The sequence below is a fragment of the Barbus barbus genome (genome assembly GCF_936440315.1).
Source record: "Barbus barbus genome assembly, chromosome: 35".
NCBI classification, from domain to species: domain Eukaryota; kingdom Metazoa; phylum Chordata; class Actinopteri; order Cypriniformes; family Cyprinidae; genus Barbus; species Barbus barbus.
This window is the reverse complement of record NC_136763.1, coordinates 28,467,371-28,539,459: the sequence shown is the minus strand read 5'-3', so window position 1 is coordinate 28,539,459 and position 72,089 is coordinate 28,467,371. Positions and strand designations below refer to the sequence as shown.

General features: G+C 41.3%; 1 protein-coding gene across 4 annotated transcripts; it reads left to right on the top strand.

Annotated features, from left to right (window-relative positions):
* The first annotated feature begins 27,605 nt into the window (after positions 1-27,605).
* LOC306855156 (transcription factor Sp1-like) lies at positions 27,606-57,834 on the top strand. Of its 4 annotated transcripts, none has more exons than XM_079393618.1 (6): positions 27,606-27,706; positions 28,259-28,338; positions 37,559-38,705; positions 41,490-41,631; positions 42,279-42,472; positions 53,738-57,834. In XM_079393618.1, exons 1-6 carry the CDS (start codon positions 27,655-27,657, stop codon positions 53,989-53,991), a joined length of 1,869 nt encoding a protein of 622 aa, XP_079249744.1. In that variant the 5' UTR covers positions 27,606-27,654; the 3' UTR covers positions 53,992-57,834. The 4 variants fall into 4 exon arrangements, with proteins under 4 accessions (XP_079249744.1, XP_079249746.1, XP_079249745.1 ...); XM_079393620.1 differs by having other exon boundaries at positions 28,270-28,338; positions 53,738-54,798; XM_079393619.1 differs by having other exon boundaries at positions 42,282-42,472; positions 53,738-54,798.
* The last annotated feature ends 14,255 nt before the right edge of the window (positions 57,835-72,089 follow it).

Genomic DNA, 72,089 nt, shown 5'->3' with positions numbered 1-72,089 from the left:
TGCTGGGCGAGAGCAGCCCCTGCCGCGTGCTGGCTCCTCGTATAGGCAAGCGTGCCCCCGCGGGAGCGGGTTGGGGCGGTAAGAAGGGTGCGCGGTCAAAGACCTCCCAGCCAAGCAGGCGAAGACGTCTTCGGCCAAGAAGCCCTGATGTGAGTGGGATCAGGGCTTATGAGGGTAGCCCCCGCTGGGGTAGAGCGACGATCGCACAGCGATCTTCGCCCCCCTGTGCCCTCAGGAGATCGTTCTGCCAACCCTGCCACCTATGGTGCTTCAGGGCGCAGCGGTCTCCAGCGAGCGCATATCTCAGTCTCTTCCGCCCGGTATCGTAGCGGAGCTGAGATGCTCGCCACCCCTTCGGGGGTCTCTGGAGCAGCTAGTTCGGCCGTTCCCTGCCGGGGTTCCGCTTCAGGGCACCGAACTAGCCGCTCCGGGTTACACCAGAGGCCAGTCTCGAGAGACTGGTTCTCTTAGTAGACTATTTCGCAGCGTGGATACTACTGCCAAATGTGTCTCGATGGGTCCTGCGCACTGTAGAGAGAGGCTACAGAATCCAGTTTGATTCTCGTCCGCCTCAATTCAATGGGGTGAATTCCACGTTGTGGGCCCCGAGCAGGCTCTGGTAATGGAACAAGAGGTAGATACTCTCTTAAGGAAAGATGCCATCGAGGTGGGTCTTCCTTCCGAAGAGAGTCCGGGTACTACAGCCGGTACTTCATAGTTCCAAGGAGGATGGAGGTTTGCGTCCCTTTTTTTAGATCTGCATCAATTGAACCGCTCAGTCTGCAAGACTGAACTTCAAGATGCTCAGGTAAGTATTCAGATCAAGTCCGAAGACTGGTCTGATAGCAGGTAAGTATCTCAGATCAAGTCCGAGGACTGGTTTGACACGTAGATCTAAAAGACGCATACTTCCATGTCTCCGTCCTTCCCACTCACAGGAAGTTCCTGAGGTTTGCTTTTGGGGGCAAAAGCTTACCAATATCGGGTACTTCCCTTCGGCCTAGCACTCTCACCCCACACTTTTACGAGTGTGTGGGCGCCGCGTTAGCTACGGGGCGCCCGCATACTCAATTACATCGACCTTTGGTTGATTCTCGCTCTATCAGAGCGGAGGGCGGCTCAACATTGAGGTGTTGTTCTCGCTCACTTAAAAGTGTTGGGGTTAAGACTGAACCCCAAGGAAAGTGTGCTTTCTCCATTACAGAGAACCACTTATCTGGGGGTGGTGGGGATTTGACCACGGTGCAGGCATGTATGCCTCCTGCTCGGATCGAGTCAATCCTCACGAAAGTCAGGAGGGTGAAAGAAGGCCAGTCACTCACTGTCAAGCAGTTTAGATACTGCTGGGTCTGGTGGGAGCTGCGTCCAACGGAATACCTTTTGGCCTGCTGTACATGAGACCCCTACAGTGGTGGCTCAAGGGGTTCTCCCTGAGGGGAAACCCGCTTCGCATGATCAAGGTCACGCGGCGGTGCTTACGTGCCTTGGACATGTGGAGACAACCTTGGTTCTTGTCCCAGGGCCTGGTGTTGGGAGCTCCTTGTCGCCACGTACGCTAGCGACGGACGCATCCCTCACCGGTTGGGGAGCGGTCATGAGTGGCCACCCTGCCCACGGTCGGTGGAGGGGTCATCATCTCGCCTGGCACATCAACAGGCTCGAGATGCTGGCCGTGTTTCAGGCTCTGAAATACTTCTCCTAGACCTAAGAGGTTGCCATGTGTTAGTTCGCAAGCCGACAACACATCGGTGGTCTCTTATAGCAACCACCAAGGAGGTCTGCGGTTCGCGCCCCCTGTACAGGCTGGCACACCAGATCCTTGTGTGGGCTATGAGGCCGAGCTCTCCTGGTTGGTCGAGCTGGCATTGCTCCCCTCAACTTTGAGGGTCACCTTTGAGCATGCCGCTCCCTTCTGATTGTCTTGAGTTCCCTCTCATGCAGAGAGTTAAGTGCTCCACTCTCCAGAGCTCTGCCTTGGTAGAGCTAGCATTGCTCCCCTCTCTATGAGGTCTCCTACGAGCATGCTGCTCCCTCCCGGCTCTCCTGCTGGTCGAGCTGGCACTGTTCCCCTCAACTTAGAGGGTCACCTTGAGCATGCTGCTCCCTTCTGAGCATCTGAGTTAGTACCTCATGGGGAGCAGACACCCTGTCGAGGCAGGGGCTGTTATCCGGGGAATGAATGCTTCACACTGAGGTGGGGAAGCGGATCTAGAGAGTGTTGGCCAGGCTCAGGTGGACCTCTTCGCTACTCAGGCAGCGCAATGTCCCCTCTGGTACTCTCTACGTCATCCAGCTCCGAGGGGCTGGATGCCGTGGTACAGACGTGGCCGAGGCTTCGTCTTTATGCCTTTCCCCCGATTGCTCTGCTCCCCGGAGTTCTGGAGAGAGTGCGCCGGGACGGACACCGGCTGCTATTGGTAGCCCCGTTCTGGCCGGCCCGAGTATGGTTCTCTGACCTGATTTTCCTCCTCGACGGCTCTCCATGGGAGATTCCAGTCAGGAGGGATCTCCTCTCACAGGCAGGAGGCACCCTTGTGCACCCCTGCCTGGAGTTATAGAAGCTGTGGGTGTGGCCCCTGAGGGGGCACAGCTGATAGCTTCTGGTCTCTCAACCGAGGTTGTTGAGACCATTCTCCAGTCCAGAGCTCCCTCTACGAGGAAACTGTATGCCCTGAAGTGGAGACTCTTCACTTCATGGTGCGGAGATCGCCAGCTCGACCCAGTTAACTGCCCAGTAGGTACAGTGCTGGAGTTCCTGCAGGCTCAACTCTCCGCAGGGTTAGCCCACTCCACCTTGAAGGTCTATGTGGCGGCAATTCTGCTTACCACACCCCTCTTCGTGGATCGACAGTGGGCGCACAACCCCTAGTTACATGTTTCCTCCGTGGTGCACTGAGGCTTAGTCCTCCTCCCTTTCGGGAGCCTGACCAGCTGAAGCTAAACCGTATGTGTCCAGTGCGAGCACTGGACGCGCACGTCCACAGAGCTGCCATGTGGAGAAGGACGGACCAGTTGCTAGTGTGCTATGGTACTCCTAAGAGAGGTCTGCCTAGCTTCCAATCAGACCCTCGGTCGGTGGATTGTGGATGCCATTCACATGGCTTATGAGTCTTCTGACCTCCCCTCGCCGATGGGAGTCAGGGCTCATTCCACTAGGAGTGTGGCGGCCTCCAAGGCCTTTCTCGCAGTTGTCCCTATTCAGGACATCTGCAACGCTGCGTGTTGGTCCACGCCTCTGACCTTCGTCAGATTCTTGGCCTGGACATGCGAGCCACTCCAGGTTCTTCCGTTTCTCTTGCCCTAGCTGTGCGCCTCTTTTGGACACACAGGGCAGGGGTGCGGAAGTCTGGAGCCGTTGGTATCTCGTTCCCCAAAGCATCGTTGACGCAGCTCGAGTTCCTGAAGAGGAACGTCTTAGGTTACTTGTGTAACCCTAGTTCCTCGAGGGAACGAGACGCTGCGTCACGGAGCCACACTTCCGGCATCCCTGCCAGCGCTTGCTTCATTCTAGAAGCTGATGCCGGTTTCCCCGCACGTGCTTTTATACCAGCTGGTCATTATGTCACCTCGCCCGTGACGTCCCTTCCCATTTCTGGACAGATTTGATTGGTATTCAGAGCCGGTTACGCTGTTGGCGTTCCCCAAAGCGTCGTTGAGGCAGCGTCTCGTTCCCCCGAGGAACTAGGCTTACACAAGTAACCTAAGACGTTCTTCCAACAACCAATAAAGAAAAATTGCTGGTTCCATCCACCGATTTTTAAAAAGACCCCACACTTTAAATAAGCTTTGATAAAAAACGGGTATTTCAGTAAAATTCAATCTTTTATAATCCATTAAAAACAAAGTTAAATCCATTTCCATATTACCCACTCTCCTCAATATGCTTAAAGCTAATGGTCTCCACACAAGTGAATAAGGTCCCATTAAAAGTTTCTGTATATATTGAAGACGGTAAGTGGCTCTTCTACTTGCGAGATTTAGTAATCCTTGACCTCCTTCCTCCTTAGGCAAAAACAAAATGCTTTGATGAGTCCAATGATAATTGTCCCAGAAAAAGTTCCCTAGTTCTCTTTGAATACTTGCAAGGAGTTCATTTGGAGGATCTACACAAGCAAGCTTATGCCATAAAGAAGACGCCACAAGATTATTAATAACAAGAATGCGCCCTCTATAAGACATTTGAGGGAGTAACCATTTCCATTTTTGCAATCGACCTTTTATTTTCTCAAATAACCCTTCCCAATTTTTTTTAATAAAACTCTCATTTCCCAGATATACACCAAGATATTTGAACCCTCCTCTTTTCCAAAGCAGTCCTCCAGGTAAAGTGGGAAGACCTCCAGTCCAATTTCCCACTAATAGAGCTTCACTTTTCCCCAATATTGACTTTAGCAGACAAAATAGATTTAAAATCATTAACAATCTTTCCTAACTTATCAACATCATCCTTTTCATTTACAAAAACAATTACATCATCAGCATAAGCGGAAAGATATAATGGATTATTACAACCAGGAATAACCAAACCTTTTAAATTATCTCGTAACTTTTGAAGTAAAGGTTCAATGGCTAAGGAATACAGCATACCAGACATAGCACAACCCTGCCTGACTCCCCTTTGAACTATGAACGGAGCACTCAAACCACCATTAATCTTAAGAACACTCTCAATGTTACAGTACATAGCCTTAATCATTGAAATAAAAGAAGAACTAAAACCAAAAGCCTCTAAAGTATTCCATAAATAAGGATGTTCAACCCTGTCGAACGCTTTCTCTTGATCGAGAGAAATCAACCCAGAGTTTATTCCCAAAAGTTTAGAAGCATCCAAAACATCTCTAATTAAAGCAATATTATCACAAATAGACCTGTTAGGAATACAATAAGAGTCTTATGGCCAAAGTTTTAGACAAAATTTTATATTCTGCACATAACAGTGAAATTGCTGATATACTGAAGATCACCTTTTTTAGGTAACAGTGTGATGACTGCTCTTCTACAGCTCAGTGGCAAACGTCCTCTTTTCAGACTGTCATTAAAAACTGCCAGCAATTCCTCTCCTATGACAGGCCATAGAGTTTTATAAAACTCAACAGTTAACCCGTCAATTCCTGGAGATTTACCATTCTCCATGCTCATCATGGCAGTATGAAGCTCTTGCAATGTCAAAGTCTGCTGTAGTTTGTTATTGGACTCTTCATCCACCCTTGGCAGTCCTTCCAAGAAATGATCAGCATCTGCACCCCATTCACTCAATTCAGATTTATAAAGGTCAGAATAAAAATCCACAGCACAGCTACGTATATCAGCAGGCTCAGTAAATTCTTGTCCTGTAGCTGACCGTAAAGAATGAATAATCTTACTTTGACCTTTTTTCATTTCCAAATTAAAAAAGAATTTCGAAGGAGCATCCATTTGGGCCACAGTTTGAAACCGTGAGCGAACTAAAGCTCCTTGCGCTCTAACTCCCAACAGGTCTATCAACATTGCTTTTTTTTTTCTTCAATTCATCAATATGCTTTTTATTTTTTTTAGATTCTATTACATCTTGTAAGGCAACAATTTACATTTCTAAAATCTTCATTGACTGGGCCATATCTCTAGTAACATTCAGAGTGTACTTTTGACAAAAATCTTTTATAAGAACTTTACCACAATCCCACCATTGTTGCAAAGAAGTATAAAAAAGTTTTTGCTGTTTAAAAGTTTCCCAAAAAAAATTAAAATTATCTATGAATTTTTTTTCACTTAATAATGAAGTATTACAAATCCAGTATGCACTCTTGCACTTAACACTCTTAATTAACACACTGCACAAAACTAAACTGTGATCAGAAAACCCCACTGGAATAATTTTACAAACTTTAAAAATATTACGTTGATACTGAACACTGTAAATTCTATCAAGTCGTGCCAAAGAGATATAATGCTCAGTACTATGAGCCCAAGTATACTGTCTGACATCTTGATTCACACTTCTCCATATATCACATAAATCATGGGTTTCAATTAGTTGTATTAGTGTTTTCTGAGAAGCAGCATGTGGTTCTATATGATTTCTATCCAACTTGTCATTAGCAGTGCAATTAAAATCTCCACCTACGAATAACAACTCTTCTGGATTTAATCCTTTCAAAACAGCATCTACCTTTCTAAAGAAATTAACTCTTTCTAATCCTTTAGTAGGTGCATATAAATTCATAAGCACTATTGTGGTTTTCTCAAATTTGACTTTAATCTTTAAAAAACGACCACAAATTATTTCATCAACTTGACAAGATAAAGGTAAAAAATGCTTTGAGAATAAAACAGCAACACCTCCACTAATAGAGGATTTATGATTTAGGATAGTCTGACCATCCCATTCTCTTCTCCAATCAATCTCATTTTTAGAATCACTATGTGTTTCTTGTAGAAATACAATATCAATTTTTTTTTGTCTAATAAACTCAAACAACATCATTCTTTTATGACCACCTCTAGCACCATTTAAATTTAAAGTTCCTATTTTAAAATTGGTCATATTTATTTTAGAGACAAAAAAAGAAAGAAAGACGAAAAGGAGAAGAGCTGCCAAAATAACTATTTTTGGCATCATTTTAAGAGTTGACTTCATCATCATCCTTGGTAATTTTTTAAAGTTTGTTTACAATTTTTCTAAGACGATAGACCTCTACATCTTGAAAAGCTCCTTCTTTCATTAGATACCTCACATCATTTATGAACTGTTTACAATCAGGGAAGAAATCTTCAACTTGTACTCCTTTCATTCCCTTTGTTTCTTGCAAAAAATTGCTAATATCTTCAGCTTTATACAGACAAATCAGGTTTTCATTTTGAGAACTAGACAGATTTGAACACTGAGATATATTTGAATCAGAGGAATCTCCATCACTATCTGATCCTACATTCTCACTATCACCATCATCTTTCTTGACTTGTTTAAAAGCCTTTCCACTGCCTTTTTTCTTTCTTTTAACTGGGATTTTAAAGACAGGTTCTACTTCCTTCTCAAAATCAACAACAACGTCTTCGACATCCATATCATCAGCGTCTGCCACACACACGTTTTCAGGTTGTTCAACCTGCTCATCGAGCATCAAGAGAGTATCCTTTTTACTATGTTTATTAACAATCTCTATTGTATCCGATTCAATCTGAGCAGCTAAAACTGCAGTCGGCTCGTGTTCATCGGCTTCTACTGCAGACGTACCAGCAGTCTCCGTGTCACTCGCGATCTCAGCTGGAGAATGAGCAGAAACTACTCGCTCCGAGTTTATGTTCGTTTCTGCACTGTCCTTTTTATTAGGACAATCACGAACAAGATGTCCGATCTTACTGCAACTGAAACATTTCATTGTTGTATCAGATGTTGCAAACACTGTATAGTCGAACCCATCAATTTTGAACTTGAAAACCAGATCGATCTCATCGATTCCATTTTTCAGCACCATGAAAACTTGTCTTCTAAATGAGACTAGATGTTTCACCAACGGCGACTTGCACCCAAGAGGGATTTTTTTGATAGAAGAAACCAGTTTTCCATAACGAGATAACTCTTGCACCAATACTTCGTCCTTAATAAACGGAGGTACGTTAGATAGTACAACCTTTCTAGACGGACTACTCAACGGTAAAACAGGCACGAGTGAACCATTCAACACTACACCGCTTTGTACGGCGTCATTTGCCTTTTCAACCGATTTAAAAAAAAGAACAATCGCACTGTTCATACGCGATGCCGAAACAATATTATCATGTCCCACAATCTCTCCAACCGCTAAACAACACTGTTCCACGTTGATTTTAGACTCCACCTTCACTCCATGACGGCGGGTTAAATCATTAAAACTCATTGTGTTTGAGTTCGTCATGCCTCCCAGCACAACGCTGGCTGCAGACGCAAACACCCCTCAACGTTAAAAAAACACCAAACAATTCAACACGTAAAAGACAAACACACATAAAAAGATAGAAGATAGAAAAGTTTTTAGCACACAGCTACAAACACACTCACCCTCACCACACTCCGTTCACTCCCAGCATGTACTCCGACACAGAGACAGAGAGACAGAGGGAGACAGAGAGACACTGACACACAAACAGAGAGAGAGAGAGAGAGAGAGACCATACAGTTGGGTTGAAAACTCACAGAGACACACACACACAGAGACATTCACACTCAGAGAGAGAGAGATAGACCATACAGTTGGGCGGAAAACAGCGCTGAAGAATATCAGAAAGCACTTAGCAGCCAAAAAACAGAAGCGCTGGTGCAGATCTGGCCACTGAGGTTGCATCAGCATACTGATTTAATTAGCCCTACTAAAAGTAAATAAAAAAGCAACAAATTGAGTGATGCCAAAGTGGTCATTCATGCATGCACTGTAAAACCAGATAAGTTAAAAATAGATAAAATTAAAATTAAAACTGATTACATCAAAACTTTTAAGTTATATTAACTCAATTGGATAAGTTAAAGAAACACCCTTTTTATTAGTCATTTTAAATTATATTAACTTAATCTTGCATGTTACTATTACATTATTGATCAAGTTAATTTTTAATAAAGACTAACTTTTTAAGCTTTGTTCAAACATTGAGGAAACTCTACTGACAAAAGTTCATTTTTAAGACTCACTCTGGTTCTCAGATTCCCATCCTCCAGGCCCATCAAGAGTTTCTGGGTAAAGTCAAATGGATTGTCCAGCTCTTCTGGGGAACTTAGATCCAAGGCGTACGTTAGTCCAAAAAGCATGACAAATGCATGAGTCGATGTGGGGAAATCGTTTACTAGGTTACCCAAGGTACAATTTGATTCTTCTCTGAGCCGAAGAACATGGCAACTGATGAACTGACTAACGGAGAGGAAACGAAGGGATATATCATCAGCGTCTGGTTCATCAGATTATTCTACCTGAAGACAAAAACAGAGTAATGTTACTCTAAACTTCCAAAGGCTGAATGCTAATAAGCGACATATGTTTACATCTACCCCAAACCATCATATCCCACACAATCCTTCTGTCACTCCTATTTGCACTAATATTTTGGATCAGTTTGAACCTGTAATTTTGCTTTTTTGCAAGATATCGTAGGTCAGCTTAAACCATCTGGATCTGCCCTGGATTTTCTTCCCCCTAAGTTGTTTAAAGAAACAGTTGAGGTGATTGGATCTAATGTTCAAATGATTATGGACACTTGCTTGTGAATGGGTTTGTACCAGACAATTTAAAAAGCCCAACTTAGATCCAACAGTTTTGTCAAATTTTAGGCCGGTTTCTACCCTTTCTTTTATGTCTAAGATTCTATTATTTCATCAACTGCAGAGCTTTCTGAAAGGAAACAACATTTTTGAAGCATTCAAGTCAGGTTTTAGAAAATACAATCTATATCTTCCATTATATGTAAATATTAAAGCATTTTATTATTATTAGTAGTAGTAGTAGTAGTAGTAGTAGCCCTTTATTGTCACTAGTCACAAGTACCAGCGAAATTAGCCATCAACCTGTCCATGCATACACAACATACATACAATATGACAAGGGGGTAGACAAGACAGGAAGACAGGGTAATTGAGGAGGAACTACAGCATAACATGAGGAGGGGGGGGGGGGGGGGGGGGTAACCCCCAGACTATGCTCCTTTGGGAGTACTGTGTGAGAACAGGAAAAACACCGCAGCAACAAAAGCACATAATCAAAACAACATAGACACACGACTTTGCAACAGGGGAGGTAATCCAGCTCCGGCAAGCAGCCATTCGGTCCTGCAGCCCTTCTCGGCGCTGGTCACAGACCCGCTTGTCAGACTTGCGGTACAAAGCGGCGCAGGCGAGGGATTGGGGGTGAGGAGGTGAATGCATATCTGTATATATGTGCGTATGTGTGTGTGTATGTATGTAGAGTTTGTGTATTTGTAGGCCTGGAGAGCCGCCACGCTGGCATTCAAATCAAGTTGTCTCAGTCCGCAGAATGTGATAGCGACACAGCAAGTTGCCATGGAGACAGCCTTGATCAGGACCCAGACAGAGTCAACAATCAGCAGGTGTCTGTGGAAGGGGGGAGGAACGCAAGAGCGTCTCACTGCAGTGCTCTTCCCGGGCTTGTTTTTTCCCTACAGCGACCTTGACCGAGGCCAGTGCTGGTGTGGGGGAGCCGAAAGAAGATAAGATTGCGATTGTTTGGTCTTGGGGCGAGTAGCCGCATTACAATTTTCACGGCTACTCTCTTTGTCCATTCTGGTCTCCAAATACATCAGTTTTCTTTGCAAAGCCGTGAGCTTCTCCGTGATGGTATCCATATTGCGGTTAATAGTCTCAGTCTCAGTGCTGACCGCTCTGCCCACTGCTTCAATCATGACGGGCAGCCTTGTGAGGCTTTTGACAGCTGTTCCCATTTCCTGAATTCTTCGATAACCCAGGGCAAAGCCTAATCCAATCAGCAGAAGACCTGTTATCATGGTTCCGAATAGGTAGATATCTTCAATGTCCTCCACGGAAAGAGCCGCCAGACACACGACCCGCCAGTTTTCCCATGTGTCCATCGTGTAGCCAGCTGCGAACGTTCCGGCAGGGCAGTCAGGTTCCCCCGAACCCACTCGTCGAGAAGATGGTGTCAATTGCGTTGAGAAACCAGTTGATCAAATCCATGATTTTTCAGTTTGGAGAGCAGTGCAGAGAGAGTCTCTAAAGTATTAGACACTAGACGAGATGAGACGAGAGAGCAAAGCAGGGAATGTAAGGGGAGGAGAGGGAGAGAAAATGCTTCCGCCTTCGTTGAGAGCCAAGTAAATTATGTATTTAATCTATGTATTTCTGCATGTCCTCTATATGCGCCGTTTTTGACGAGTGCGCGTGTGCGTAAATGCCTAAGGGAAGCCCAGAGTATGATGTTAGAGGGAACCCGAGATGAATCAACCATCAAATAAGCCCAAGATAAGACTGCTTTTGATGAGAATTATTTTTCTTATAGCGTCTGATAGTTTAATACATAAAACAGCCTATATTAGAATATCCGTTTAAAATATAGGCTAACTAAGAAAGAGTTTATTACTGTTGTAGTAATACATAATTAATAATTAGCAAAAGCAAACAATTCAAAATATATCAAACAACAACAAAAATACATACAAAATTACAGAGTTTCAATCTATTTTAGAATGTTTAAATATATATTCACAATATATATATATATATATATATATATATATTGTGACGAGTCGGCTGCCTCCCCCCTTATCATCACCATCCCGTCCCGTATTCGCCGCCCTTCACCAGGATCCCGACGGGAGTGGGTGTGGGAGAGAGGAGGGGCGCTGAAACAGCCAGGGCTTGCGGCGTGTGATGAGGCGCACCTGATGTGAATAGAGCCTCATCACTGCCGCCGTTTAAATGCCGAGCGCGCCTCGGGAGACCGGTCTCTTCCCTGTGCATGCACGCTGGTGTCCTCGTGGTCCCAGGAAAGGCGCGTCGAGTAGGAGGACTGCCGCACCCGTTAGACGGCTGACGGGCCAGGATGCCGGGCCATCGAGTCCCCCAGAAGCTCCGGGGGCCTAGGAGTAGGATGAAGCCGCTGGAAGAAGCCGCCGCCACTCGCTCCCGGACCTGAGAGGGGAGCGCGTGCGGCCACCGGACTCCGCCCCTTCCCTGGACCCTTCCCTCCTGAACACTGCCCTCCTTCACAAGCCCCGCAGCACGACGAGGACACCAGATCCCCTGTTTATTTTGGACACTTTTTCCCCCTTGGACACTATTTTGTTTATTTATTGTTTAATAAAAACCTCTCCAAGGCCTGACGCCACGCCCACTGTGTCTGTCGTTTGCTCATCCCGCCACAATATATATATATATATATATATATATATATATATATATATATATTAGGGGTGTGCAGTGGAGCCATTATTTGTATCTGTATTTGTATCTGTGACAATCTCAGAATTATTTGTATCTGTATCTGTATTCGGATGGATCCGGAAGTGGGCGTGGGTTAAACCAGAAGTTCGTTAAATTACATGGAAATACCATTTTAAAAGCAAATCTGTTTGATTCGTAGTTTTCATTTAACAAATATGCATTGTATAGGCTAACTAAAGAAAGTATTATTTTTTATTATAATTATGACTTTGTAAATATGTTCTATTTAAAACTACAGAAAATGTTGATCAAAAGAGAACAATAACTTTATTCTTCCAGTGAAACTTTGTGTACAATTTACGAGAATTTTATCAACAGAGCACAACAAATTATTTGGACCCTCCAAAAGCCTTAACCAAACATCGCTTTTCTTCGTCTTGTATAATTAAATGTTAGGACCGTTTTTAGGATATTTTTGTCAAGTTAGTTGATATAACTCCAGACAAAGCTCTCATTTCTGAGAGACGCGCATAGACCCCAACGCAGCTTGCGCTCATTTCATTCATATAGGCTAGCTTACACTCATTCACTTTACACATCCAGGCCCAGAGCCAGCTGAGGTCCAGACCTCCGTAAATATGTTTCATGTTCAAAAGTAAAATTTGAACTTATATTTAGTTTCGTTTTTTTATTAAGTTAATTTAGAAAAACGTTTGGAGCATTTTCTGTTCGTTAAATAATTTCTTTTTCTTTCTTAAATTAACGATCAAGCGGCCAACAACAGACCGGAAGGGTGATCATAACCATGCTTGATCGACTTAGCCTTCTCAAATCATCAGGACTTGCCTAAAATAAAATCTAAATATACTAAAACAGTTCAAGCATATAACAATGTTTAAATGTTAAACCTAGATAAATGTGCACTGCATCAGTAGTTCATGGAGGCAGCAGCGCAATCAATTGCAGTTTTTTCAATGGAAACAAATTACGCTATAATTTTTGCTCATAAAAGAAAGAGTAATCCATCATTCGGAACTGTAAAGGGTCTACGTTTATTTGTGTGCACTCACAATATCAACAAAACATTTTATAAAATATATAAAATAATTTTATAAAATAAAGAAAACCATGATGCACTTTCTGCCGTCTCGTCTTGAACAGGAGCGCTTCACAAAAATGAACCGAAAGTCAGCGAATACATGCCGACATGATAAATATGTCTATAGAAAGCTTTAAGTTACCTCTTAACGAAAGAAATCAAATCGAAAACAAAAAGTTAAGATGCATTTCTCTCTAAAGGCCCATCTAATGAGGAGATGGCGAGTCAGGATCATCATCTTCATCTTTGTGAGACTGACACAGAAAACACTTGTTTATTAGTAGATTAAACTATCTTCTTACTATTCCGCCCGGGCACATTGATGGTAATTACTTTTGCTGGGGCTTTACGGAAAGCTTTATTGCGTGTATTTGAAGCAGAACTCTTCAGCTGCTGACGGCTCTCTGCTGCTGCGGGAATCTAAACACCGTCGAGCCGCTCTCAGTTTCGGCATGCTCTCGTGTTGTTTCCAGCGCGGCAATTTTTTCATCACTAAATGATGGATGTCTAAAATATAAAAATAAGGAGAAGCCTAAAACAGGCCCGAGGCCCGGCCCGCGTCTGAACTATGACGGGAAAATTGGCCGAAGCCCTTAGAATTGTCCTAACTCCCCCCCCCCCTTACGGCACCCCTGCTGAGGAGACCACATTCGTTAGACAAACACAATGATCTCCATGATATTATCTGTATGAAACTGTGTCAAACTCTATCAAAGCAGTAGCCATTATTATTGCACAAATCTTAACAATCGCAGACCTCACTAATGTAGTGCTGTTCCGGAAAACATGTGATTGTGTCCAGTGGTGGAAAGAGTACTTAAAAAATATACTCAAGTAAAAGTACCATTACCCTCCAAAAAATGTAGTTTGAGTAGAGTAAAAGTACTTGTCCAAAAAACTACTTGAGTAAGAGTAAAAGAGTAGCCTATTTAAAAGTACTCATGACTATTGAGTAGTGAGTACTGAGCTGTGGATTCTACCCCCTCATAATAACCGCTCTACACAATGAATATACCAGCATAAGTTCAGTTCTGGATGAATGCGTGTGTGAATTCATCTGTGACCCTGAAGCACAAAACCAGTCTTAAGTCGCTGTGGCATATTTGTAGCAATAGCCAAAAATGCATTGTATGGGTCAAAATTAACCATTTTTCTTTTATGCCAAAAATCATTAGGACATTAAGTAAAGATCATGTTCCATGGAAATATTTTGTAAATTTCCTACTGTAAATATATCAAAACTTTGCTAAGAACTTCATTTGGACAAATTTAAATTTTATTTTCTCAATATTTAGATTTTTTTGCACCCTCAGATTCCAGATTTTCTAATAGTTGTAATATTGTCCTATCCTAACAAACCATACAACAATGGAAAGCTTATTTACTCAGCTTTCAGATGAGGCATAAATCTCAATTTTGAAAAATTGACACCTATGACTGGTTTTGTGGTCCATGGTCACATTTCAGATTTTGTCGTAAAGAATGAAGAATATCTATCATCCAACAGTTTTAATTTTGACTGCCAACTCTTTAAAACGCATCAAAACAGCACAGAAACAGTATTCAGTTGAAGAAAAGACGAAAGTTATTCTCAGTACAATTATCCCCATTTAAATCATAAAGTTTGAAAAATAGATTTAAAATCATGTGTAAGGCCACTGAGACAGCATGCTGTTGTTGCACATAAAATATTAATGTTTAGAATAGTGCAAATACAAACACCATTAGAAACTCATAGTTCAGCATCACACACCATGATATGGGTTAAAATGAGAGTCCGTTTCTCTCCAAAACGGAGCCAGTTTTAGCATTTTGCAATAAAGAAACAAGAATAACTACGCTTGATAATTTATGTTACAATTTTAACAAATGCACATTGTTCTAGAAGGATGGCATCATGCCATACCTTTTACACATTTACTCGAATTGTTATGTTGAAAAAACAATTTGTAAGGAAAAATGCATTAAATAAAGTATTTCTGGGGAAACTTTTTCAAAAGAAAACACAAACGCACGTCTCTTTGCTGACCCGCGGCGGTCTCGGTGATCAGCAGCATCCACAACTGAATGGAACAAAAAGTGTTGAATTTGAAAATGGTTTATGCGCGAGTGCACTTGCTAAATGGAGGCGGATTGTATAAAAATAGATTAATAATAATAATAATAATAATAATAAAAAGGTTTATTAATGAGCTGCAGTTTTATTACATCACGGGCTGACACAGATACAGTGTATTAACGCCACGGGTCATCAATAAGGTGCAGATTGGTCCTCAATTTGAGTACATTATTTCAAATCATTTTACAGTGTTTCCAACACACTTTTTCACAGCGCGCATCACGCACTCAAACTCATCAAAAGTCAACAAGTTCAACAAGCAACAACGACTTATCCAAGTGACTGCAGCAGAATGCACACACGAGAGACGAGGCAGCACAGTGAGTGGGAATTTACCGAACGTGGCACTTGCACGCAATAGCCGAAACCTCACACCAAATTTCAGGTTGTGTAGATAGGCAAGCATATATACAAATCATTTAGTAAGCAGAAATCTGAAATTTACCTTAACATATTAGAGGAAGATGTGACTGAATTGATGCTTGAAGAATGCACTTCCAGCAGCCATGATAGACAGCAGCTGGCGGTTAAAGTATTCTATACACAATTTGATTTGACGAAAGTCACGAGACCGATTACTAGCTCTCTATCCAATCACATTAATGGATAAAAATAAAATTGAAATAAGCATGTAACGACCACAAACGGAGGAAAATAGAGGAGTAAAAGTTCCGATACATCACTTAAAATGTACTCAAGTAAAAGTAAAAGTAGTTTAAAAACAATTTTTAAACTACTCAAAAAAGTACAATTACTGATAAAAACTACTTAATTACTGTAACGTGAGTATTTGTAATTCGTTACTTCACACCCCTGATTGTGTCTGACGAATATGTTTTTATGTTATTCGGATAAATTCGTTATTCATTTTGAAGCCATTATCCGTGCCTTTCCGAATAAGGAATTCGGCTTCGGGCACACCCCTAATATATATATATATCTATAATATCATAAAGTTGTGAGGAAGAAGTTGAAACATGAAGCAAAATGGACTTGAAATTGAACTGAAAATGAATGAGTCCATATGGACCTCTGCTGGATATATGTGGTCATTGCACATTCTTTCTTTAACTATAATATCTTAAGATTTTCCTCTAACCTGCAGATGCCAGTATTCTATGCCTAACATATGGGCCAATATCCAGAAACCTTTTATATTTAATTTAGGTCATAATTCAAGGGATTTCTTCAACAAAAAAAAAATCATAAACCAATTTATGGCATAGTTGAGTATTTGTGCAGTAAATAGGTAAAAACCTACCAGATTTCCACAAAAACACAGCATAAATGTATAGCTGACATGTAAAAAAAAAAGATATATATATATATATATATATACAAATGTATAGTTTTTGTCATTACAATAAAGCATACTTAAAATGTTTTTAAAAAAATGAGAGAGAGAGACGCACACACACAAACACACAGAGACAGAGAGACACTGACACTCAAACAGAGAGAGAGAGACAGAGGGAGACAGAGAGACACTGACACACAAACAGAGAGAGATTCAGAGGGAGACAGAGAGACACTGACACTCAAACAGAGAGAGAGAGACAGAGGGAGACAGAGAGACACTGACACACAAACAGAGAGAGAGAGACAGAGGGAGACAGAGAGACACTGACACACAAACAGAGAGAGAGAGAGAGAGAGAGATAGACTATACAGTTGGGCTGAAAACAGCGCTGAAGAATATCAGAAAGCACTTAGCAGCCAAAAAACAGAAGCGCTGGTACAGATCTGGCCACTGAGGTTGCATCAGCATACTGATTTAATTAGCCCTACTAAAAGTAAATTAAAAAGCAACAAATTGAGTGATGCCAAAGTGCTCATTCATGCATGCACTGTAAAACCAGATAAGTTAAAAATAGATCAAATTAAAATTAAAACTGATTACATCAAAAATTTTAAGTTATATTAACTCAATTGGATAAGTTAAAGAAACATCCTTTTTGTAACTAAATGTTACCAAGTCATTTTAAATGATATTAACTTAATCTTGCATGTTACTATTACATTATTGATCAAGTTAATTTTTAATAAAGACTACCTTTTTAAGCTTTGTTCAAACATTGAGGAAACTCTATTGACAAAAGTTTATTTTTAAGACTCAACACTCTGGGTCTCAGATTCCCATCCTCCAGACCCATCAAGAGTTTCTGGGTAAAGTCAAATGGATTGTCCAGCTCTTTTGGGGAATTTAGATCCAAGGTGTACGTTAGTCCAAAAAGCATGACAAATGCATGAGCTGATGTGGGGAAGTTGTTTACTAGGTTACCCAAGGTACAATTTCAGTCTTCTCTGAGCCGAAGAACATAGCAACTGTTGAACTGTCACTAACGGAGAGGAAACGAAGGGATAAATCATCAGCGTCTGGTTCATCAGATTGTTCTTCCTGAAGACAAAAACAGAGTAATGTTACTCTAAACTTCCAAAGGCTGAATGCTAATAAGCGACATATGTTTACATCTACCCCAAACCATCATATCCCACACAATCCTTCTGTCACTCCTATTTGCACTAATATTTTGGATCAGTTTGAACCTGTAACTTTGTCTTTTTTTGCAAGAAATCGTAGGTCAGCTTAAACCATCTGGATCTGCCCTGGATTTTCTTCCCCCTAAGTTTTTTAAAGAAATATTAACTAAGAAAGAGTTTATTACTGTTGTTACTTTTTATTGGTGCTGTTTGTTTTGTATTGTGTTGGTTTTATTTACTTTTTAAAATTCATCTCTTGTTCTAAAAAAATAAATAATTTGTGATAAATAATTTTTTTAAATAACTAGTTTGTGATTACAGTCATGTCTTTTAGTGGTGACTTGTAACATTTCTGCAAATGTATGTATAATAATTAGCAAAAGGAAACACTTCAAAATATATCAGACAACAAAAATAAATACAAAAATACACAAGTGTGTATATATATCATAAAGTTGTGAGGAGAAGTTGAAACGTGAAGCAAAATGGATTTGAAATTGAACTGAAAATGAATGAGTCCCTATGGACCTCTGCTGGATATATGTGGTCATTGCACATTCTTTCTTTAACTATAATATCTTAAGATTTTCCTCTAACCTGCAGATGCCAGTACTATATGCCTAACACATGGGCCAATATCCAGAAACCTTTTATATTTAATTTAGTTAATAATTTAAGGGATTTTTACATTAAGAAAAAATAAATCATAAGCCAATTTATGGCATAGTTGAGTATTTGTGCAGTAAATAGGTTAAAAACCTACCAGATTTCCACAAAAACACAGCATAAATGTATAGCTGAGAAGTAAAAAAAAAAATAATAATTATATATATATATATATATATATATATATATATATACAACTATTAATCATATAATACGGTATATATATAAATTATATAAATATATATAAAAATACAAATTGTGAATAAAAACAGAATGCAATGATGCAGAAGTTTCAAATTTCAATATTTTATTCAGAATACAACATAGATGACATATCAAATGTTTAAACCAAGAAAATGTATCATTTTAAGAGAAAAATAAGTTTATTTTAAATTTCATGGCATCAACACATCTCAAAAAAGTTGGGACAAGGCCATGTTTACCACTGTGTGGCATCCAGAGGTGGGTAGTAACGAGTTACATTTACTTCGTTACATTTACTTGAGTACATTTTTTGAGTAACTAATACTTTTAGAGTATATTTTAAAATGGGTACTTTTACTCTTACTCAAGTATATTTTTAGACAAAAAACGGTACTTTTACTTCGTTACTGTGGGCGACTCTCCTCTCGTTACTTTATCTTAATGCAATACAAGTTAAAAATGCTTCGGTTTATTCCAAACGCGCTGTCTACTTTTCTCTGGGCAATGAACGATGCCCATTCGCGAATGATTCATTCTTTTGAGTCGATTCTGGCTTTATCAAACCAGTTGGCAAACCAGTAAATCGGTTTGCGAATCAGTTTGAATGCTTCGTTCAGTTCCCTGCCGCACGCGCTGAGTCTCTGAAGCGGTTCTCTCTCAGATAACAGAGAGTTTAAGAACATCAAGAGCGTTGAAGACGTGGCTTTGGATCTACAGTCAGTTGAAAGCACATCTGCAAAGGCTTGTTTGCTAGAGCTATATGAAGATCTTTATTAGATGAACACCGCGTGTGCTGTCTACTGTTCCACAGGTATAGGCCACGATACCACTATGACATTACTAGTTTGTTGTACATGTACCTTACATTAAATACAATGTATAATTTATACATTAAATAAGCTGTCACAGAGTATGAAATGAACACCCGCGAAACCCGCGTCAGCTCTGCGCAGCGGCGCGCGGCCTGTTCTAGACACAATTAATATTCATATTTTTACAATATTTACTCTTGCAAAAATATAGGCTACATTTGTTTACATTTTGCAGAACAGAAGATCCGTCAATATGGGGTTTCAGTGTCAGAGGTTATAGGATAATACATAATTAATTTACTTTAAAATATTATTTAATTCAGTGATGCAAATCAGAATTTTCATCAGCTGTTACTCCAGTTTTTGGAGTCATATGATCCTTCAGAAATCATTATAATATATTGATTTATTACCAGTGTTGGAAACAGTTTTGCTGCTTAATATTTTTTGGAACCTGTGACATTTTGTTCAGTATTCTTTGATAATAGAAAGCTAAAAAGAGCAGCGCTGATAATAAATCAACATGATTTATGAAGGATTATGTGACTCTGAAGACTGGGGTAAAGGCTGATAAAAATTCTGATTTGCATCACTGAAATAAATGACATTAAAAAATATATATATATATATATTTTGAACGGCAGTGTGTGTGTGTGTGTGTCACGTTCCCTCTCGGGAGACAAGGGGCGCGGAGACGAGGAGATTCCAACAATAATCTTTTTATTGGACACACAACACATCTGACGTTCAATACCGGACACAGGGGCAGGGAAACACAGGGCTTATAAACACTAGGAAATCAACAAGGAACAGGTGTGGACTAATCAAACGGGGCTCGGGACTAATTAACTAATAATGACAGGAACAGGAAGGCAAAATAGAGACACGGGAGGAGGGGGAAACAAGACACAGGACTGACATAACGCCCCCTCCGGAAGGCGTGTCCTCACGCCATATACCATCCAACGGGCGGGGCCTCGTTCCCGGAGCCATGGCGGGACGGGAGACACAGGAGGGCATGGCGGGTCAGGGGACTCGGGAGGCCATGGCGGGTCAGGGGACTCGGGAGGCCAGGGCGGGTCAGGGGACTCGGGAGGCCACGGCCCTATTTTCTCGGACAGCCCGAGGGGTTCTGTGGCCTTGGCCCTTGGCCTGGCCACACAGGCTGTGACCCTCTTACCCCCCCCCAAAATTTTCTTGGGGAGCTCCCTTGCAGCGCGGACTCTGTTGGGCGCTCTGGCAGTGCGGACTCTGTCGGGCGCTCTGGCAGCGCGGAGCTGGACGGAACCAGCGGAGACGCAGGAGGGCACGTGCGTGGAGCCGGCACGGGAGGGCACGTGCGTGGAGCCGGCACGGGAGGGCGCTCTGGAAGCGCAGACACTTGGGGGCGCTCTGGAGGAGCTGAGCTGGACGGGACCAGCGGAGACTGGCTCTGGAAGTGCGAGCGGCGGGCTCGGGGGAGCTGTGGACGACGGCGGGCTGGCTCCGGCTCGGGCCCGGATGTCTCCCAGACACCGGTATATCCCTTCCCTCCAGGTCAATCCAGTGGTGTCTGGGAGGTCCATGGGGTAGTTGTAACAGGCCCCGAGCCGGAACAGGTGGAGAATCGTCGCGTCATGCAGCTCCGTCACCGCGGCGAGCCGGCAGAACTCCCCGGTGTACTCCACGAAGGGGAGATTTCGCAGGAGAAGAGCGCGGAGGCTCGCGGCGAATTCCATCGCCGCGGAGGGAAAAACAAACTGGAACAAACAAAAACTGTTTCAAAACGGAAAACAAAACGGGGGGTGAAAAGCGTCGCTTACTGTTGTGGGTCCGGTATTCTGTCACGTTCCCTCTCGGGAGACAAGGGGCGCGGAGACGAGGAGATTCCAACAATAATCTTTTTATTGGACACACACAGGACGAGGAGCTTGGGGAGAGACGAACACATCTGACGTTCAATACCGGACACAGGGGCAGGGAAACACAGGGCTTATAAACACTAGGAAATCAAAAAGGAACAGGTGTGGACTAATCAAATGGGGCTCGGGACTAATTAACTAATAATGACAGGAACAGGAAGGCAAAATAGAGACACGGGAGGAGGGGGAAACAAGACACAGGACTGACAGTGTGTGTGTGTGTATACACATACACATTACATAAATGTAATCTATATATCTAAATCAAAATAGACTATATTCAGTACCTATATGATCCAAAGTAACTAGTAACTAGCTACTTGAGTAGTTTTTTTATCCAATACTTTTTTACTCTTACTCAAGTAACTATTCAGACTGTTACTTTTACTTTTACTTGAGTACAGTTTTTGGGTACTCTACCCACCTCTGGTGGCATCCCCTCTTCTTTTTATAACAGTCTGCAAATGTCTGGGGACTGAGGAGACAAGTTGCTCAAGTTTAGGAATAGGAATGTTCCCATTCTTGTCTAATACAGGCTTCTAGTTGCTCAACTGTCTTAGGTCTTCTTTGTCGCATCTTCCTCTTTATGATGCGCCAAATGTTTTCTATGGGTGAAAGATCTGGACTGCAGGCTGGCCATTTCAGTACCCGGATCCTCCTTCTACACAGCCATGATGTTGTAATTGATGCAGTATGTGGTCTGGCATTGTCATGTTGGAAAATGCAAGGTCTTCCCTGAAAGAGACAACGTCTGGATGGGAGCATATGTTGTTCTAGAACTTGGATATACCTTTCAGCATTGATGGTGCCTTTCCAGATGTGTAAGCTGCCCATGCCACACGCACTCATGCAACCCCATACCATCAGAGATGCAGGCTTCTGAACTGAGCGCTGATAACAACTTGAGTTGTCCTTGTCCTCTTTAGTCCGGATGACATGGCATCCCAATTTTCCAAAAAGAACTTCAAATTTTGATTCGTCTGACCACAGAACAGTTTTCCACTTTGCCACAGTCCATTTTAAATAAGCCTTGGCCCAGAGAAAACAGCTGCGCTTCTGGATCATGTTTAGATATGGCTTCTTTTTTGACCTATAGAGTTTCAGCCGGCAACGGTGAATGGCACGGTGGATTGTGTTCACCGACAATGTTTTCTGGAAGTATTCCTGAGCCCATGTTGTGATTTCCATTACAGTAGCATTCCTGTATGTGATGCAGTGCCGTCTAAGGGCCCGAAGATCACGGGCATCCAGTATGGTTTTCTGGCATTGACCCTTACGCACAGAGATTGTTCCAGATTCTCTGAATCTTTGGATGATATTATGCACTGTAGATGATGATAACTTCAAACTCTTTGCAATTTTTCTCTGAGAAACTCCTTTCTGATATAGCTCCACTATTTTTCGCCGCAGCATTGGGGGAATTGGTGATCCTCTTGCCATCTTGACTTCTGAGAGACACTGCCACTCTGAGAGGCTCTTTTTATACCCAATCATGTTGCCAATTGACCTAATAAGTTGCAAATTGGTCCTCCAGCTGTTCCTTATATGTACATTTAACTTTTCCGGCCTCTTATTTCTACCTGTCCCAACTTTTTTGGAATGTGTAGCTCTTATGAAATCCAAAATGAGCCCATATTTGGCATGACATTTCAAAATGTCTCACTTTCAACATTTGATATGTTATCTATATTCTATTGTGAATAAAATATAAGTTTATGAGATTTGTAAATTATTGCATTCCTTTTTTATTCGTAATTTGTACAGTGTCCCAACTTTTTTGGAATCGGGTTTGTATATATATATATATATATATATATATATATATATATATATATATATATATATATATATATATATATATATATATATTGTGACGGAGTGGAAGAATCACGAGACAAGGAGAGCTCAAATAAATACCCCGGAGGGTGGATTTATATACAATGAAAGGTGTAGAGTGAAGAGTGGCTCGCTGAGGTAGTGCGGTGCTCTCCGTGTGTGATTTCCTTAGGTGCGGTGAGTCGGTGCTGTGCTCGTGGCCGGGCTGGGTCGGTCACACGCTGGTATCTGAAATCAGTAAGTGATAGCACGTTAGTTCTCAGCTTCATGGAGACCAGTCTCCCCGTGTGTTAGCCTCACGCAGCTTATATGGCCGCGGGCAAATGGGCCAATGTGGCCGACCCAGCCGTGATGAGCGAGTGCAGGGTCTCGCTTCTTTCTACAGGGCAACGCTGATGAGTGCTCGGGATGCTCGTCACACTCCCCCCTCCTAAGCGTTGTCCTGGTCCTGGTGGAAACATATGGTAGCAATAAGGGGGAAACTGGGGGCAGGTGGGGAGTGACCCCTGACAGAAGGCTGCCCAGATCCGAGAGAGTCCGTCCGCATTGGTGTAAGAGGCTCCGGCTCGGTGGCGGACGGCGAAGCAGAAGTCCTGGAGCGCGAGGAACCACCGCGTCACCCTGGCGTTGGTGTCCTTGGCCCTGGCCATCCATTGAAGGGGCGCGTGGTCCGTGAGGAGGGTGAATTTACGGCCCAGCAGGTAATAATGCAGCTCCAGGACTGCCCACTTTATGACCAGAGCCTCTTTCTCGACCGTGGCGTAGTTCCTCTCAGCTTTTGTCAGCTTCCTGCTAATAAACAAGACAGGATGTTCCTCACCTTCCTGGATTATTCCTGTCAAAATAAAGCACTATGTCCAAGGCCACAAGTAAAGTTAAGCATAAGGGCGATCTCGGATCACGCTTCAAGCTGTGTGTTCCTCCCTGCTCTCGTTACATCACGAGCGGGGATACACACAGTTTGTGCGTGGTCTGCCTGGGTGCGAGGCATGCGGAGTCGGCTCTCGAGGGAGCATGACTGCTCACACTGTGAGCGGCTTCCGCTACGCACGCTTTGCGAGTGTTCCCCACGGTGCTGGCCCCGCGGCTGCGGAGGCAGAGCAACGGCTGCACTCGTGGGGCTGATCTGGCAGAGGGAATGGAGACAGGCGAGTCCCTATCTTCTTTTTCGCCTGCCAGATCTGGTGCCCTCTCCCTGGGTTCGGAAGCCTGTTCTGCGGTTTCTTCCCCCTGAGGTGAGGGCTCGACGCTTCGTCTCTCTTCCTCCAAGGAGGTTGAGCTGGCGAGCGTCGATGAGGATTCGCCTCCTCAATCGCCCCAGTATGAGGAGCTGTTGGAGGTGGTTACTCGTGCAGTGGCCAAGCTAGACATTGACTGGCCCACCGAGAAAACATCTGAGCCCCAAAGGAGCAGATTAGATGAACGCTTTTTGCGTATGAGGCCACCTCCTCCACACCGGAGCCTGCCGTTTTTCCCCGATCTCCACACCGAGGTGTCGAAATTGTGGGTTAAACGGTTTTCTTCCCGCCTCTTCGTCCCTGCATCTGATTACTACAGTAATGTTGCGTGACTGAATGAGATCGGGTACAGAGCGATGCCACGGGTCGAACGGACGCTCGCGTGCTATCTGTCGCCTGGTGCTGCATCGTCTTTGAAGGCTCCAACTTTGCCCACCAAACCGCTATGAACTACATCTGCGTTGGTGAGCAAAGGGTATGCGGCAGCAGGTCAGGCTGGTGCGTGTCTGCACACTATGTCCGTGTTACAGGCGTACCAAACCGAACTGCTGAAGGAGTTAGATGAGGGCGAGGAGTTTAAATCTGATGATATTTCTGAACTCAGGAGAACCGTTGATTTAGCCCTCCGCGTCACCAAGGAGACCGCCCGTGCTATTGGGCGCTCCATGGCAGCTATGGTGGCAGCGGAGAGGCATCTGTGGCTGACCCTTTCAGATATGAAAGATTGCGCCGCGGCGTTCCAGCGGTTCCTCCCTCGCCGCTCTCGAACTCTGAGGGCTGCTGGGCGGGAGCAAAAGCAGAGCGTCGCCTCTCGTGCGCCCCCGGGGACCTCCAAGTCTAAGACGGATCAGCTGGCCGTCATTCAGGCTAGAAGGTCCTCGGCGAAGAAGTCCTGATGCAAGTGGTCCAGGACTTCTGAGGGCGACCCCTACTGGGGTGGAGCGGTGCCCACCGCATTACACGGTGCCCGTCTCGCCTCAGTGCCCTTAGGGGATCGGTCTGCCAACCCTGCCGCTGTTCCAGGGCGTCGCCGTCCCCAGCGAGTATTAATTTCAGTTCTTTCCACCCGGAGACGTAGCAGAGCTGAAAAACTCACCACCTCTCTGGTCTCTGCAGCAGTTAGATCGGTTGCCCCCTGTCGGTGCGCCGATCTAGCCACTCCTCTTACACCAGAGGTCAGTTTTTGCGCTTGTTATAACGTCATAGATCACATGATAACATAAACATGGTGGATCTCATTCATACTCAACGAAATTTGGCTGTAGAGTACGTACATTAGCTGTTCATTAGCGCTCGTAAGTAAGTACTTCTTGAAAATAAGTACCTACTCATTGAGTAGGCGGTTTGGACGCAGCCATTGTCGTGTTTAGATATATGCTTCAAGACACCGGTCACGCCGAGGCGTTCCCCATAGCAACCCCTACAGGACGCTGTTCGAATTTCCCTCAAAAGGGAACTAACTATTCAAACATCTGCTTACGCTTTAGGCCTGTGGCTGTTATATTAAGCTAAGTTAATTTTTTTTTATTTCGATTTTGGCTTCTAAGAATTATAGCCGCATTTCTTCTAGCACAATTTAACCAAAACTTAACGTCTGAATCAGCTCAATCGGTGATTGTTGTAAAATGCCGTCTTTACTGTTGCTAAATTGTGGTACATGTTTGATAATAAAACGCTGAAAGTACAACACAAGTGGCGCTGTTCAAAATAACACACAAAAATATATAAAAAAATACACACTAAATATGTCAAAATGGCCTGCTATGAGAGTATTCGCTTAAACACAGTTTATGATGGAATGTGGACGAGAACAGTTGGGAGAAAATCCGATGTGTGTCAGTATATTGTCTTAAAGTGACAGACTGGAGCTTGAGCCATCAATGTTAAATCAAAGAACAAAATGCAAAGAGAAAATCACCCACAGCTCTTAATCTGAACAACGTTATAGCTTTAGTAAGCATTAATCTATCAGTACATACAGTGAAAACTATGCAGTGCTCATTTACATTTCATTACTTTTGTAACTATTACTTACCTGAACATTAATATTAGTAGACCTTCGTGGAAAAATGAAAGGACTGTTTATTTCTGTTCAGTTGTATATTTGTTTTATTTGTCTGTTTTACTTTATTTCTTTGTTCATGTTCTTACTGTATCTTATGTATATGAAACACTAAAAATCTTCCCTGTTGCAGTCGTGTGGCTATGTTGTTGATTGACTATGTGCTTTTTGTTGCTGGGGTGTTTTTCCTGTTCTCACACTGTACTCCCAAATGAGCATAGTCTGTGAATTATTTTTTTTCTCCCTACTTTCCTCATGTCATGCTGTATCTCTTCCTCACTCTAAAACAAATTCCTTGTATGTGTAAACATACTTGGTGAATAAAGCTCATTCTGATTCTGATTCTGATTCTGACTGGTTTTGTGGTCCGGGGTCACACATTTATCAAACCAGATGCTTTAGTAAATCTGATGATATGCAGCCATTGTATGATGAGTTTGAGATTTTGCCTTCAGGTTGAAGATTGGAATGCCAATGTTTATTAAAAACAAGGAGTAAAAGTCCTTTTTACTACAAGCAGTGAAATGCTTAAATGAAAGAGAACGTTTGCTTGTTTTTTTACTTATAATTTGTGTCTTCGTTTACATGTTGAAATGTCTTTGTATTGTTTATGTGAAACGCATGTTGAAATCCACTGAAACCAAATTTCCCGAAGGGGATAAATAAAGTACTACTACTACTAATTAGTGAGAATCAATGGATTATTAATGTTTTGCTATTGTGTGAATAACTTATAATCATGTGATCAATAAAAAGTAACTGTAGACTGATTGAGTATTTTCAGATATAATATAATCTAATTGAAAGTACTTTTTGGAATCTGATTACATAATCTAGATTACATGTAACCAGTTACTACCCATTTACTAAACTTTGTGGTGATTTAAAGCATATTATCAATCCTCAACAGGCTTTCCATCTAACATAAATCAGCATTTACCTGGTCTAATAATAATAATAATAATAACAATAAGTTATATTAACAATAATCCACGTGTCTCGCAAAATTGATCTGTAAGAGAGCAATAACCAGGGTTTTCTTTCTTTTATTAAATTAACAAAAATATCACACCAGCAGACATTCCAGTAGTTCTCTGCATCTTTTGTCCTAAAAAGCTTTCATATTTTGAGATTTTGATTCACAAATAAAAACAAAGTAACAAAAAATAGATATCACAGTAATTTTCTGTTGTAGCTCATAGTTTGTGATTCTCGTGAAGAGGTGCATAGTGTCTCTGAACGTCTGAATGACAAGGGTTAAAACAAAGAATCCTATTGGCCGAGGAGACCGCGATTCGCTTTCTGATTGGCCCATAGCCCCCGCTGCATTGACTCAGTCCTTTCTGTTCATCAAGTTAGGTTGAGTTGTTTAAGAGTTCATGTCAGACTTGAAGAAGCGTGAAAAACTCGCGCCTTCACACATAATGAGCGGTGAGTTCACTTTATAATATCTGAGTGTGTTCATTATCTTAATCAGTATTAACGACTACTGTACTTCATGAGTTTACTGCCATTTTTATATTGTGAAACACCGACATCGATTCGCCCAAAACACCAAATTATGTTGTTCGTGTGTCGTTTAAGTGCTAATAAACAGCAATAATCGTCTCATAATCGCTAACAAGATTGATCCGAGTTTGTTATTTTTGTTTCTGGAGTTAGTGACTGTAATCTGGAGCTTGTTTGCTAAGTTGTGGAAGTTGATCAGCGAGTTAATTTATATAACACGAGCGACCATAAACAGCGTTTAACGCGAGTCAGAGAATAGAGTTAGCGATTATGATGAAGATGATGATGTTATGAAGATGATGAAGAAACGAATAATACGTCTGTTTTTAGTGAAGGAACATGGCCACTGAACGCGTGTCCGGACTCCTAGCTAATGCTGCTCTGCTAACTTTAAACCGGTTTGATCTGTGAACACTCAGATAAACAAACAGATCTGTTGATGAGTTTACTGAGTTTCTGTTGACTGTGTGTCAGATCCACAACAGAATGACATGTCCGTCCTGCTGGACCACGACACGAGCTTCATTCAGAAGAGAAACTCCAGCACAGCTCAGGTAAGTGTGTTTCAGTGTGTGTGTGTGTGTGTTTGACTGTATTGAGTCCAGCTGTACTGTGTGTGTGTGTGAGAGAGTGTGTAACGAAGGCAGGTCTGTGACAGCTCGTCTCTTCCTGCTCTGAGCAGCTCTGGTGGATTATGGGAGGGAAATGGGTGTATCAGGAAGGAGTGTCTGCTTTTAAAACTGAAATAAAACACAGTCCGCACTTCTGATCTGTGATTGGAGACTAGAGCAGATTTCTCCAGACTGATGTTGGTCTGAAACACTGTATGAAAGTGTGTGTTTGTAGCGGCTCACTTGAGGTTATTTTGTATGGTGTTGTAGTTTTGAACTGTGCTGTTTGAGTTACAGCTAGTGTGCTACGAAGAGCGAGACGTCTCTTATAATGCTCAGGTTTCTCTTTCAGGCAGAGCAGAAGCCAGAAGATGGGTTTTTATTTAGGTTTTACACAGACGCACTTTAGTGAGGTCAGCTGGACCGTTCTTTGGCCAAATCTGAGTTTGCTATGTTTCTGTCATTATTCAGCACATGCTCAGTAGAGTCTCTGTCCATATGAGAAACAAAAGTGTGATTGTTTCATTTTTAGTTCTCTTAATCAGTTTCAAAGTAGGTGACCAGATTTCTGACATTTCAGAAAGTTCAGTTGTCAAATATAATTGAAATCTCTCTCTTTATTATCAATACATGACTGCACATGTTTGTATGTTTTTTAATTCTTGTGGGATCCATAATCTGTTGTTAAAATGCAGGTTTTAATGCAGTCCACTAAAAATTATGAAAAATTGTAAATGGTAATTACTGTATTACAAATAGCAAACAGACCAAAACAAGAACAAACACACACAGTACAGTGTATTTATTTTTTGTGTGCATATGCATATATATATAATCTCATTAAGTGTTTCGACCGTAATGTTATGAATCTACAAGAATACAGTAAGAAGGCTTTTCAATCTACAAATCACCGTCATTTATCATGGATTTACTGTAGTAACACTAGCTGCACCATGGGACTGTGGCAGAAATGTGGGATATTTATATCCAGTTTTATTATATTATTAATGTAGATATGTTAAATGTACAACCATTAAATTGGACATTTATCAAACACTTATCATTTCATCAAGGTTAATATCACAATATTTATTGTTATCGTTTTATCACCCAGCTCTAATTTAAACTACTGTTTTTCATACAAATACCTGGAAACCATATTAATTTTATTTTTACCATAGGATTGAGGTGCTATATGTGTGGTTATCATGATCTAAATGTATGCCGCTATGGAAGATCAGTGGTTAATTTGAATAAAAATCAAACAGTTAGAATAATTAAATTTCACCATATAAAACAGGGTTCCCACTCTTCTTGAAAGTACTTGAATTTCAGACATATGGATTCAAGGCCTGGAAAGTACTTGAAAACAAACATAGGTCCTTGAAAGTGCTTGAATTAAATTTAAAATAAATGTAGTTTATGGCGCTATTTCAAAATTGTCCTATATGTGCTGTCAAAGACAGAACGAAACGGCACAAATAATTGGGGTGGAGATGGGGTAGTGCGAAAAAAACTTAGCGTGTGTTGATGTGCAGCCTAGAGTGTTCTTGAGCCGCTCCGCTGAGTGTCTGACCATTACCGCCCGCTCCCGCAACGTGTGTGTGCCGCTCCCGCAAACAGTCTAATATTGTATATCATTTTCGTGCTATTAATAAGTGAAATCACATTTGAATGAGCGCTCGCAGTTCACTTTCACTTTCGATTACACGATCACGCACACTCTGTGTAAAGTGAGTATTAGACACGTTGATATTCTGATCATATTTATTTCCAAGAACATTTTACCAATTCCAAACCACATCAATCTTAATAACTACTATTAATTTTGTAATTAATCATTTATAAGTGATATATAATTGTCCATGAAGGCTGGAAGTGAAAAACTCCTTATATTCATGTGTGCAGAATTATTAGGCACATTTTCTTTTACGGATAAAATGAACCAAAAAAGAGATTTAACTGAAAAGTCAAAAATTATTAAATCCTCAATGAGAAATATTCAAAACTAATGCAATACAGAAATTGTAAAGTTAAGACATGACCATTGGTCAGCGAAATGCTCATTGGTTACAGCGGGATTAGACAAAAACAGGTGGAGAAGATGAGACACACGGTAACTGCAAAATAATTAAGAATTAATGTGAAGAATTAGGTGTAAACCATCAAACATTTAGTCTCCAGCGCCACCATTTTCCAGAACTGCAACCTTCCTGGAGTCTCCAGAATTATTAGATGTCAGGTTCTCAGAGACTTTGCTTGCGTAAAAAATCCTAAAAAATTTCCCTGACTTAATGAGAATAATATTACGTGAATACTCGTCAAAACGGACATTTCGACATCATTTTGTGTGTATTTCTCCGTTCATGCGACGTGAAAGAGTACTCACGTGCTGTGAGACGCGCTTTCTGTGTGTGTATGCTTCAGTGTCTGCGCTCAGAAAACAGGACCGAATTGAGTTCTCTCTTGCATCGTCAGATTTATGCATATGTCTGCTCTCCTCTTACTCCCACATATTGACATTTTTTAATGTTTTATGCGCCGTGCAGCAAGTGTATTTTAGCTTATGTCCCGCCGGTTCATATGTTTGCATCTAACCTTCTATGCAGCAGATTCGTTCTGAATGAATCTCTTCCCAAATTGTCCCTCCCTAACATTTTAGATTAGATAGATACTAGATTTGTCATAATTTTTGTCATTCAAAAATAGTTTTCGTTCATTATCGTCTCGTTGTCAGTGAAAAAAATGTTGTTGATGAAAATTATGATAAAGTATTCGTCAACGAAATGAACACTGGTTTAGAGTGAGTCTTGAAGGACCAGCACCACATCCTCTTGTACCACTGTTTGAAGAATTGATCTTCCAGAATAGCAGGAAGTTTTAGGAGCTCATTTTTAGGCAATCTCTGCAAGACAGGCTTTTCAGGATAGGAGATGGACTAAAAATGAACTCCCAAAACTTACTGCGACATGGAGCTAAGGAGAAAATGTAGAACTTGAAAAATAAGAAAAACTGCTTCGTGGAACGCATTTACAGTTTAAAAGCAAATAGAAAGTCCTATTTTTTTATTTCTTTTCTTTATATTTATTTGCAGATTTACAATGTTTAAAATGTTCATGACATTTTTTTTTAATATTGAAATTTTGAGCAGCTGCATTCCTATAGGTCAAAGATGAAAAAAAATGGGATTTACAAAATAATTTTGACTTGAGTTGTTTATTAATTAGGGAAGTCGTGGCCTAATGGTTAGAGAGTCTGACTCGTAATCCAAAGGTTGTGGGTTCGAGTCTCGGGCCGGCAGGGATTGTAGGTGGGGGGAGTGAATGTCCAGCGCGCTCTCCACCCTCAATACCACGACTGAGGTGCCCTTGAGCAAGACACCGAACCCCCAACTGCTCCCCGGGCGCTGCAGCATAAATGCTGCCCACTGCTCCGGGTGTGTGTTCACTGCTGTGTGTGTGTTCACTGCTGTGTGTGTGTGTGTGTTCACTGCTGTGTGTGTGTGTGTTCACTGCTGTGTGTGTGTGTGTTCACTGCTGTGTGTGTGTGTGTGTTCACTGCTGTGTGTGTGTTCACTGCTGTGTGTGTGTGTGTTCACTGCTGTGTGTGTGTGTGTTCACTGCTGTGTGTGTGTGTGTTCACTGCTGTGTGTGTGTGTGTGTTCACTGCTGTGTGTGTGTGTGTGTGTGTTCACTGCTGTGTGTGTGTGTGTGTTCACTGCTGTGTGTGTGTGTGTGTTCACTGCTGTGTGTGTGTGTGTTCACTGCTGTGTGTGTGTGTGTTCACTGCTGTGTGTGTGTTCACTGCTGTGTGTGTGTGTGTTCACTGCTGTGTGTGTGTGTGTGTGTGTGTGTGTTCACTGCTGTGTGTGTGTGTGTTCACTGCTGTGTGTGTGTGTGTGTTCACTGCTGTGTGTGTGTGTGTTCACTGCTGTGTGTGTGTGTGTGTGTGTTCACTGCTGTGTGTGTGTGTGTGTGTGTGTGTTCACTGCTGTGTGTGTGTGTGTGTGTGTGTGTGTGTTCACTGCTGTGTGTGTGTGTGTGTGTTCACTGCTGTGTGTGTGTGTGTGTGTTCACTGCTGTGTGTGTGTGTGTGTGTGTTCACTGCTGTGTGTGTGTGTGTGCACGTTGGATGGGTTAAATGCAGAGCACGAATTCCGAGTGTGGGTCACCATACTTGGCTGAATGTCACTTCACTTCACTAATGAGTAACGTCTCTATTGAGAGAACATGCTAATTTTTAATGTTAACAGGTTTACAGTGTTATTACAACATTTAACCACTTTTTATTCATTTAAAAATTGTGAAATTCTTTCAAATTTAAATCTTGTACAAGAACTACAGCAAAAAACAGTTTTGTTTTTGTAGTTTGCTGTTTTTCTAAAAATATTTTAGAAATTGTATTTGAATATTACCAGTATTAACTTCAATGGATTTCATTAAATTCTTCGAACACGACTACTCAAAACGGTCTAAATTTAGGAAACCTACACATTCAAAACATTATTACTCTGAAATGTTTAATGTAAATGTTAAGTGTAAGTAAAATGTTTAGTACTGTAAGGTCTTTCATGACACTACATTCGCTGGCGTGTGAATTTGACAGGTGCTTGATATAAAATAAATGGTGCTTAAAAAGTCCTTGACTCTGGTGTTCATGAAAGAGTGGGAACCCTGATAAAAATAAGGTTGTTACAATTTTTACAGATGTTACTGTTTTTGATAATGAATGTGAATCTGCATCCTAACTCAAGCTACTGTCAAATGTGCTTTTCTAAGAGACAAAAAAGTAATGTTAATATTGCAGCCTGCGAAGTGTTTGTCATGTTGTATCTATAAAGAGAAGTCACTTAGGGGCAAAAATATGCCTTTAAACTCGAAAGAGATAAAGATTTGAGATTTATCTACATCTGATAATTATCTATATCGACTGATATGAAAAAATGTATCGTGATAATTATTTGTTCATATCGCCCAGCTAGGGATGTAACGGTATGAAAATTTCTGATCACGATTATAGTGACCAAAATTATCACGTTTATCAGTATTGTCACGGTATTGTTAAAATGTGCTGGAGATGTTCAAAAAGTACCGATACATAAATCACTTCAAGTTTTATACTTAAATCAACAAACAGCAAATAAAATGACTTTTTGTTTGCATAATCACTAAAACAATAACATTACCAATGAGGTCTGGATTTTAAATGACAACTTGACTGACACCAGTTTAATAGCATGTTCTAATAAATAATGTAAATGTTCAAATAAAGCTTTGAAATAGTGTCATATAAAGGTGAACCTCACATTTCAGCCTTTAAAGAAAAGAGTTAAGTCAAAATGATAATTGATTAATATGGAGAAGGGGAGGGGGGAAGTGGTGTGTGGCCAAGTATGGTGATCCATACTCAGAATTAGTGCTCTGCATTTAACCCATCCAAGTGTACACTCAGTAGTGAACATACACCCGGAGCAGTGGGCAGCCAATGAAACAGTTGAGGGTCCGGTGCCTTGCTCAAGGGTCTCACCTCAGTCGTGGTGTTGAGGGTGGAGAGAGTGTTAGTTATTCACTCCCCCCCCACCTACAATCCCTGCCGGACCTGAGACTCGAACCTACGACCTTCGGGTTACAAGTCCAACTCTCTATCCACTTATCTGCTCCATAAATAATTCTATATAGCTTATCTGAATTGTTTAAATGTGTAGAATCCACATAAGCTTGTTTTTCATCAACCGGTTAATATTTACAGCAGGTCATGCAAATATGGTGCGTTTTTTGGCCAGACAGAAACTGCACACAGACTGAATGTAAATAAGTGTCTGTAAATCCAGTCTCTGACAGCAGGTGGCGCTTTATACGGAAAAGCTGAATTACAGCTGATTCCCGTGAACTCCTCGAACAAAGCAGTATTGTGTTTAAGAACACTTCCTTTAGGTATTACATGGAGCTGAGATGAAAACAAAATGCCATCGAATCGTTTCTGAAGACAGTCAGATCCTTCAGAGGTACATTCGTATAATTAATTCACTGATATATTAATTTGTATAATTCCCTCAGCACTCTTTTAAAACCTCCCAGCTCTTCCGGCCTGTTTTCACTCAGAATGAAACTCTGCTGCCGTGCGCTCGTGACACTGTTACACTCTGCTTTATGCTGGACAGTATTTATTTATCGTGAGATGTTCAGATCGCGGTAATCGAATACGGTTTTAATGATAATTAAAATATGAAACGGTAATACTAACCGTGGGGAATTTTATCATGATTTATCGTCAAACCAGTAATCGTTTCATCCCTACGCCCAGCCCTATATTAACTCCATAATAACGGGTACAAACACATTATTTTGTCGACCACTGTATATTTTTACACACACTATGACTTTTGAAAATATTGATTACTCCTAAAATGTGATCTAATTATTATTTGACTCAGAATTATATAAGTGCACAAATAATTCTATTTTTATTGAATACTTTTAGTAATTGTTCACAGCGCAGGATGTATGTGAAACCTCGAGTGTCATAACTTGTAGATCCTTGTAGAGTGTCTGTTCAGAAGACTAGTGACCATCCCTCCACTCAAATCTGATTCAGTGTATTAGTGTTGTCTTGATAGGACAGACCTCTTAATTACCTTAAGTTCAGGACTCTTTCAGCCATTGTTTAGTTAGTATTGCTGGTGTCATTTGGGTGCTTGGCTTGACACATCACCCATCTGTAGTCATGAACTACTGTCCTGATTTTCTCCTGTACAATGTCTAATGTAGTAAAACTGAGTGGGATATTTGCATCTATGGGTTAGCTGCAGAAATACATGCAGGAGATGCACAATACAGGATTCTTAGACATTTTTAGACAGGGCCTGATTTTCATTTTTGAAAACAAGGGAATTGCCCTCTTAGGTGATGCTTGTGTGAGGGGATTTTTTTTATTATTTGAGGGGTGGAGGGGGGCTTTTTTTATTTATTTATTTTTTTTCAAAAATAATCACCTAAATGTTTGATCATGCAGTGCATTTTTGTTTTTACAATCGTGCAATTGTTGCACAATAACTTACACACAGCACAAGCCTGATTTCGTGAGGTGGCCTTTTGTGTTAAACACAATCTGCTAAATATAGACAGCTTCATTTTAAATGGTTGCTTAGCAATGGCAAACACCACAAGAGCGCAAGCTCCGGTGCACATTGAAAGAAGAGAAAGCGGTACAGCTCCCGTTTCCATGCGTTTTTAGATGCGAATTGTGAATGCACCATGTTTTTAAATTGTATGTATTCTGCCACATATTGATGTCTCTGGGCTAAGACCCGGGTATCCATTCACCCTAGAACCGTCGCTGCCTAGAATCTGTATATCTAACATCACAGACATTCAAAAAGACAAACTAAGAACTTGACCTCTCGACATACTTATTATAGTGTTAGGGGCGGGGCCACGCTCCATTGCATCATCGTGCTACCGTTTTAGCCCCGCCCAAAAAAGCCTGAACACAGAATTGGTGAAAAATTGTTTAACTCCACAATTCAGTACTACATAGTTCAGTCTTTGTAATGTTTCAGCAATACATTTCTAACATTTGTAAAATGTTTAGAAACAATTCTCAGAATTCTCTTTACACAGACTTGAAAAAATAACAAATGAAAACATTTTAAATCATAATATATGACAAAAACACTATTATAAACTAGGTTAGTGGATAATTCAGCAGCAAAAGTTACTCTAGAAAAATCATAGGTGTACAATAATTTTATAAAAATCTAAACATTTAGTGAAACTATTCTTATTTAGTGGGGAACAAATAAAACTGAATAAGTGTAGGACCAAATCTGGTAAAATGTTGCATTTCTTTTTGTATTGTTGTAAAATACATTCATGAAAAACAAGTAGGCCTAAATATATTTGTATATAAATATATAAGAAATGTATTTTAAAATGTATAGCACAGTAATGAAGGCAGTAACTATGATGAATAGGACAAAACAAGAAAGACATAGAAAACTTCAAAGTACAAAGAGAAGAGGTTTAATGAGCCTTTTCTTTTAACAGTTTTAAACGTCAGATATTGTGCTCCGTTGAAGAGAGTTTGATCGTTTTGACTCGTAACCGAATGTGACGCGTAGTTTGAACGCTGAATGGAGGATGACGGAAAGAAGGGTTTACTTCAACTTGACTTAAATATTCATCTCTACCTCACATTACACTATGGAACGGCTTCAGAACACTTCAAATATATCAACTTTTGGTGCTTTATAATGTTTTTGTGCTTTCGTGGGGCTCAACAATAACACAATAATAAGCACAATATCAGCTTTAGCTCGGCCTCGTCTGACCGATACCCGTTCCAGCAGAAAATGACCGTATCGGAGCTGATACCGATACTGAATATCAGATCGATGCATCTCTTGTAGGGCTGGGTAAAAAATATTGATATCTTGATATTAATCGATTCTCATTTTTACGGAACAATATCGATTCTTAAATCCCAAGAATTGATTAGTCTAGCCTGTTTTAGTTAATGGACCGAACATTGAAGTGCACATCCCATCCAATACATCGCAATAAGCATTGTGCTTTGCTATTTTTAATATGAAACAAAGTCTCAGATTTCAAATTCTGTTCATTGCATTGCAGTATTCAAACAATAAATGCTGTGTTGGCGCTGTTTAATGTTTGAATAAATCCATCAAGTTTTTATGACAGCCACCATTTAATGTTTATATTTAAAAAAACGAATTGGAGTAGAAATATATGTAATTGTAACTATTATTATTTTAAAAGCTTCATTAAGTGTAATTTTAGCAGTTGTATAGCCTACAAATCAGTCAGTTTTAACTTCGATATTATAGTAATGTAGTACCAACCGACTCTCATGTGTATTTTACAGTATTAGTTGAGAGATTTTTTTTTTCCTTGAGAAAATTTGACATGTCCTGTACCTGATATATATCCAAAATAATCCAAATCAAATCGAATCGTGAAATTTGCGTCAAAACCCAGCCCTAATCCCTAGTATACAGTATTTAAAGACATTTATTATTCTGAAGTGGCCTCATGTTGTTGTTGTGGTCTGCTCTTGAAATGCAGCAAATTAGCAGGTGTAATTTTTCAAAAATAGCAGCAACAGTGATTTCTGAAATGCCTCTAAAGCATATTTCTTTCTGCAGGACTCGCAGCAGCCATCACCTTTAGCGCTGCTGGCTGCCACCTGCAGTCGGATCGATGAAAACGACGCTGCAGAACAACAATCGCGTCAGAGCCAGGACGCACAGCTCGAGCTCCAGCAGCCCCATCTGTCCCACTCTGCTAACGGCTGGCACGTGGTCCCTGTGTCCAGCAGCACCTCCAGCACCGCCGCGGAGGACCGGAGCCGAGCCGGAGCCCTGCTGCAGCCGCAGTACGTGATGGCCTCCTCACAGAGCCTGCAGAGCCAGCCGGTGTTCACCACTCTCTCTGGGGTCATGCCGAGCGTCCAGTACCAGGTGATCCCGCAGTTCCAGACCGTGGATGGACAGCAGCTCCAGTTCACTCAGACCGCTCAGGAGGTGTCCACAGCAGCGGGGCAGTTCCATCTGGTGTCCTCTCCCAGCGGGAATCAGCAGCTCATCGCTGCCCCCACCAGCAGAGCTTCTGGAAACATCCTTACCGTCCCTGGACTCTTCCAGCAGGCCATCCCACTGCAGAACATCAGCCTGGGCGGAGCGATGCTGCCCAATCAGGCGCAGTTCCTGACTAACATGCCGCTGAACGCCAACATCACGCTCCTCCCGGTGGGCTCTGTAGGAGACGCGAACACCTCAGGAGCTCCTCAGCAACTGCTCCAGACCAGCGCATTGTCCACCACCGCAGCAGAGTACTGCAGCACCTCCACCAGCACACAGACGACTGCGCCGGGGGTCGTAACGCTAGCCCAGAGCAACACAGCAGAGCCCGGGAAGCCCTACCAGAACACCTCCGGAGACGGACAGAAAGCCAGTCAAGCTCAGATCGTGATTCAGCCGCAGCAGGTGCTGCAGAGCGTCTCGGCCGGAGGCCAGGTGTTCGCCACGCAGAGCCTGTCTCAGGACGGAGTGCAGAACGTTCAGATCCAGACCATCGCCAACGGCAGCCCCATCCTGATCCGCACCGTCGGGCCCAACGGCCAGGTCAGCTGGCAGACGCTTCAGCTGCAGAGCCCCGCTAACACCCAGATCACGCTAGCGCAGCCCGGCACACTCTCGGGCCTGCAGACCATCAACCTGAACACGCTGGGAAACACAGGGCTGCAGATGCACCAGCTGCAAGGGGTTCCCATCACCATCGCCAACACAGCGGGTGAGTCTGCCTCCGTTCCCTGCGCTTCTGTAAACATGTGCTCGGTGTGTTTCAGGAGAGCAGACGGTGAAGAGATGGCTCTTTCCTGATGAGCAGAGTTACACATCTCGTTGCACTAGGGATGCAACGATAACATTTTTTCAGAACCGATCTGATCCTGAAAATTCTGAGTATCTGCCGATACCGATCCAACCCTATACCAGTGCAGTTTTTTGTTTTAAATCGATGTAGAATTTCTATACTTCTGTGTGTCTGTGTGTGTTACTCTTTTGTGTGTTAAACACAAACTACTACATATTGATAACTTAATTTTAATGAAAAATAACAAATGAAAAAATATATAATCATAATCTATGACAAAAATACTATTATAAACTTGGTTTATAATACAGCAAAAGATACTCTAGAAAAATCATGGGTGCACAATAATTTGATAAAACCTAGTGAAACATTTTTATTTACAAATAAAAGTGAATAAGTGTAGGACTAAATCTGGTGAAATAATAAACATTGCTCTTTGAATTGTTGTAAAATACATTCATGAAAAAACAAGCAAATACATTCATATATAAATATATAGGCTACTATAAAATTAAAAGACATTTCTTTTAAATCTATAGCACAATAATGAATGCAGCAACATATGATAGATAGGACAGAACAAGAAAGACTGTTAATAATGTTTCATTGCGCAAAAGTAAGGCTCCAATACAGAGCAGCAGAAAGCTCTTATGTGCATCCCGTGCGCTGAATGATGCGCTTGAAGCGTCACGGAGTCACAGCGCAGCCCTCTTGAGTCCACATAGAAACATTCAAAGTACAAAGGGAAGAGATATTGATGCGTAGTGTATTAAATCTGTGCACAAGTTTAAGCCTTTTCTTTGAACAGTTTTAAACCTCAGTTACTGTGCGCTCTTGAAGAGAGTTTGACTGTAGTAACCGAACGCAGCACAGTTTGATCGCTGAATGGAGGATGACGACAGCCGCGGCGGAGAGAAGAGTTTACCTGAACTTGAATTTAAAGACTTAAATATTCATCTGTACCTCAGATTAAACTATGGAACAGCTTCAGAACACTTCAAATATAGTGCACGAAAACTTTATGGTGCTTTCTAATGTTTTTGTGTCTTTCGTGGGGCTCAACAATAACACAGAATAGTATACGCACAATATCAGATTTGAATCGGTCTCGTCTGACCGATACCTGATCCGCAGAAAATGACCGTATATATAGAAAAAATGTGTGTGGCCCAAACGTGAGGCCAGCTGTGCAGTGTAGTCGGCAACTGAAAATATTTGGCCAAAACGGTGAGGGGGAGAAGAAATGTCTGTCTTCAGCTGAAATGATTTTGGAGAGCTGAAACAGTGATGTTTATTTCTTCACTGGTGTGTTTTGACTGCGTCAGAGTCTGTATTAACCACACAAGATAAACACATCAGCTGTGTGAGCTAGTGATGTGCCGATAGACTAGAGGATAATATCATGTATTATTAATTATTATTATTATATATCAGGCTAATAATAATAATAATTCATATTAGGGCTTATCTGTCCCATCATATTTCTTTTTCTGTTTATTCTTTGTTTGTTTGTTTGGTTATAATGCGCAACACTGTAAAAAAAAAAACCCAATCACACACGATTGAGTTTTTGAATGCAATGGCCAATCAGAGGCGCTCAGAGGAGTCATCGCTGAAGCAGTGCAGTTTTGTTGTGTGCGTGCTCGCTGACTGAATTCAGCTCCCTCATGATGTAAGCATTATAATTAATTAGTAACTTTACAATGTTTTTATTAACTTGTGATCATGTTAAATACAACTAACACAAGGCTGCTTTTATCCATATCCATTGGTTCACTCTCCGGCAATGAAACGAAGTAAGTAGGCTAAATAATTAAATAAATGAGCATAATAATATCGTGTATCTGCGATCTCACAGGCTGATGATAGGACGATATGATTATGGAGCATATCACCCAACACTGGTGAGAACACTAGTTGGGAAAAATAACTGGACAGGACTAGACCGTAAACTGAAGTAGTGGGCAATCTGCATTTCAGAAGCTGCATTGAGTCTCTTGAGTGTCCACCAGTTGCTCTCACTACTACACTGCATCTCGCCGCTGTTCTCCACATCATCTGTCCTTTCTCCCTCGAGCTCTGTCTTAGCCCTCTTACATTACAGACACTGCAGCAGGACTATGGCATGGATCTGGTGTTATCAGAGTTAGTAGAAAGGTCTCTTTAATATCATAAGTTATTAGAGTTATGTGATCTTAATTGCCTGCCATCTGTGAACCGTAAGTGTTTTAACGTTCTTTATATTTTAAGTTAAACTCAAACTTTTATTTTGACGGGTTGTCGTAAAGACCATCTATCTGTATCTGATGATAGTTTTCTCAAACAAAGTGGTGAAATACTGGTGAATTAATGCTTAAACCCTCATGTTCACCTGCCTCTGGCCACGTCTCAACAGCCCGTTAACAAGCAAAGCAAAGTCCTTGATTTTATGATGTCGCATGACTGTAGAATTGACCATTTCTAGTGAAGCACAGAACACAGCTATGCAAACTTGAGATCAGATGTGGAAGTGTGTGCAATATAAGACATTATTTCTAGTGAGCACACTGATGAACGCAGTTATTTCTGCTTGTTGTCAGATCAGGAACAAAAGCGTCTTGAGTGCAAGCAGTGGGAGCAGCTGCAGCGATCTCTTCTGGCAGTTTTGTGATCTCGCCCTTGTTTCCGAGCTCTGTGTGTGATTGTGTGGTGTTTGCTCTGCAGGGGATGTGAGCGGTTCAGCGGGGGACACTCTGGAGGACAGCGGTGCGCTGGAGGAGAATGTGGAGAGCAGCCCGACGCCCAGCAGCAGACGCACACGCAGAGAAGCCTGCACCTGCCCTTACTGCAAAGACGGAGAGGGACGGTACGCTGCTCATCATCTCACACAGACACAGGCTTCAGCACACACTACAGGACAGCGGCATGTTCACTAGCTAGTGCTTGCTGTAGAGGATCAGTGTATACCGTATATTATAGCTTCGGCATTGTGCCAGCGCTAGGTTTTATACATATCTCCCAGCTTTATGGTGATCTACATGCTAGTTTACAAAAACTACATGCTATACAAAATTAGTTTTCTACAGATATATGGTTTTAAAGTCTACAGTCTTTCTTAACCAAATAAATAGGCCTGAATGTTAAACAATACAGATTAATCCTTGTTAAAGCTGTTTTGTAGTTTGATTAGACAGCAGCAGGTATTTATAGGCTGCTGTCACTTTAAGACCTGATGCATGGATCCAGTATAATGATACACATCACTGACTGTGTCAACCGTAGTTCCTGTATTATTTGTGTCCTTCGATCCTTGAAAGGTGTTATATAAACAAAACATTTAGTAACTAGCATACTTGATGGGATGGGTATTTTGACAGTTTTATTTTCACTAGTCCAGCCCTGGGCACAGATCTCTATGGCCAGCTGTAAACCAGTCATCATCTGGATCAACAGCAGCTCTGCCTTCTCATGTCAGTCTTTGTTAAACTGTCATCTCACCTGCTCTTCTCCCAGCAGTGACCCCAGTAAGAAGAAGCAGCACATCTGTCATATTCCTGGCTGTGGGAAGGTATATGGGAAGACATCTCACCTGCGGGCACACCTGCGCTGGCACACAGGAGAGCGGCCCTTCGTCTGCTCCTGGTCCTTCTGTGGGAAACGCTTCACTCGCTCCGATGAGCTGCAGCGGCACAAGAGAACACACACAGGTGAGTTTCACACACTTACAGAGCTCACAGACACTGCACTTGAGTGCTTGAGTTTATGTGTGCATGTGTGTGTGTCAGGTCATAGAGATTTGTGCTTAGTATAGCCATGCAGATTGCAGAAACCTATAAAGTTGTTGACAAAAAAAAAGAAGAAATTTATGAACAAGAAAATAAAGAGCTGGAGGTACTTGGTGATTTTAAAGAGTCATTTGAATAATCTCAGTAAGTCTAACTCAGTCTAACTCTAAATCAAATGCCCATCTTGAAGATTCAACTGAACACAGTTATATATTTAATTCAGATCTGTAACAAAATCAAATATTGGTCTTAACATATAAATGCAGTATATCTGTATATATACACTGCCAGTCAAAATTTTTGAATATTTAAGATGATTTTTTGTTTCAAAGAGAAGTCCATCTGCTCACCAAGGCAGTATTTATTTGATCAAACAGTTAAAACAGTAATATTGTCAAATATTATTGTAGTTTAGGACGTGATCAGAGTGAATTTTCAGCATCATTACTTCAGTCTTCAGTGTCACAATCCTTCAGAAATCATTCTAAATGCTGACCAGAAGGGGTCACTCATCAAGCATCACGGACCAGAACTATTTATTTTCTAAAACAGTAAAAAGAAATATTACAGAACTAGAGTAAAACACTGTTTATTTAATTTGTACCTTCAGTTGCATATATTTATCCTCGTAGCTGTTTTTGGTCACACTTTAAGTTTAAATTCTGTGAGGGTGTGAGTGTATGCGTGGTGTGTGTGTGTGAGGGTGTTTGAGAGTGTGAGGCTGTGTGTGTGCGTGCTGTGTGTGTGTGCGTGCTGTGTGTGTGTGCGTGCTGTGTGTGTGTGCGTGCTGTGTGTGTGCGTGCTGTGTGTGTGTGCGTGCTGTGTGTGTGCGTGCTGTGTGTGTGCGTGCTGTGAGTGTGCGTGCTGTGAGTGTGCGTGCTGTGTGTGTGCGTGCTGTGTGTGTGTGCGTGCTGTGAGTGTGCGTGCTGTGAGTGTGCGCGCTGTGAGTGTGCGCGCTGGTCTGACGCCGGTTTCACACTGCAAGCGTAAGCAGGGCGTAAGCAGCGCGTATTTTTTTCGGCGCCCATGTTAACGGATGAGAGCGTTCACACAGCACGCAGGGGCGGCGCGGCAGCGCAGAGCAGGAGCAGAGCAGGAGCGGCAGTGCCGCGATCGTTTCGGCCCCGAGTCTATTTTTGCTGCACCGCTTACGCTCAATTAAAGTGACAAAGCATTGATTATGGACAAAATACACACGAAAAAGTGAAATTGTTCCCCAGAATGTAAATTAATGACATCTACTATGTTGTAAATAGAGTATAAACTTCAGTAAAAAAAATAATAATCATACTATATATTACAAAAATCTAAATAAAATAAAAGTTTTTGCTCTAATCACTAAAATTAGTTTAAATAATTTATACTGTTATTTCAGCTTAAGTCACTGGTTAATTGTATTAATTATATTAGCCTGTGTTATAGCTATATAGTAAGTTGCCGTAAGAACAGGTGTCATGTTGACATCATGATGACGGTACTAGCGCTAATGCAAAGAAGACAATCATGGACGACACTCGTCTAATCGTGGAGGTTGAGAAGCATACAGTTATTTATGATCCTCATAATTTACTACATAAAGACTTGCAGGCGAAGGAAAACGCATGGGAGGAAGTTGCATCAGCACTCGGTGCAGAAAGTAAGTAACTTTCTTACTATTTTGTTTTCAATTTTTAGCATGCCCACGTACGAACAAATTAATAGCTAATTAACTAAATACAATAGACAGAATAAGGTTACACATGCTACATACATCTAAGCTGTAGACTATACTGTATGTCTATTTCAGACTTAATTCTCCATAAATTGATCATTAAAAAACGTGTCTATTAAGAAGTTTAAGGTTACTTATTACAGACATTTTTTGGATTTTCTATGTTTTTGATGGGTAATGTATGTACATTTTCTGTTTATAAGATAGATAAAAACTACAAATGATTTTCTTAGTAATGTTTTTTTTTGTAATGAAATAGGTCATTTATACCATAATTCATATATCAAAATATTAGCATTTAAATTATTCTACACATATGTGTTGTTTATGTACTTGTCAGGAGATGGCGCTGTTGTCCACATGTTGATACCTATAAAAGGTGTAGAGTAAGAATGGAAGTTGTTGCACCTGCTACCTAATCATGTAGATGCCTGACACTGTTATACCGCTTGTGGGTTTGAATAAACCTTGAAGAAGTGAGAAACTTTCTTGTCTTCATGATCACCTGGACTTAGACATAACAAATTGGCGATGAGGATTTTGCTGTTCTACATGAAAGATGTCTGCTGTTGCTTCTTTTCCTACGCCATTCTTACCATGTCCGGGTGAGCCGTCTATTCCTTTTGGCGTCTGGTTAAAGATGTTTGAGAATTACTTACTTGTCATAAATGCATCAGGAGATGACTGGCCAGTTGCAAGAAAGCGAGCTTTGTTTCTTCATTGCCTGGGAACAGAAGGGCAGAGATTATTCTATACTTTACCAAACCAAGGAGGAACAATGGAGGATGCTATTGAGACTTTGAAACTACACTTTATTCCTCGACGTAATGTTGTGGCTGAGCGTCATGCATTTAGAAAACGAATTCAAGCACCAGGTGAAACAATCCTGCAGTATGTTGCTTCTCTTCGGGATTTAGCCACCACATGTGAGTTTGCATCTAATAATGATGAAATGTTGCGAGATCAATTAGTGGAGAATGTAAACAGTCATCGTATTAGAGAACGTCTGTTATTAGAGACTGATTTGACTCTTAATAAGGCTATTACTATTGCTACACAAATGGAGGCTGCTGGTGAACAAGCTAAACTTTTTTCAAATCCGACTTCAGTACCTGTGCAAGCAATACAAGCAACAAGTGTGTCTGCTGTTGATTGTTACTAGGGATGGGTATCGTTAAGGTTTTAACGGTATTACTACTCTTATCGATACTGCTTATCGATCCGGTACTTTAACGGTATTCTTATCGGTACTTTTTGTTTTACTTTGTTTCTTTGTTCATATTCTTACAGTATCTTATCTTATGTATATAAAACACTAAAAATGCCTGCACTTCATCAATTTGTAAATGCACCAGTGTGCAGGTATTTTTAGTGTTTTATATACATAAGATAAGATACAGTAACAACATGAACAAAGAAACAAAGTAAAACAAACTGACAAATACAATAAAACAAACACACAAACGAAATGAAATAAACAGTGCTTTCATTTTTCCATGAAGGTCTACTAATATTAATGTTCAGGTAAGTAATAGTTACAAAAGTAATCAAATGTAAATGAGCACTGCATAGTTTTCACTGTATGTACTGATAGATTTATGTTTATTAAAGCTATAACGTTGTTCAGATTAAGAGCTGTGGGTGATTTTCTCTTTGCATTTTGTTCTTTGATTAACATTGATGGCTCAAGCTCCAGTCGGACACTTTAAGACAATATACTGACACGCATCGGATTTTCTCCCAACTGTTCTCGTCCACTTAAAACAAAAGTGAAGACTCTCATAACCGGCCATTTTGACACATTGTGTGTGTAGTTTTTGGCATATTTTTGTGTTATTTCGACGCGCCCGAAGCTCAAAGTGTACTTTGCTTGTATGTTTTGGAGCACGCCGCCGCGCAGGCACACGCGCGCACACACATTTCAGCCTGGGGAACAGCAGACTGTACTTTCAACGTTTTACTATCAAATATGTCCTGCAATGTAGCAACAGTAAAGACAGCATTTTATAACAATCACTGATTGAGCTGATTCAGATGTTACGTTTTGGTTCGGAGGAACGAATCCGCGCCGCTATGAAGGGAAGGGAGTTGTGCTAGAAGAAATGCGGCTATAATCGAACCAAATCAAAATCGAAAAAAAAACAAAAATACTTAGCTTAATATAACAGCCACAGGCCTAAAGTGTGAGCAGATGTTTGAATAGTTAGTTCTCTCCTCTATCATAATTAAACAGGACTTTCATGTTGCGTGTGCTGAAGCTCCTCCGCGTGAGCGCGATCTCGCTTATGAATTGCGCATAGCAAAAATGCATCATAGACAAATGTTTGAATATTATTGCACATAAAAACAGCTGGCGACATTATTTATTTATTTATATATATATATATATATATATATATAGAGAGAGAGAGCAACAATAAATGTATGCGTTTTCTTAATTTCTCCAATACCGACAGAAGTACCGATAACATCAGAGCTTATCGATACTCCGGTCTTTCATAATTTAGCCCCGAGACCGATTTAATACCGGGTTTCGGTACCCATCCCTAATTGTTACAAAAGACAATCATCTTTGAAATCTTTGCCTGTGCCTTCACAGTCTTTTGCTACTTCATTGGCTTGTGCATGTTATCGATGTGGATCTACAAAACATCTGGCAAATGATTCCAGATGTCCTGCAGTTTCTGTAAAGTGCAATAATTGTCAAAAGGTGGGACATTTTGCAAGAGTGTGTCGTTCACAGCAAACACGTTCTGTACATGAGATTGAACTGCCTGAGCTTCAGATTCTTTACATGCATGATTCAGTATTTAATAAGATAAAGTGTACTACTACTATCATAACTGCATCAGTCTCTGTACCTGTGGAGTTGATTGTGGATTCAGGATCTTCCGTTTCCATTTTGCCAAAATCTGTGTATGAAAAACATTTTAAACAAGACTCTTTGCTGCCTCCTGCTGTTAAATTGGTGACGTATTCACGAGATCTAATACCAGTGCTGGGTTGTCTACCTGTTACTGTTAAAGTCAAGTCGTGACGTATTGTCAAGTATGGTGACCCATACTCGAAATTGGTGCTCTGCGTTTAACCCATCCAAGTGCACACACACAGTGAACAAATGCGCACACACACACACACACACACACCGTGAACACACACCCGGAGCAGTGGGCAGCCATGCTGCAGCGCCCGGGGAGCAATTGGGGGTTCGGTGTCTTGCTCAAGGGCACCTCAGTCGTGGTATTGAGGGTGGAGAGAGCGCTAGACATTCCCTCCCCCCACCTACAATTCCTGCCGGCCCGAGACTCGAACTCGCAACCTTTCGATTACGAGTCCGACTCTCTAACCATTAGGCCACGACTTCCCCACGTTATTTACCAGAGATAATATAACCTGTAATTTTTCAATCTTTATAGTTGAATGTGGCACCGCTCTTCTTGGAATGGATTTAATTAATGGATTGCATCTCAAGTTTGAAGGTTCTTCCATACTTCCAGGACCGACTCAGTCTTCAGCCTCTGTAATGCGGCTTTCTGCTTCTGTGCCTGTTAATAAGCTAGGATGTGCAAAAGGATTTGTGCATAAGGTAAAAACTTCTTCAGTGGTGAAACCTGTACGTCAGAAACTTAGACAGTTGCCATTATCTGTTCGAAATGCTGTCAATGATGAACTTCAACGCCTTCTTGACTTGGGTGTTATTGAACGAGTGGATGCATCACTGTGGATTTCTCCAATTGTAGTTGTTCAGAAGAAGACCGGTGGTATTCGCATGTGTGTAGACCTGCGAGAACCAAATAAAGCTGTTGTTGCGGACAGTTATCCTTTGCCTCATATTGATGAGATGATGTCTATGCTGCGTGGAGCAACTGTTTTTTCTACAATTGATTTAGAGAATGCTTATTTCCAGCTTTTGTTACATGAAGAAAGTCGTGATCTGACTGCATTCATCACCCATGAAGGGCTATTCAGATTCTGTCGAGTACCTTATGGCCTTGCTTCAGCTCCATCTGCATTTCAGAAAATGCTAGCAACTGTACTACAAGGATTGCCAAACGTAGCTAATTATCTGGATGATGTCATTGTATGGGGACATACAAAAAGTGACCATGACCACATGCTCAAAGTGGTTCTTCAGCGCATACATGATGCTGGCTTACAGTTGAATGATTCAAAATGTCACTTTAATAAAAGCAGTTTGCGCTTTCTTGGTCATACTGTATCTGCACAGGGTATTTACCCAGATGAGGATCATCTTAGTGCAATGCTTCATGCTCCTGTTCCTAAAGATGTACATCAGCTCCGTTCCCTTCTTGGATTGTTGTCATGGTACAATAAATTCATTCCAAATTTTGCTACAGTTGTAGAACCTTTGCGTGCTTGCATCAGACAAGGTTCTGAGTTCAGCTGGTCAGATGAGGCTCAGAAGAGTTTCAGTACTGTAAAGGAGTTGTTACTACAAAGCCCTGCTTTAGCATTGTTTGACCCTGACTTGCCTACTGTCGTCTCAACAGATGCATCAGATTATGGACTAGGTGCTGTATTCTCTCAAATTCATGAAAACAACACAGAACACATTGCTGCATTTGCTTCAAGAACATTGTCGACTGCGGAACGCAAATATTCAACGATTGAAAAGGAAGCTTTAGCATGTGTCTGGGCTGTTGAAAAATGGAGAACTTACCTTTGGGGTCAAACTTCTTCTACGTACGGATCATCAGGCCTTGACAATGCTCCTCTCCTCTAAAGGCACAGATCGCACTGGAATGATGATCGCACGTTGGGCAGAGCGACTCTTGTGTTTTAACTATGAGGTGAATTATTATCCTGGCTCTCAAAACCAGGTTGCTGATTATCTTTCACGCCTACCCTTGCCTGCTTCTGAGGAGGATTTTTCCGATACTGAGCCGGAGTTTGTTGCATTTTTGTCTTCTGAAATGTCTGCTGTGTCTCCAACTGAATTTGCTCTTGCCTCTGCATCATGTTCAGAAATGACTGCATTACGTGCTCAGATTGATCGTGGATGGCCCTCTTCATCAGCTGCTGTGGGGGTTGTTCTACGTCCATATTTTCAAATACGTCATGAACTGGCTGTGCAAAAGGACTATGTGTTTAGAGGGTCACGTCTTGTTGTTCCTGTTGCATTGCGACGTGTTTTGGTGAATCTCGCCCATGAAGGTCATCAAGGAATAGTGCGTACGAAACAGCGCATTCGTGAACTTTACTGGTGGCCTGGTATTGACTGTTTGGTTAAGGAACAGATCAAGAATTGTGACGTTTGCTTGTCTTCTGATAAGGTTACAACTGTTCGTGCTGCACCTTTACAACCTGTACCTTTTCCAACTATGCCATGGGAAAAAGTGGCTCTTGACATTGTTTGCCCATTTGAAACTGCTACCTGGGATTGTCGGTACATTATGACATTGACTATCATAGTAAATGGCCAGAAGTGGCATTCACTTCTTCAATCACAAGTAAAAATGTGATCAACTTCTTGACGTCAGTTTTCAGCAGATTTGGAAATCCTCATTACATTGTATCTGACAATGGATGTCAGTTCAAGTCAGTGGAGTTTGCTGCATTTCTGAAAGATCGAGACATTCAACATATATATACGTCAGTGTATCATCCAGCTGCAAATGGAGCTATTGAGCGATTCCATCGAGTACTGAAGAGTTCTATTCAATCTGCTATTCTGTCTGGAAAGCCATGGAAATCAACAGTAACAGACTTTCTTCAAATTTACCGTACTACTCCCCATGCTGTTACTGGACGGTCTCCTTCTGAGTTACTCTGTGGTAGAAAATTGCGTAATCGTCTAAATGTTCTCCCTCTTCCTATAACTTGTAAGGATCCTACTGTAAGTCAGAAAGTGTCATTGTCTCAAAAGAAGATGAAAACATACACAGACCTCAAACGAAGAGCCTGTACTCCTGAGTTCAAACCTGGAGATTGGGTGTGTATAAAAATTCCAGTTCATGTTCCAAAAGGTCATCCTAGATTCTCAAAGCCTTTGAAAATTGTATATCAACTTGGTCCATGCACTTACCAGTTATCAGATGGGAAAAACTGGCATGCATCTCATCTTTCTCCAGCTTGTGCACCTGTGGAAAATGCCAGTGAGAGTGAACTGGTGTCCTTGCCCCTCCAGTCTGTTCCTTCCTCTACAGTGTTGCCTAATAAACCTGTGAACTTGCCTAATCAAATTGCTTCTCCATCTGTTCCTGTAAGGTCTTCATCACGAGTGAAACGCCCTCCGCGTTGGTTGCATGATTATGTTACTTAGTACAAAAGACATTGATTATTTTGTGCTAAATGAGGAATTAATTCTAGTTCTAATATGTCTGGTTACAGAATGTAGAATATATTGTTAAACTAATTGAATTGGATGTAAATTTTGTATAGCTTTTGTCTATTGCACCAACTATGTAATTTGGGTGGAAATTACAGTTTTGAGTAAAGGGGGAATGTTGTGTTTATGTACTTGTCAGGAGATGGCGCTGTTGTCCACATGTTGATACCTATAAAAGGTGTAGAGTAAGAATGGAAGTGGTTGCACCTGCTACCTAATCATGTAGATGCCTGACACTGGCCGTTTCTCAATACCAAGTTCGCAGAGTCTGGACTTCCGTCCTTTCGAGTTTGGACTTGCCAAGTTCGACTCAGAAGAACGAACTCTCGAGGACGGGAGGACGAACTGAATTCTGGGTTATGGCCCGTATCAAGTCCGCACAAGTCACCTCTCGATGCATCCTCGGTAAAAGGGGCGGATCAAGAACACATCCGGGGATTTGAACTGGACTTGGCTAGATGTGAACTTTGAATTGGAACAGTACTTGGCAGCGACTGATGACGTTTCACAAGTCCACAAGAACACAAGTACAGACAAGTACGCATATTGAGAAACGGCCGCTGTTATACCGCTTGTGGGTTTGAATAAACCTTGAAGAAGTGAGAAACTTTCTTGTCTTCATGATCACCTGGACTTAGACATAACAATATGTAAAAGCAATTACTGTGCAAGGTTAATGACAACCTCAAAAGCACTGTCAATACTACAATGTAATGTTCAGGATAAAGCATTGTGTTGGCCTCAGCCATGCAAATCCAATCAGTACAGTTTTTGAAGTATTACAATCAGTAAAGAAACAACACTGATGAAATAAAAACATTTATTTAAAAATGGATACTTTTCACACAATAATCACACATACATAAGAAATATGAGATACATGCGTATACAATTAAATGTTTCAAGTTGAGGAGGAAGGTAGGCTATTCTTCCTTCATCTTACATTGTGTGTAAACTGTATAGAGTACCCAAAGTCTGCGTCTCATCCTTTGTCGTAGTCTTCTTAACAACATATATAGTGCGATCGCCTTCCTTCTGTCAACAGCTCTCACTACACGCAAGCAAAGCATAAAAGAAAGTTGAAAACAAACTTATTTCGTAATTTATTAAAAAAAATAAGCTTCTTGACACATTTTCCCTCTGTAATGTATTTTAAATAGAAATAAAACAAAGCTAACTTATTACCCATTATTGAGAAATCTGTACAAAATCTGTGGTTCAGGTGCGCGCTGCAAACGCTGCCGGTGTGAATGCAAAATGGATACGCGCTGCTTCTGCTCTGCCTCCGTCCTGCTTGCGCGCTGCGTACGCCCTGCTTACGCTTGCAGTGTGAAACCGGCGTGTGTGTGCGAGGGTGTGAGTGTGAGCGTTGTGTGTATGTGAGAGAGTGTGTATGTGAGAGAGTGTGTGTGTGTGTGTGTGTGTGTGAGAGTGTGTGTGTGAGTGTGCGCGCTGTGTGTATGTGAGAGAGTGTGTGTGTGAGAGTGTGAGTGTGCGCGCTGTGTGTGTGAGGGTGTGAGTGTGCGCGCTGTGTGTATGTGAGAGTGTGTGTGAGTGTGCGCGCTGTGTGTGTGAGGGTGTGAGTGTGCGCGCTGTGTATGTGAGAGAGTGTGCGCGCTGTGTGTGTGAGGGTGTGAGTGTGCGCGCTGTGTGTATGTGAGAGTGTGTGTGTGTGTGAGTGTGCGCGCTGTGTGTGTGAGGGTGTGAGTGTGCGCGCTGTGTATGTGAGAGAGTGTGCGCGCTGTGTGTGTGAGGGTGTAAGTGTGCGCGCTGTGTATGTGAGAGAGTGTGTGTGTGTGTGTGAGTGTGCGCGCTGTGTGTGTGAGGGTGTGAGTGTGCGCGCTGTGTATGTGAGAGAGTGTGCGCGCTGTGTGTGTGAGGGTGTAAGTGTGCTCGCTGTGTGTGTGAGGGTGTGAGTGTGCGCGCTGTGTATGTGAGAGAGTGTGTGTGTGTGTGTGGGAGTGTGAGTGTGCGCGCTGTGTGTGTGAGGGTGTAAGTGTGCTCGCTGTGTGTGTGAGGGTGTGAGTGTGCGCGCTGTGTATGTGAGAGAGTGTGTGTGTGTGTGTGGGAGTGTGAGTGTGCGCGCTGTGTGTGTGAGGGTGTGAGTGTGCGTGCTGTGTGTATGTGAGAGAGTGTGTGTGTGTGTGAGAGTGTGAGTGTGCGCGCTGTGTGTGAGGATGCGAGTGTGCGCGCTGTGTATGTGAGAGAGAGTGTGTGTGTGTGTGTGTGTGTGTGAGGGTGTAAGTGTGCGTGCTGTGTGTGTGAGGGTGTGAGTGTGCGCGCTGTGTGTATGTGAGAGAGTGTGTGTGTGAGGGTGTGAGTGAGAGCGCTGTGTGTATGTGAGAGAGTGTGTGTGTGAGAGTGTGAGTGTGCGCGCTGTGTGTGTGAGGGTGTGAGTGTGCACGCTGTGTGTATGTGAGGGTGTAAGTGTGCGTGCTGTGTGTGTGTGTGTGAGGGTGTGAGTGTGAGCGCTGTGTGTATGTGAGAGTGTGAGTGTGCGCGCTGTGTGTGTGAGGGTGTTAGTGCTGTGTGTATGTGAGAGAGTGTGTGTGTGCGCGCTGTGTGTGAGGGTGTGAGTGTGCGCGCTGTGTGTGTGAGAGAGTGTGTGTGTGAGAGTGTGCGTGCTGTGTGTATGAGAGAGTGTGTGTGTGAGGGTGTAAGTGTGTGAGGGTGTGTGTGTGCGTGCTGTGTTGTGTGAGGGTGTTTGAGAGTGAGGGTGTGTTTGTGAGGGTGTGTGTGCGCTGTGTTGTGTGAGGGTGTTTGAGAGTGTGAGGGTGTGAGTGTGCGCGCTGTGTGTGTGAGGGTGTGTGCGCGCGCGTGTGTGTGTGAGGGTGTGTGCGCACTGTGTGAGGGTGTGAGTGTGCGTGCTGTGTCTATGTAAGAGAGTGTGTGTGTGCGCGATGTGTGTGTGTGTGTGTGAGTGAGTGTGTGTGTGAGTGAGGGTGTGAGTGTGTGCATGTGAGTGTGCATGCTGTGTGTGTGTGTGTGTGTGTGTGAGAGTGAGGGTGTGAGCTGTGTGTATTTGAGAGTGTGTGTGCGTGCTGTGTGCCAGATTAGGACTGGAGGTTTGCAGTGGCCTTTGAACACATTCACTCAAACTGTTATGTTGTTCTTTGTCTGCTCACAGGTGAAAAGAAGTTCTCGTGCTCAGAGTGCCCCAAACGCTTCATGCGCAGCGACCACTTGTCCAAGCACATCAAGACACACTTGAATAAGAAGAGCTCTGGTGTGGTGAGCAGCACAGATAACGGCGTGAGCCCCAATGCCGCGGCCGATCAGCAGACTCTGGTTTCTATGGACCCGCGGTTAGCGTCCAGCGGCATCAGCGTGCTGCAGGTCACAGATCTGCACTCCGTTAATCTCAGCAGCAATGGCTATTAATGCACTGTGGTGTCTGGAGAGATGCATTGAGATGGCTCCGGGACGGAGAGCTGTGAAAGGTGTTGGTTTACCTCGTCCTCCTCCTCTTTATGCATCTCTTCCTTGTATATTCTCAGCTCTCTTTCCCCTCTTTTACTGATTCCCTGAACTGAAACTGTGACGCGGTCACCTAAACATCACTCAGCGGTCCACTTGATGTCAAGAAATGGGGATATCTTGAGTTAAAACAGAACGACACCAAAAGAAAGATGGAAAAAAAACTGTGTGAAAGTGTAATCGTAGTCTTCTTTTTAATAGTTTACTCACAAGCCATCATGCTTTCATGTATTAATCACAGTAAATAAGATGAAACAAAAAGATGTGATGCTTTTTGTACATAAGTTATATTTTTTGTAAGGAAGTATGGAAAACTGCAAATTCTGAAATGACCTTTGTTTTGTGAACGTATGAATTATGCAGTCTTAAATGTCACCATTTTTATATTACGTAGATCTTCCGTAACAACATATTTTGTATTGCTTTAGTTCTGTTTGGTGTACAAAACACATTTAAGTTACAGTAAATACATGCGGTTGCTTAATGCTAACTGTCCCGGTTTTCTTGGTCGCTGTGGTCTTAATGTTTCGTTTCTAGGGAAAATGTAAACCAGTTCAAATACAGATGCCTTAAAGCCTTTATATAGAGAGGGCTCTTTTATGAACTTGAGTTCAAACCAAAGCTCTACACTTTCCTTTACATGTTAACTCAGGTGAATGTTACTCTTCTGGTGTTCAGCATTCATAATTATTAAATTAAGATCAACTTCAGAAAGACTCCAAGTAGTTATTTATGCTTTTCACTGTTTAGGGTGACGTCTCTTGTCTATGAACTTGTCTGTGCACACAAGATTGTCGTTTTACAAACCATGAGCAAGTCCACTAAATAAATCTCTTAAGGCCTTTCCACACTGAGCGCGATGCGAATCGCCCGCGACTGTTGCTTTCACATCAAGCGCAAAACGAATGTTTGCCTTCTGCTAATTCACGCCTGCACGCTAGGGGGCGCTGACCACCAATGCATTTTTTCGTCATGTAGCGTATGCATCTCGTGTGGTTTACATCGTCCGCTGCTTAACATACAGCATTAAATTAAGATAAATAACATCAGAAACACAAAATATCCATAATGCTTACAAGAATACATCTGAAATAATTAGAGGTACAATTAGCATTATGATTACATGACTGACAGGTCTAGAGTGAACGAGCTCCGACTCATAATCCCTCGCGATCGTGGAAGCTAATGGACGGTGCTTTTCAGATTACATAATTCAGTGGAGAATTAATATGTTATTCTGCATAAAGAACATGTGAGAATAGTCTGTTCTTAAATACCACCAACAACAAGAACTGGGCATTCACTCTTCTCTCTTGTGGAAAAAGTCCTCTACTTATGTGTTTTTACGCTCCTGCTCAATACAGTCTTCTGAGCTTTTCTCGCCACCGCGTCGACCTTTTGGGTAACAGCAGTTGCTCTGGTCATGTGATGTAATGCTCAAATCTTATTGGACGGCCCGTGTTTCGCTTTGCGAAACTCAAAAGATTCGTCAAACTGGACGAAAAAAAACCATTCGCATTTTCGGTGCGCGAATGTTCACGATCTATGTGGAAGCATCCATAGGAAGCTGTGGTTTTATTCCAGCGCGTCATCGCGTGCGTTTCGCATTTTCGCGCTCAGTTGCTGTACTCTGAATTTAAGGCCAGAAACTACAGGCAAATACATGAATTGTTCTTATTAAACGCCGCCGAGTTGCTCATTATTACCTCCGATGTAATGGGTTACTCTGACATTAAGAGTGTGTTTACACGACAGCAATGTTCTGAAAACAGAGAGGTTTATCTTTTGCTTTTGTGAAATGTTTCGCATACGGATGACAACATTGGCAAAATGTTTGCTATTCACACATATTTGTGAAATGTCTTAAAGCACTGTATTATTCATCTGAAGCCAGTAGTTGATGTCTCTTTGTAGAGAAACACTACGCTACCGCACACATTTCTACAGACTGAACACGTAATACACACGTGTGTGATGTCGCCGTTTTTACCCTTTTGCCTTTTTGTAGATTACACGATGATCATGGCATTGTCTTCAAAATCCCCTTTTCGTAAGTTTGCATTTTGAACAGCAAAAACACACTAAGATTAGAGTTGTGTAAACACCCCCTCAAACTAATCAGAATTAGAATGAGAATGAGCTTTTATTGCCAGGTATGTTTACACATACAAGGAATTTGTTTTCATGGCAGAAGCTACCGCAGTGCAACAGAATGCTAGCGACAGAAGTCAAGTCACCTTTATTTATATAGCACTTTTAACAATGCAAATTGTGTCAAAGCAACTGCACAATATCAAAATAGGAAATAGTGTGTCAAAAATGTAAAATGATAAGATTAAACAATCAATTTTCAGTAAAAGGCATTTCATTATTGAATTGAAATGTAGCACATTAGAGCTAATGTGGGTCTGGTTGTTTCAGGATATGTTTTGCTGTTTGAACGGCACGGCACGCTCTGCAGCACCATTTGCTTGGGGAAAGTGTGGGCTGGAAGTTACGTGTGTGAATCCGTACTCCGCACAAAACAGCTTGAACTCATCTGAAGTGAATTGTGTGCCATTATCTGTGATCAACTCCAGTGGTATTCCCCAACTCACAAACATGCTTTTTAGTCGGCCAATGACCTGTCCGCTTGAAATGCTCGACAGGTGACTTATCTCAATGTCTCTGGAATAATAGTCAGTCACAATCAGATAGTATTGTTTCTCAAACTCGCATAAGTCAGCTGCAATATGCTGCCAGGGCCCTTCTGGTAGGGGAGTAGTGAGGAGAGGCTCGTGTCTTTGTGAAGGTTTGTTTTCAATACAGAATCTGCATGTAGTAACGAGCTGTGTAATGTCTGTGCTGATGCGAGGCCACCACACTGACATCCTCGCTCGGGCTCGACACTTTGTTAGTCCTTGATGTCCCTCGTGAATGCGTTTTAGAACATCACACCTCAGAGCTGCAGGAATGACTAGTCTGTCCTCATACAATACCAATCCATCTGTCTCTGAGAGTTGTGAACGTGCTGAATAGTAGCCATAAAGTGAAGGATGTAGTGACTGTCTTGTCTGTATGAGACTGATGACTTTTGTCAACTCTTCATCCCGATGTGTGGCTGCCCTTATTTCTCTTAACTTTTGTGGTGACACTGGTGCATTTGATACAACAGACTGCAAGTAAACTTGTACCTCTTTGTCAGTGCTGCTGTCGCTTGTGTTGCTCAGAGGGTTTCTGGAGAGAGCGTCCGCTACGGCCAGTTGTTTCCCGGTGTGGGATTACAAATTTATTAAATGTTTAATTTAGGTTCCAATACAATAGTATATAAACTGAGAAAGTTTAGTAGACTGAATTTTAGCATTTGAAGTATAAATGATAATTACTGAGTTTCCAGCAAGAGATTCCTGCCAGACCTGTTTTCTCCATTGTAAGTTAAATGAGTCATATTACGGAGACTCTCACCTTTTGTCCTTAATGGCTTTTGGAGCCTGAGCCCCAGCCCCAGTCGTTGAATAGTTAGGCTGATTGGATTAGCATTTATACAGTTGAATAGTTATGCTGATTGAATTAGGACTGGTAACACTCTAGAGTCTGGGGCGGGTTCCTAAACCTGTATACTTCATTTACATGCTTTGTTCCGAGTGTATCCACCTCTATGTAAATCCCTCCCCCTTGAAATGTATATAAACTACAATGTATACTGTTTGAGTCAGACTTGGATGACTACAGCGACTACAGCGAGTTCTCAATAAAGAGTAACTTATCCCAAAGTCTCCTGGTCTCTGCTTTGACGAAGGAAAAAGTTTCCAACACCGGGGACATGCTCTGCAACCACCTGAAACCTCAAAAGACGCATTAAAAGTCTTTGAATCCGGGGAGGGGCTTTGTCTAAGTCGTATGTGTTTATTAAAGGGACCAGTGGTTTGTGGTCTGTTTGCAATCGGAAACTGTCCATGCCTTGTACATACCGTGCAAATCTCTCACAGGCCCATACACTAGCTAAACACTCTTTCTCAATTTGTGAGTATCTCTTCTCTGAGTCGGTTAAAGTGCGGGAACAGAAAGCTACTGGCTTTAACTTGCCCTCGTGGATAGGGATGGGTATCGTTAAGGTTTTAACGGTATTACTACTCTTATCGATACTGCTTATCGATCCGGTACTTTAACGGTATTCTTATCGGTACTTTTTGTTTTACTTTGTTTCTTTGTTCATATTCTTACAGTATCTTATCTTATGTATATAAAACACTAAAAATGCCTGCACTTCATCAATTTGTAAATGCACCAGTGTGCAGGTATTTTTAGTGTTTTATATACATAAGATAAGATACAGTAACAACATGAACAAAGAAACAAAGTAAAACAAACTGACAAATACAATAAAACAAACACACAAACGAAATGAAATAAACAGTGCTTTCATTTTTCCATGAAGGTCTACTAATATTAATGTTCAGGTAAGTAATAGTTACAAAAGTAATCAAATGTAAATGAGCACTGCATAGTTTTCACTGTATGTACTGATAGATTTATGTTTATTAAAGCTATAACGTTGTTCAGATTAAGAGCTGTGGGTGATTTTCTCTTTGCATTTTGTTCTTTGATTAACATTGATGGCTCAAGCTCCAGTCGGACACTTTAAGACAATATACTGACACGCATCGGATTTTCTCCCAACTGTTCTCGTCCACTTAAAACAAAAGTGAAGACTCTCATAACCGGCCATTTTGACACATTGTGTGTGTATTATTTGGCATATTTTTGTGTGCTATTTCGACGCGCCCGAAGCTCAATGTGTACTTGTCCGTTTTGGAGCACGCCGCCGCGCAGGCACACGCGCGCACACACATTTCAGCCTGGGGAACAGCAGATTGTACTTTCAACGTTTTACTATCAAATATGTCCTGCAATGTAGCAACAGTAAAGACAGCATTTTATAACAATCACTGATTGAGCTGATTCAGATGTTAAGTTTTGGTTCGGAGGAACGAATCCGCGCCGCTATGAAGGGAAGGGAGTTGTGCTAGAAGAAATGCGGCTATAATCCTTGGAAGCCAAAATCGAAAAAAAAAAAAATACTTAGCTTAATATAACAGCCACAGGCCTAAAGTGTGAGCAGATGTTTGAATAGTTAGTTCTCTCCTCTATCATAATTAAACAGGACTTTCATGTTGCGTGTGCTGAAGCTCCGCGTGAGCGCGATCTCGCTTATGAATTGCGCATAGCAAAAATGCATCATAGACAAATGTTTGAATATTATTGCACATAAAAACAGCTGGCGACATTATATATATATATATATATATATATATATATATATATATATATATATATATATATATATAGAGAGAGAGAGAGAGCAACAATAAATGTATGTGTGTTTTCTTAATTTCTCCAATACCGACAGAAGTACCGATAACGTCAGAGCTTATCGATACTCCGGTCTTTCATAATTTAGCCCCGAGACCGATTTAATACCGAGTTTCGGTACCCATCCCTACTCGTGGACCTGTAGTAGAGTAGCTCCTAAGCCATAACTGCTGGCATCTGCACTAATGACAGTATTGCTGTTCGGATCATAGTACACAAGTGCTGGTGCTGACACTAGCATAGCCTTTACCTCCTTGAAAGCTTGCTCCTGTGCATAGTCCACCTGCTGTCCTTCCTGAGCAATTCAGTGATGGGATGTAACTTGAATGAGAGATCTGGGAGAAACCGTCCCACGTAGTTGATGAGGCCCAAGACCTGGTGAAGCTCTTCCACATTTGTAGGACTTGGCATTTCAGTTATGGCCTTGACTTTGTCAGGGTCTGTTTCATACCCTCAGCACTGATTATGTGTCCAAAGTACTGTATTTCAGATTTTGCAAAATAACACTTCTGCTTGCTCAGTTTCAGTCCACTTTCTTTGATTGTTTTCAGAACTCTGCTCAAACGTTTGTCATGTTCCTCTTTTGTTGTCCCGAAGACCAGTATATCGTCCATCACAACTACCACGCCCTCGTGACCCCTTAGTAGCTCTGACATTAGTCTCTGGAATATTTCAGGGGCTGACGTAATCCCAAAAGGTAAACGCTTGAAGCAGAACCTTCCCATGACTGTGATGAAAGTTGTCAGTTTTCTGCTGCTTTCTTCCAAAGGGATCTGCCAGAATCCACATGACGCATCCAACGTTGAGAACACAGTAGCTCCCGCCAGTTTTGGGGCTATGTCCTCCAGTGTTGGCAGCATGTATCTTTCGCGTTTGACAGCATTGTTTAAGCGCTTTAGATCGACACACACTCTGACTCTTTCTCTGTTCTTCTTTTCGACTGGTACCATTGGGGCGCACCAATCAGTGGGCTCTGTGACCTCTTCGACTATCCCCATTGCTAACATGCGCTTCAGTTCAGCTTCAACTTTTGACAAAAGGGGATAAGGCACTCTTCGTGGTGTTGTTAGGGAGTAGGGCCGGGCGGTATGACCAAAATTTTATTTCACGGTATGAAAAATTTTATTTCACGGTAACGATATGTTTCACGATATAGTTTTTTATATAGGTAGTTATTCCAGAAAATGTACAAAAGGGCTTTATATAATAAATAAGCTTGAATATTTAAGAAAAGAAAAGGACTTGATCTTATTTGATTATTTTGTATTTTATTTTTAACCTTATAAATATGGTAAACAAAATATGACTTTATATGAACAACAATTCCACTGTATGTCACATTTCACAGCTTGATGTGGACAGAACTTATTATTGTAAACTTTTCTCAAGTAACATCTCACAGATATAAAATATATCTCAAGTAAATAACAGGAAAAGAAAACTTAAATGTGAAAATGTAAATATGTAAACACTTTAAGGAAATATCAAACTGTTTTTTCCTTCAAAAATACAAAATATAAACAATTACAATTCTTGTATAAATATTGAAAGTGATCACTTATTGTTGAAAATATGAAGCAAATGTAAAATATTTTGTCAGACAAAATATCAAATCAATTCAAATAAATAAACATTGAAAAATAAAACATAAAAGTTCTCAGAACAATTACAAATTGTGTGCAAGGAATACAAGCTGGTCTACTATCTCAGGTTTCAGTGATGATCTGTGGCATGTGACAATATTCCCACTTGTGCTAAAAAAATGCTTGTGCTACCGCTGCTAGTGAGTACATTAGCATGACACAGTTTGCAAATCACATTTTCTGCTCGTTGTCAGATTTTGCAAAACCGAACCAAGTCCACACAACAGATGTTGCACCTCTTTTAATGACGAGTTCCTCCTCCTGCTCAGGATTTTCTTTTGAGCCATCCTCGTCTGTTCGTTTCTCCTTTTCCATGTTTTTACAACCTCCCAGCGTATCCTTCAGTCTTGCATTCAGCGGTTTGACCAGTCTCAGCCTCACGCGTGCTGCACGTGAGTTGGCCACGCCCACTTATTTACATTTCGCGGTATACACGGAATAAAAAATTTTTTACGGTACACATTTCATTCCGCGGTAACGATATATACCTTCATACCGCCCAGCCCTATTAGGGAGTAGGGCTCGGCATTGGCTTTCAGGTCGATTTTCACTGGATCACATTTGAGTAAGCCAATGTCCCCAAAAACATCCTCCAACAGTCTTGTTTATGCCATCGACACGCTTGACTAGACCCATCCTCTTTGCTACGCTCCCACCTAGCAGGTTGTGCGCATAAGGGCCAGTGATAACTGTTATCCAAAACTTGTACTTTTGTCCTTTGTAGTGACTTGTGGCTAAGAATTTTCCTGTGCACTGTACCTTTCCTCCTGGGCTTGTGATGTGTGGTGACTTTCTCTGTGCGACCAGACGAGGGCAGTGTTGTAACTTGTTAACTTCACTCTGTGCCATGACGGTAATGTCGGCTCCGGTATCTATTTTGAACTAGACCGTGTTGCCGTTCACAGGTAAGTTCACCAACCAATCCTCATCTGTACAATGTTGTTCAATGACATTGTTCTCACTCACAGCTCCAAGGAAAAAACGATCCTCTGTGTCCAACTCTTTGGGAACAACAGTTACTTCTTTCAGTGTTTTTGTGAAACAAGCCACCTCAAAATGTCCAACTTTGTTGCATTTCCTGCACTTTTTGTTTCTGGCTGGGCAGGGCTGTGCTTTTCCATGTTGCCTTTTGCAGCGGGTGCAGCTTGTAGAACTCTGCTCCCAGTCCACTGCTCTCCCTCGCTGTCTGTAGGAGGTTGCTTTTTTATTATACTGTCGTCTGCCTTGTTTCACTGCATCCAGTGCGCAGTCTGCACGCATACTGGTATTCTGCTGTTTTATCTGTTCGCTTTGCCTTGCTATTTGAATAGCTTTCTCTAGTGTGAGGTTAGTTTCAAGTTGTAGTTTCTGTGACACATCGCTGTCTGATATGCCTATCACAATTCTGTCTCTGATTTGTTCATCTTTCATACCTCCAAACTCGCAGTTCTGAGCCAGTTCGTACAAACTCCTCACGAACGCCTCCACTGTTTCACCAGACTTCTGCACTCGCTTATAAAAGCATGCACGTTCGTGAATTACGTTGCGTTTTGGCACAAAGTGATCGCTGAATTTATTTATCACTTTGGAGTAGTCCAACTTTGACCTCGTTCTCGCCCCTTCTTCTTCGTCCTCATCGTCGTCCTCTCCCTCACTGTCACTAAATACGAATGAATCATATATGGCCTCGGCCTCTCTTCCCATGGCATAGAGAAGCGTGTTTACTTGAACCTCACCGCTGTCTTTGTCGAGCTTCGAGGCTATTCTGTAGCGGTCGAAGCGGCGGCGCCATATTGTCCACTCAGCCGGTCTCGAAAAATCAAACCGTTCTGGCGGTCCGAACTTTGCCATTGCTTCCTCATGCAGGCGTCCTGTCGGCCACTTCTGACACCAAGTCGTGTACAGCGATCAATGAAGAGCGAGGCGTCTTTACTTATGAACAGTGTTTTTTAATTGTACAACAGGTACCACACATCTGGCATGTTGAACACCAGGCTTAAGCGAGAGAACCTTCGGGTAGCACGTCTTGTACGTGATGACGTAGATACTACGGTGGCCTGTAGGTACATATCACGACAGACGTGGAGGACTATAATGCGATAAGAGCTCGCTAAAGTACTGAGGAGTTAAACCATTCAGGGCTTTATAAGAAATTAACAAGATTTTAAAATGTATACGATGTTTAATAGGGAGCCAGTGCAGTTTTGACAGAACCGGGCTAATGTGGTCATACTTCCTATTTCTAGTAAGAACTCTAGCTGCTGCATTTTGAACCAGCTGGAGTTTGTTTATTAAGCGTGCAAAAAAAAACACAGATTATAAAAAGAAGATTTAAAAAAATAGAACAAGTAAATAAGGAATAAAAATATACAAATTGACAATTGTATGTACAGTTATATAACAACAGACAGTTGTATGTATAGGTATATTATGTGCAAATTGAAATGTAGACTAAGTATGTGTGTTAGATAAATAAGTGTATAAATAGTGTGTGATCCACATTTATTGTCAAGTGTTCATGAGATGGATTGCCTGAGGGAAGAAACTGTTCCTGTGTCTGGTCGTTCTGGTGCTCAGAGCTCTGTAGCGTCGACCAGACGGTAACAGTTCAAAGAGGGAGTGTGCTGGGTGTGAGGGGTCCAGAGTGATTTTACCAGGCCCTTTGCTCACTCTGGATAAGTACAGCTCTTGGAGAGTGGGGAGGGTTGTACCAATGATTCACTCAGCAGTCCGGACTACCCTCCGTAGTCTTCTGAGGTCAGATTTGGTAGCTGAGCTGAACCAGACCGTTATTGACGTGCAGAGGACTGATTCAGTCATGGCAGAATAGAACTGTTTCAGCAGCTGGTGGTTAGGGTTAGGGTTGTTACAGTGCTGTTCATGATGGTGAGTTGGGGGAGAGCAGGGGGGTTTCTCCTGAAGTCTACGGTCATCTCCACAGGGCTCATATGCTTTTTTTCATATGTTTTCTTAGTTCACGAAAACATATGTCAATATGATTATTTTTTAAAGATCATTATTTTGTGTATTTGGTGTAACAGAATATGTTGACATGCTGTAATGTTCAAAAAATACATTATTTTCAAATGCTGTACATTATTGTAGTTCCTCTATGCCCTGCCAGAGAGTCTGTTCTGATTGGCCAACTGACCCAGTGCATTGTGATTGGCCGAGTACCGCAAGCACTTGTTGGAAATGTAACGCCCTTTTCCATAATCGCAAGCTTCAGCTTTCAAAATAAATGTAAAGACAGTTAATAATGTCCTTAGTTTTACCATCAGTTCAAGCCCGAGAGGGGAACAGAGTCACGTGACACACACAGTGATGATGCTCGTATGTGTTTGCAAACAAGCCACGATTAAGACAGTTGACTCCACTGTGATGTGACCCTGTCTCTCTCTCTACCGCGCATACACACACACACACACACACACACACGATGCGTAAAACTCCGCATTTGAACAGTCAATAGCAAATACTTAAACTAATAACAAAACATACTTACAGTCGCTGATTCAGAAGCACCAGATTGTCATAGCAAAGTCAGAATTACCTCCTCTCCTAGGTTCACGAAAGGGTCGTCCATAAAATGCGTTGCTGTTCTGTTGTAAGTAATCGTAATGATTCCTAATTGCATCTACTTTCGGAAGGCCAAATAAAGTGCTTTTGCTTTCGCCTAGAAACACACAGCTTCTCCCTGACACTGCTGCATAAACACTACTGCGGTTACTGAAACCACGCCTTCTTTCTTTGCATGAACATTTGAGCGGCATTACGCAAATATTTTCACACCGTGACGTAGACATGTGGGGGTGTGTTTGAATGAGTCGTTTTAGGAGGGCGTGGTCAAGTCTTAAATATTATAAAGAATATCTCTTTGGTTTTGAGACTTCAGTCTTTGCATCTTCAGGGATCTCATCTATGCACAATCAGCTTGTAACAATCCAAAGAGAAAGGAAAACTTGAAATCGCATCATATGACCCCTTTAACTTTAAAGTTTTTTTTTTGTCCCCTAATAAACAATCAGCAATTGATTATAGCTGTATGGTATATCGAACAGAAAGTGATACACCGCTAAAGAATATAGATGGGATGCAGACGCAGGCTTTGAGAATGTGTTGTGGGGTGTTTAGTACTTCTGCTTTGAATGTTATACAAGTTGAAATGAGTGAAATGCAATTAGAAGTGAGAAGGCAACAAATAGCTATGGCTTATTGGGTATCATAAGGACATAGGGATATACACCCAACTAAGTCTGTGTTTCATGAGTTGGGAACAACATCAAAAGCATAGGATGGACAGGAAATAGAATGGCCCAAATAATGGGTATAGATCAGTGGAAATACTCTGTGTGCCATTACCTGAAGTGTCTTCATGCTTATTACCCATGCCTTGTATAGATACTCACGTACAAGTACTAATTAAAGTTACTAGTTCAAGAACTAATTAAACTAAAAAGGACACGACAGTTCCTAAAAATCAATATATAAAACACAAACTAATATTTTGAATATTTTTACAGATGGATCAAAGGACCCAGAATCTGGGAAAGAATGAACAGCAGTATATGTTCCTAAGTACAAACCGGATTCCAAAAAAGTCGGGACACTGTACAAATTGTGAAAAAAACAGAATGCAATGATGTGGAAGTTTCAAATTTCAATATTTTATTCAGAATACAACATAGATGACATATCAAATGTTTAAAATGAGAAAATGTATAATTTTAAGAGAAAAATAAGTTTATTTTAAATTTCATGGCATCAACACATCTCAAAAAAGTTGGGACAAGGCCATGTTTACCACTGTGTGGCATCCCCTCTTTTTATAACAGTCTGCAAACGTCTGGGGACTGAGGAGACAAGTTGCTCAAGTTTAGGAATAGGAATGTTGTCCCATTCTTGTCTAATACAGGCTTCTAGTTGCTCAACTGTCTTGGGTCTTCATTGTCGCATCTTCCTCTTTATGATGCGTCAAATGTTTTCTATGGGTGAAAGATCTGGACTGCAGGCTGGTCATATCAGTACCCGGATCCTCCTCCTACGCAGCCATGATGTTGTAATTGATGCAGTATGTGGTCTGGCATTGTCATGTTGGAAAATGCAAGGTCTTCCCTGAAAGAGACGACGTCTGGGTGGGAGCATATGTTGTTCTAGAACTTGGATATGCCTTTCAGCATTGATGGTGCCTTTCCAGATGTGTAAGCTGCCCATGCCACACGCACTCATGCAACCCCATACCATCAGAGATGCAGGCTTCTGAACTGAGCGCTGTTAACAACTTGGGTTGTCCTTGTCCTCTTTAGTCCGGATGACATGGCGTCCCAATTTTCCAAAAAGAACTTCAAATTTTGATTCGTCTGACCACAGAACAATTTTCCACTTTGCCACAGTCCATTTTAAATAAGCCTTGGCCCAGAGAAAACGCCTGCGCTTCTGCATCATGTTTAGATATGGCTTCTTTTTTGACCTATAGAGTTTTAGCCGGCAACGGCGAATGGCACGGTGGATTCTGTTCACCAACAATGTTTTCTGGAAGTATTCCTGAGCCCATGTTGTGATTTCCATTACAGTAGCATTCCTGTATGTGATGCAGTGCCGTCTAAGGGCCCGAAGATCACGGGCATCCAGTATGGTTTTCCGGCCTTGACCCTTACGCACAGAGATTGTTCCAGATTCTCTGAATCTTTGGATGATATTATGCACTGTAGATGATGATAACTTCAAACTCTTTGCAATTTTCTCTGAGAAACTCCTTTCTGTTATTGCTCCACTATTTTTCGCCGCAGCATTGGGGGAATTGGTGATCCTCTTGCCATCTTGACTTCTGAGAGACACTGCCACTCTGAGAGGCTCTTTTTATACCCAATCATGTTGCCAATTGACCTAATAAGTTGCAAATTGGTCCTCCAGCTGTTCCTTATATGTACATTTAACTTTTCCGGCCTCTTATTGCTACCTGTCCCAACTTTTTTGGAATGTGTAGCTCTCATGAAATCCAAAATGAGCCAATATTTGGCATGACATTTCAAAATGTCTCACTTTCAACATTTGCTATGTTATCTATATTCTATTGTGAATAAAATATAAGTTTATGAGATTTGTAAATTATTGCATTCCTTTTTTATTCGTAATTTGTACAGTGTCCCAACTTTTTTGGAATCGGGTTTGTAGAATTTTAATATAATTTAATGGTGTTTACAGCTGAGCTTGTAGCTAGAGCCCTGCACGGGCCTCAAATTTAGGCCCTAACCGGCCCTGGCCCAAGACGCTCAGGTCCTATCCCAGCCCGTGTCCGACAGCTTATCAGAATTACTGACCCGAGTCCAAACCGAGCCCGTCTTTCTCCCCTTCTCCCAAAACAGCTTATACTACTGTTTCAGATATTAAATAGTTCAGTTTTGTATGTAATGGCAAAGTGATTTATATTTAATTTTGTTTTTTTATTAAGTTAATTTAGAAAAGCGTTTGGAGCATTTTTTGTTGGTTATAAGTTTTTGTTTTTTAAAGTAACAACCAAGCAACCAGCGGCAGACCGACAGGCTGATCATAGTCAATGTTTAATCAATTTAGCCTTCTCAAATCATCACTAAAATAAAATCTATACATATAAAACAGTTCAAGCATATAGCAATGTTTAAACGTTAAACCTAGATAAATGTGCGCTGTATTCAATAGTTTGTGCAGAGAGTGAAAGCTAAAGCGCGCTTTGCAGGACACGGACACGCCAGCGTGATCACTTGCATTTTTTTCAGTGGATGTCATTGTTGCTCATAAAGGTAAGAGTAATACATCATTCGGAACTGTAAAGGGTCTACTTTTATTTGTGTGCATTCACAATATCAGGAAAACATTGTGCTTTTATAAAATAAAGAAAACAAACATGACGCGCTTTCAGCCGTCTCGGTCTTGAACAGGAGCCCTTCACAAAAATGAACCGAAACTCAGCAAATACATGCCTCACAGACATGATAAATATATCTATAGAAAGCTTTAAATTACTACTTAACGAAATAAAAACAAATTGAAAACAAAAACTCTTTCATTATAATCATAATAATAATCCGTAAAGATGCACTTCTCTCTAAAGGCGAGTCTAATGAGGAGACGGTGAGTCAGGATCGGCACCTTCATCTTTGGGACACTGACACAGAAAACACTAGTTTATTAGTAAATAATTCAAATATCTCCTTACTATTTCCCCCGGACACATCACGGTAATTACTTTTGCTGGGGCTTTTCGGCAAGCTTTAGGTTAATGCGTGCGTCTGAAAGCAGAACTCTTCACTGACGGCACGCATGCTGCTGCTGCTGGACACTAAACACCGTTGAGCCGCTCTCAGTCGCGGTAGCATTGTCTCATGTTGTTTCCACCAGCACGGCAAAAATTTTTCCATCACGAATTGATGGATGTCTAAAATATAAAAATAAGGAGAAGCCTAAAACAGGCCCGAGGCCCGGCCCGCATCTGAACTATGACGTAAAAATTGGCCCGAAGCCCAGCCCTAGGGGCTTAAAAAAGTTGGGGCCCGTTGGTCCTGGGCTGAAATGCAGGGCTTTAATTGTAGCAATATATCTGGCTCTACAGTGGATGGAAGAATTGAGGAGAGACAAGGTAGTCATATGCTCTGAACAATTGCTCTGAAATATTGTCATTCTTACCGTAGACAGGATATAATGTATGAATTCTTGCAATCAGTGTACATACTGCATAATCAAGGAATTATTATTATTTATTTATTTATTTATTTTTAATCCTGCACATGTAGGAGTAGAACTTATATTATAGAAGTAAATGGGATTGTGGACAAACTAGGAAGAAAGCTAATTTCAATGCAATCATGTGGAATTCACAATTCCTATGAGCAAATCTGAAACTAAGGCAATTATTAGAAAAGTTACAAATAATATATGGCAGCAAATGTGAGATAGAGGAACAAAGGGTTGACATTTATATATAATTCAAGGAAATATGGGTAAAGAAAGAGGATTCAGCTCATACTGGACTTAATGCTGATATAAAAAAAAATGCATCATGGGTTATGCAGTCAATGTAATGTAGAATAGACAGCTGAGCATGTCATATTATACTGTATGAAAATGAAAGACGAGTGTTGTTTATAAAACTGCAGGAAAGAGAAATCCAAGCTATGTCATTAAAAAATCTGTTGGCAAGAAATAAGGTATTAATGATCAGGTTTTGTAATATATAAAAGCAACAAGATTATACTTGACAATATAACTTAGGCCCTCGCTAAGCACGGGTCTCTTCATCTTTTATCAAACACTCTACTACTGAGCTATAGCCTATGCATTCAAACGCTCAAAACAAAAGCAAGGAAATTACATATTTCACTTTGACAACAGCTTAAATTCCAAGTCAGGACTTTTGTTTTTCCAAAATCCACCATATGGAAAACGAATTTTCCACCATTGGGGATCTGTTCTGTTCTTGAAACTCAGAAAAAAAAAAAAATGAAATTAGATCCATGCATCAATTATATCCTTCATTTTGACAACTAGAAAAAACAATAGCTAAACTTTGAAAATAAAGACTTTGGATTTTACAGAATCTGTCATAGCCAAAAATTTCTACCAGGTTTATATCTGTTAGTTTGATGCTGATCAAACTGCAACAGCGTTGATTTGAAGTCAAGAACTTGATAATTACAAATTTTCCAATTCTAAAGGGGGCACCCGGATTTGAACCGGAGACCTCTTGATCTGCAGTCAAATGCTCTACCACTGAGCTATACCCCCATGGATTCAACACCTCAAGACAAAATAAAAAAAAATTATATCCTTCATTTTGACAAAAAGAAAAAACATCAGTTTCCCCTTGAAGTCAGGACTTTGAATATTGCAAAATTTTACCAAATGCAAAGGGGGCACTCAGATTTGAAACACGGATCTCTTCGTTTGCTATCAAACACTCTACTACTGAGCTATAGCCTATGCATTCAAACGCTCAAAACAAAAGCAAGGAAATTATATACTTCACTTTGACAACAGCTTAAATTCCAAGTCAGGAGTTTTGTTTTTCCAAAATCCACCATATGGAAAACGAATTTTCCACCATTGGGGATCTGTTCTGTTCTTGAAACTCAGACAAAAAAAAAAGAAATTAGATCCATGCATCAATTATATCCTTCATTTTGACAACTAGAAAAAACAACAGCTAAACTTTCAAAATAAAGACTTTGGATTTGACAGATTCTGTCATAGCCAAGAGTTTCAACCAGGTTTATATCTGTTAGTTTGATACTGATCAAATTGCAACAGCGTTGATTTGAAGTCAAGAACTTGATAATTACAAATTTTCCAATTCTACAGGGGGCACCCGGATTTGAACCAGGGACCTCTTGATCTGCAGTCAAATGCTCTACCACTGAGCTATATCCCCGTGCATGCACACCTCAAAACAGAAGGTGAAAGGTGAAAAATTATATCCTTTATTTTGACAACAAGAAAAAACAACAGCTTCACCAATAAGTCAGCACTTTGAATATTGCAAAATTTTACCAAATGCAAAGGGGGCACCGAGATTTGAACCAGGGCAGGGGCCTCTTCATCTGTAATCAAACACTCTACTACTGAGCTATATCCCATACATTCAAAAGCTCAAATCAAAAGCAAGGAAATTACATATTTCACTTTGACAACAGCTTAACTTTGAAGTCAGGACTTTTGTTTTACCAAAATCCACCATATGGAAAACGAATTTTCCACCTTTGGGGACCTGTTCTGTTCTTGAAACTCAGAAAATAAATGAGATCCATACATCAATTATAGCCTTCATTTTGACAACAATAAAAAACAACAGCTTCACTTTGAAGTCAGGACTTTGGTTTTTACAGAATCTGTCATAGCCAAAAGGGTCATCCAGATTTATATCTGTCAGTTTGATACTGATCACATTGCAACAGCGTTGATTTGAAATCAAGAATTTGTTAACTATAAATTTACCAATTCTAAAGGGAGCACCCGGATTTGAACCGGGGACCTCTTGATCTGCAGTCAAATGCTCTACCACTGAGCTATACCCCCATGCATTCAGCAACTCGAAACAAAAGAAAAAAAAAATATCCTTCATTTTGACAAGAAGAAAAAACAACAGTTTCACCTTGAAGTCAGGACTTTGAATATTGCAAAATTTCACCAAATACAAAGGGGGCACTCAGATTTGAACCACGGATCTCTTCATTTGCTATCAAACACTCTACTACTGAGCTATAGCCTATGCATTCAAACGCTCAAAACAAAAGCAAGGAAATTATATACTTCACTTTGACAACAGCTTAAATTCCAAGTCAGGACTTTTGTTTTTCCAAAATCCACCATATGGAAAACAAATTTTCCACCATTGGGGATCTGTTCTGTTCTTGAAACTCAGACAAAAAAAGAAAGAAATTAGATCCATGCATCAATTATATCCTTCATTTTGACAACTAGAAAAAACAACAGCTAAACTTTGAAAATAAAGACTTTGGATTTTACAGAATCTGTCATAGCCAAAAGTGTCAACCATGTTTACATCTGTCAGTTTGATACTGATCACATTGCAACAGCGTTGATTTGAAATCAAGAATTTGTTAACTATAAATTTACCAATTCTAAAGGGAGCACCCGGATTTGAACCGGGGACCTCTTGATCTGCAGTCAAATGCTCTACCACTGAGCTATACCCCCATGCATTCAGCAACTCGAAACAAAAGAAAAAAAAAATATCCTTCATTTTGACAAGAAGAAAAAACAACAGTTTCACCTTGAAGTCAGGACTTTGAATATTGCAAAATTTCACCAAATACAAAGGGGGAACTCAGATTTGAAACACGGATCTCTTCGTTTGCTATCAAACACTCTACTACTGAGCTATAGCCTATGCATTCAAACGCTCAAAACAAAAGCAAGGAAATTATATACTTCACTTTGACAACAGCTTAAATTCCAAGTCAGGAGTTTTGTTTTTCCAAAATCCACCATATGGAAAACAAATTTTCCACCATTGGGGATCTGTTCTGTTCTTGA

Coding starts and splice junctions, on each gene's coding strand:
- LOC306855156 (XM_079393618.1), top strand. CDS start 27,655: ATGTCAGACTTGAAGAAGCGTGAAAAACTCGCGCCTTCACACATAATG. Junction 27,707..28,258: donor GCCTTCACACATAATGAGCG/GTGAGTTCACTT, acceptor ACTGTGTGTCAG/ATCCACAACAGAATGACATG. Junction 41,632..42,278: donor TGCAAAGACGGAGAGGGACG/GTACGCTGCTCA, acceptor CTCTTCTCCCAG/CAGTGACCCCAGTAAGAAGA.